Source organism: Chamaea fasciata, unplaced genomic scaffold (genome assembly GCF_029207755.1).
Source record: "Chamaea fasciata isolate MVZ Bird 193981 ecotype frontalis unplaced genomic scaffold, bChaFas1.0.hap1 SCAF_4, whole genome shotgun sequence".
In the NCBI taxonomy this organism is placed as follows: domain Eukaryota; kingdom Metazoa; phylum Chordata; class Aves; order Passeriformes; family Sylviidae; genus Chamaea; species Chamaea fasciata.
Window position 1 is genome coordinate 43,332,908 of NW_027094089.1, and position 72,089 is coordinate 43,404,996.

The window sequence follows — 72,089 nt, forward strand, 5'->3', positions numbered from 1 at the left end:
AAGGCAAAACACTTTCTTAATCTTAGCCATAGGAATATAGAACAATCAGAGAAGAGTTACAAAATCGTAAATGGAAAACAGTGTAGGGGAAAAAAACTGAAGTAAACCCATCTCCCACGTCTTTAGTCTTTGGGAACCTGAAATTAGGTACTTCTGGAATTTTTTCTTTACTAACCCTGAGATAACCTGATCATATGTCCATGTCCTTAAACCATTCTGAAGTTTGTATTTGCTCTTCAGCTGTTCCCAAGTGAAGAGTGATTTGTGCAGTCCCAAGACATTCCTGGTACAAATTTACTGAAACAGTCATCCCAAAGGCAATGATCCTCCAGACCTATCCACGAGGTCATTGCTGTGAGGTGGTTACAGCCACAGCCTTGTACTCACAGCCTTCTGGTGTGCATCCTGACAACGAGGCTGAGACAGTATCTGTGCTTGGAATGTGTTCTGATGGCTTGACCAAGGATCCCCATGTCAATAGGACAAGGGCTCTGTAAAGACTCTGAGAATTTATGGTTCAGTAATATTGAAAGACAATGCAATGTTTAGAACACGAAGTAAAATAAGCAGCACCTCATAAGAAACACAACCCACCTACAAATAAAGCTGGTTTTATGTGCTATTTCTGTTGTATTTGGTTTTCTATTAATAGTTATCAGTCTCTGGAATTCCTCAACAAAGTTAATAAAACTAGTAAGATCCTACGATCAATGGAAAAATTATTTGATGAGAAGTTATGTCCTACAGTACCAGAAGATGTCTTCAGGTTTCAGTGCATCATAAATGACAAAGTTTTTTAAATCCCCTTTTTTCAATTCAAGCTTTCTTTCTCCTTCTAGTCATGGAGCTATCCAAAGCGGAAATATACTGTATTTGTATGGAAGAACATGGAGAGACTAGGGAGAAGAGGTTTTACACAAAATAAAAGCAATATAGCGTCTGAAAAGGCATCTCACAAAATATTTTCTCTTCTCAACAGGTCTGTTAGTTGCCTTCGAAATAAATTTCCACAGCCTGCTGTGTTTTTAAATTCTACACATATATAATAAAATCAGATAAAACTGTATGAAGACAGATTTAAGAACCACAAAAAAATTAGAAATAAGCAAATTTCATTGTATTATTGTATTTTGTATTTATAGATTAAAAAGAAAACCAAACAAGCATTGCCTGCTTCTCACAATTGCTGATTGTCTAGATTTCATGAAGAGTATAACAGCAGTCATTCTGCATGTGTTTTTAACTCAAAACTAACAGCAGCAAAGTACCTGATCACTGCTGAGTAAGAAAATGCAAAACAAAAAAAAATGTAAAGCTAAGTTCCTCCTTTGTCCTCCTCACTGCCTCTGCTTTTCCTATAGTGACTGCTTCCTGCCCATTTTGCCAGTGTATAAAACATCTGTGATTTGCTGCAAGCAGTCCCTATTTATATTGAGAACCACACAGCTGGTGTAACTTAAAAAAAAAAAAAAAAAAAAAAAAAAAAAAAGAGGCAGCATTTTACTTGTTATTGCACAATGCACATGGGAAGGCTTCCTACAAAAAGGCTGAGCATAGCCAGCAAGCAAGATACAACTTCCTTTTACCACAGAAAAATGCAGATTCATAAAATAGTTATTTCCCTGAAGTAAATATCTTTACGAATAATTGATTATGTTAAATCTAGAAAGAGGCCATGTTCAACAACTGCTTAATATAGTGTGAATTTTAAAGTAGGCATTATGAGATATGAATTTTTTCCATAGTTATCAAGTGAGTACAAACTCATTGTCATGACATTTATGCTTAATGTAAGTACAGCTGTCAAAGCATGGTATTTCCCAACCAAAATGAAAATGAAACCATTTAATTCTGAGCAAACATATCTAATTACCACAAGGATTCTAAATGCAATTTATAGTTAACATTCCTCCACAAAAACAAAACAAAACAAAAACCCCAAACAACCCCTCAAAACAAACAAACCCCAAAAACCAAAAAAAACCACACCAAAAAGGAGGTACTTCAATATCACATATTTATATTCTTTGAATAGAATTTTAGGAATTAGATTAAGATAATTTGCTGGATCTAACTGCAGCCTACCAATTCCTGCCAGCCTTGTTTCTTCTTCTGAGTCATATTTATTAGGTTCATTGGAATAAAAAGTCTGTAGGTACTGAACATTTATTTAGCTGTTTCAGGTCTGCCCTTTTCACTTCCCCCCTCTACTGTTTCCAGTGCAACTCATTGTGAGAACTAAAGCTGTGAAGCATGGAAGATTATGTCTTGATATGAGACGGTACTGGAGTTTTAACCTTCAGCGCTAATAAGATGGGTCCTAATTGTTGTCCCAAGTGTCTGCAACAAAGCTAATTTCAGAGTGCCAAAGATAACCCCTGTAGGTGACCTAATTAAATTCTTAGGAAAGCTATTATTTTTAAGATAAGGGGTTTCAGCTATTGACTGTTTAAAAATGCCTGAAAATGATGCATCAGCAATTCCAACTCAGAATTTTCCATTTGTGTCAGCTCTGTGTACAAAATTAGAAAAAGGGGAACATTTATCTTAATTATTATGATTCACCAGAAATTTCTGTAACAACCAAAATATTTGTTTTATGCAAACACAACAAAGTGTTTAAATATACATAGTGTATATTTTCTGCATTAATTAAACAGATAACTGAATACACAGGGTGAATTGTTATGTTCAAAATAAAATTAGAGAAATTAAAATGGGAACTGTCTTCCCTGAGGTCAAGTAATAGCAAAATTATTCATGTCAATTCATTAGCTTTATTGAAAGCATTCCCAGACTGACCAAATCTCACTATCGTGATAGTGCATCTTACCTTTACAAATGTTGTCTAGAGTGCTGATTTTAAGCCTTTGTAACATGTGTGCAGAATGCTTCACCTAATGTTGAACTAATATTTGGAACTAGTATTGGGAAAATTTAAAATTTGAATTGTCTGAGAGAAAAGCAAATTGTTTGCCATGAGCATCAGGGTGTTAAGATAAGGAGAGAAGCCTTTCCCCAGACAAGGTAGGATTATTCTGAAGAACCGAAGAAGAAAGAGAAAAGCCCAAGGATAGCTTGAACAGCTTTTGACTATCAAGCCAGCGCGCCTGTTTTTAGATCAGTTGCTAACAGTGGCATGTCTCCTTTGTAGTAAAGGAAACCCACAGACATCCTAACTTGCTAAACTAGCCACAGTTGTCATTTCATGCAAGGGAACAAAGGAGTGGAGAAACTGAGAAAATATAAAAAATTAAGAAGAAGAAAAAAGTGTCCTACAAGCACACCAAACCACTAAAGTAACCTGTTTTCTGTAAATATTGTGCATTTCACTGACTTTGGACATTGCAGAAAATGGACCCCATCTGGCAGGTTTTCTGTGTTTGAAGCAAAAATGCAGTGTTCCCCAAACTCATTCCTAAAAAGGCTTCAGATTTTTCACACTTAGATGGATTTTTTTCTTTTCAATATATTCTTTTAATTTCTGGGAGCTCCCAGTATCTTTGTTTTCCCCTATCCTAAAATAAAGAATTATAACAATGTATACTTATACCCTATGTAAAAAGAGTGTGAATGTTTCTCTTTTAGGAGCATTTCTAACATATTCCAACTTACTTTAAAGTGTGCACATTTTACAAGCAAATATGTTAATTAGCACATCACTTTTGATTGTACGTGTAAATCAAGAAAGTGCTTCATGGAACTCCTTTAACTCACTGCATGAGTAGAAAACAGAGCTGAATGAATTCTCTTGCTTGAGTGCAAAGGTTCAACGAGGCTAATAGGAACTAAAGACTCTCAGTCATCTCAGAGAATCACGTGTTTTGCAGGACTAGACTAACACAGCAAGTAGGGGTAACACAGAGATCGTCTCTATCTTAGAAATAGAGAGACCTGTTGTCAGGTTTCCTGTGCACACACTGGCCTTTGCAATCCCTTCTTCCACAATCAAAACAATGGTTTGCAAAATCGCACTGTTTCAGGAGCCCCTTGTGCAAAAGCCCTGCTTGCTGTGAGTCCTCCTCATCATGTTTCACTGGCAGCCAATTTTTACCATCTGAAGGAATGATTTGGTGCAAAAAAATTCTCACAACATTCCTAGTTTTGCACTTACGTTACAGTCCAGTCCTTTCTTTAACTAGTGGGGATTGTCTGTGACAATTTCTAACTGCATCAACTAATGCACTAAAGAGTAAACAATTAACAAAAGCAGAAGAAAGAGTTTTCTGTTGTGTTTTTGATAATTGAAATATAATTAATAAAAACAAAGTAGAGATTATTAATTTCTTTTAGCATTACTTCTATAGCACAAGTTCAATTTTGCAATTATGTGGTGTTTGGGTAACCACAGGCTTTCTTCACAGCCTTCAATTTCCACAAATTCTTCCAAGAGGTGATTAAAAAAATCCACTTTCAAATGTGGAGTTAACAAAACCATAAAGTGAGGCTCAAAAGGGCTTCCTTTACTGAATTTATTAAAGTCACATCGACCTGACAAGCAGGGGTCACTGAAATTCAACCCTCAAATGTTCACATCCCTGAGGAGAATGGGACATTATTAATATTTTTGTATAGGAGAACTCCTGAGTGAAGCAGACTCTCTCAATGATGAAATGAAAAGGGTATTCCACTGTGTACTGTGAAATATATTATATATCTTCCACATAGTTGGTTGGGGATCAACTGCCAGCTTCTTCATGGTGTGAGCTCTTGATTGAAGCACCAGCTGTGTTCAAGGGATTGAGAGAGACCTTGAAAATGGCAAAGCAAGACCCAGCATTCAGAGCTGACAAAACAAAACTGACAAGAGAGGCAATAGTTATTCTTTCTGAGCGCTCATCATAGGAAATGTCATTGAAAAGAAAGAAGAAAGAGAAAAGGGGGTGGGAGAAATCACAGACGTTTTAGTATGATTTGAATATGCTCTTCTGCTTTCTCACACTTTGGTTTTTTGTTTCTAATTGGAAAAAAAAAGAAATGTAACTTAAAAGTTGAAGAAAAATTAAAATGCAGGGGACAGATGAGAAGAAGTTTCTCTCTGTCAAAAACATTCAGGAAGATTCTTGTTTGCTGCTTGTTGAGAATTAGAGCTGAGGTCATCAATCTGTGGTGGTAAATCAAGTATAATGTGGAAAAAAATATAAGCCTACAGCATTATAAACCTCACTGTAGATTACATTTGTAAGGAAGCTCTGAATCCTGGTAATTCCTACCAGAAAAAAAAAAAAAAAACAACCCCAAAACAACAAAACAATAATTCTCCCTATTTAAATATAACTCTCCACTTAAAGCACATCTGAGTTACTTAAAACTCCTAGGAACTTAGAGTGGTGTACTTTTGGAGGGCAGGAAGTATCTAAGGTCAGTATCCATCTGTTATGTAAAGACACATACATGTGCTTTCAACTTTCAAGACTTTTAACAGTGGGTTGGTTTTTTTTTTTTTCTCTGCTCTGTAACTTTTTTTAAAATGTGTGCAAGTCTGTTCTTTGGCAGGCAAAGTGTTGAAATGTCAATTGGTAGCCCCTGGAGACTTCATTTCCACTGTCTGACACTGCCAGCATCATCATGTGGTTCAGGGTTTATCTTTCCTGCTGTGACTGAACTGGAAAATCTAAATCAGGCCTGTACAAAAGGTTGAGTAGAGGCCAGCTGTAATCAGATAGAAACTATATTTTTGACCAAAATACGGGAGGAAGGAGCAGGGGAACCACTTAAAAAAACAATGCAACATAGGTAGCTAATCTCTTAGACTGGCTACATACAACATTCTGTTTAATAACCAGTTTAACACGTAAATGAGAGAGGGAAAAAAGTACTGTTAGAAGGGCAGTGGTAAAATCTTACCCAGTCAGAAGCATACAGATTTTCAGTGGTAAAAAGCTGTACCAGAGATGGATTCAGAGGAAATAGAGAGGATATGTCAAACAGTTTTGCATGTGTTTGTCATCACTTACCAGCCTTTGTGGTCAAGTGAACAGGTCACTAAATGGGGAACTGGAGAAATTTATGCCTTATCTCTGGTTCTGCGACTGATCTAATCAACATCGGTCAAGATTCTTCAACACCCTCCCTCCCCCACCTTATAATGCTTTTGTTCACAAGCTCCTTGGAAAAGAAGCATTTTGTTTATAGCAATTTCATGTTTTGTCTATCTCTTTAAGAAGAGAGCTTCTGGGAGGGCTCACTCCTAATGTAAACAATTTAGCAATTATAATACATTTGAAACACAGATTAATAGTTCCACTGTGATACTAGTGTGACATTTTTCTGTGTTTGGTTTGCAGGCCAACACCTTTAACAGCATATTTGTTCAGTGAAAGACAGAGTGCTAGTCTACGGGGACTAGAAATGGCTTTGTCATTTTCTAGATGACAGCTCTTATTTTCCAATGCTTTCTGGCAGAAGAATTACCATTAGCCTTCCATCTTTCTCAGGAAGACACTTGCTTATCTAGCTGCTGGAAATGCTTTTGTTTAAAATTCCTCTCGTATAACTACTATGCTTAGAAGAAAGGTTGCTTGGTTTACAAAACAAATCATGCTGCTTTCTCTTATGGATCTGTAGCTGAAAACAGTCAAGAAACATCTGAGGAGCAAAAAATCCAGTTTTTAGGCATAAGACTTTTTTGTTGTGATAAAGAAAAGGAATCACTTGTGCTAAGGATTAAGGAATTCTTTTACTTCCTTGTTTGCAAGGGAGTATAAATGTATCAATATTTGAAAATAATACATGGAAATTTGAAGCTTAGGCAGATTTGAGTTGGTATGACTATTTTGACTCAGGCAGAAGCAGAACCTAATCCACACTAGATGTTTCAAGTATCAAGCAAAGATAGCATAATGAAGTGGCACAACCATGTGTAAAGACAGATTTGGATAGAATACAGGTTAAAAAGAAAAATTGTGAAGATCATCTTTGTGCTTGTCTGATCCTGAATGCATTCTGTGAAGTAAAATATTAATTTATGGTGTCACTAACCTTTCTAATTTCCTTCTTTTGAGCCTAGATGATAGCTGATAAATATCCAGAAAAAAAATTAAAATCTTCCTTGTTGGTTTGGTCCTTTTCAGATGCATGCAGGTCTTGGAAATTATGGTATGAATAATCCGTTGTGGCAACTCCTACTCAAGTCACTCAGTACCTGTGCTTCAGATAATGTTACTCTAGGATGACATTTACTGTAAACTGGGGTTTGTCAATAAATCAACACAATTGCTGATTTGAGAGCAAGCATTGTGGACAACAAGAAAAGCAAAATTGACTGAAGGAGCAGTGGGCAAAAACTAGAAATTCTCAATCTTGTTTTCGTTTGTTTTGAAGGATAACAATAAAATGGGCTGAAATAGATAGAGTTGTATTTGTGCCTAATGTACAACAACACTAATTTATGATGGACAGAATAATTTCTGGTAAAATTAGAGTTAGCTAAAAGGCTCATAGTTCATTACTTCATTCTCCAAATAAATCAAAGATAAAAAAGCTGAAGTCAATCCAGAACATTTACAATTTTAGGGTTCTTTTTAAAATAAAAAAGCTTTTCTGCAGCACACCAATAGCTGCAAACTTGCTTTATCATCACAGAAATGCAATTTACAGCACATAACTATAAGTCATCTATAAGTAAAGAGGCTTCATATAATTTATGTAGGAACCATAAATAGATTTCAAAACAAAGGAGCTTATTTTCAATCTCACAGAAAGGGCAAACTTTTGGAATCTGCATATTCACACACACATCAAAATCAGATTTACATTAGTTCTGAAAGAAATAAGGATCTTCCCCTCTGCCCACGGAACTTCCTAGGGAAACAGTTTGTCCTCTTCAAAGAACTGCTCCTTGGTGGAATTCATTGCTTGGCCGAGATGAAAACTGTTGGTGAAACTTTTTTCAGAAAATAGGAAGTACTAAAAACTGGTTCCAAGAACTAACTGCCTTAGCAAAACTGTCTCTGTGTAGCATCTTCAGCTCTGGAAAAGATTTAGTGTTTACAGCAGACTTTTTACAACAAGGTGGAGTTAATGATTCACTTTGGGGTGCATTCTGAGTCTTCCCCACTTAGCCTCTGCCTGAATTTTAGAAGGGATATGGTTAGGCATCTTTCACATAGTCAGCTAGATGCACAGCTCAAAAATGCACAATTTTCTGTCACTTAAAGAAAAAAAAAAAGAAATAAAAGAAGGATGAAACATGATCTGTAACTATGGGAAATGAAAATTATTTGGGATTTTTTTTTACCAGCCAGAGCTCTTGTTTTAGTCTAAGTCCTTCTGAAAAGCTTTAGCTGCTCACCAGCTGCCCCAGCTACATCTCTGACCCTTGTTGATCTTTCTGAGTACCATTTTGTCAGGCTCTCCCTTGAAATTTACTATTCAGCTGTTCCTTGGTGTATTTCTTTCTTCAATGGATGGTATTTAACAGCTGTGATTAATCAACTTTTTCAAAGCTACATATTGTTTGGTTTAAATATAAGGAACAAACCAAGAACAAAAGAAACAAGCCTTTTGTAGATCTCTAAAACCACTAACTGCTAAGCATGTCTGAACAGGAACAAGGTAGAATTTAGCTATTCAGTCTGATTTCCAAGTGGGGTAATTTTACAAGGGCTCTCCATACTTCTCAGTAACTCTCCACTTATCTGATAGGCTGCTCAGTCTCCAGATGGCAATTTTTTCTTTCCTTCTTTTCAGTTTGCTCTGGGCTGTGCTTCCCCTCACCAATCAGCAGACCTGTTCCCTGTGTAACTGGAGACAATCTGCTTGGCTATTTCAGTCACAACGGGGCATCCACAGCCCCACCCGTATTTCCACCTTCACAAACCTGCAGTTGTTTTAGAGGTGGTGTGCCTGTAGCAGTTTAAGAACACCCTCTTCTGTGAATCTGGAGATTTCTTCAGAAATGTAGCTATGTCCAGAGATAAAAGGCAACAATGAATTTGGAAAAAAACTCCACCACACATCTCTTCACATCACTGGTAGTTACTCTTTGGGGTTTTTTTAATTGCTAGCATAGTTACCTTTTTTTTTTTTTTTTTTTTTTTTTAATAGTTGGAACCTCCTTTACCTGGGAAATTTGTCAGAATGTGTGTCAGGACAAGCTTTTCATATACACACATTATATATATATATATATATATATATATATATATATATATATATATATATATATATATATATATATGTTACCTTGTGAAGAGGTGAAGAGGTTCTGGAAACACCCCAAGGTCATCACCTGCAGAGTGAAGAGGTTCTGTAACACCTCTCTCCTTGTTATGGCAGAACTGTTGATTGACATTAATTGCTATACTTTACCTCTCCAAACACATCCTCTCTACTTTCCAAAAAGCACCACATGGCATTGAAATTTCCACTCGAACTTTACGGATTTGTATCCTGTGTTTCTCAGTCACAGGTTGTCATGAGTGGTAGAAAACCTCTTCTAATCAGTCTGTCTCTAGGAGAGAATAATAGAAACAAGAAAATGGGGTTTTCTGCCTCAACTGAAAATCTCAGTTCAACTGCAGGTCAGAAATGCTTTACTGATTTGGAATAGGATTAGGATTAACATCTATTTATCATGTTTGAGTTTGTGTGCTTCTGTGGGTTTTTCTCTGCTCTGAAATTGATAGTAGTGTCATATTTCAGAAACATAGATCAGATCTGTGAGAAAAGCAGTCTTTCTTTTTAGAAAGTACTTACTCAGCCATGAAAGCAGTTGTTCATTTGATACTATACACTATAGTAGAATGCACACGGACTCTCCTGGGAAAAATGTCACACAAGGGATCATCTGCTGAAATGTGTAGACCTCAGAGGTTCAGTAAACCAGATTTAAATTTGTCCATAAATGCACGTTGACAAAACTGATCTCCTTACAACTGCATTTTACACAATTGAAAATCACAAAAAGGTCTAAATTTTTGATCTAGAAGTAACTAATAACAATTTGAATTTATTTGTTTTATAGGGACATGCCTTTACAAACAATATCTATGTTTATGCAAATTCACTTGCTGTAATATATTGTGGCATTGCATAAGTTTAGACAAGAAAATACAGAATAAGGATAGATTGTCCAGAGCACTTTTTTTCTGCATCACCCTTTCTATTTTATTCTTTGGGGTTTTTTTCCCCTTGCCACCCCTTTTTATTTTGTTTTATACAACCCATTTTTCAGTACTTCAGTATTCTTGAGATGTAAAATGGAAAAGAGATAGGGTGAAGAGGTTTCATACCAGTTTAGGTTTTTGTTGGCACACCCTATAGACAATCCCAGCAATTCCTCTTTTATCCTTATTGAACGTGAATTCTCATTCAGAACTGCTGTTCTAATACATCCCAGCTGGCTTTAATGGGAGGATTTATAGGGTGTTTATAGACTGTTGTGAATTGCATCCAACAGAGCCCTGCAGAAATTGTGTGTTGCATCCTAATTTTGTTTTCAAGAAGGCCCTGAGTGCTGGGATATGGCATAACAGTGCTACCCTCTTCAAGCTTCAAAATAATTCACATAAAATATGAAGACCTTTTCCTCCCCCCACTCTCACCTCTCCTTGTGAGACCATTTCATAAATATTTATAGGTAAAGGGCATGGAAGTTACCTTTCATCACCCATCTGAGTTTGAGAAGGGTCCCCTCCTTTCCCAATTACCAGGAATTTAGCAGGCTTCCAAGTTCCCACTGTAATTGTTCTAATAGACAGAAGTACATTTGAATTTGTACTTTGCATGCACAAAGAATAGACAGTTACTGCCTAAAATATGACAAAATCAGGTGGTTTATTTGTTACGAGTGTAAGACTACAAAGGAAGATAGAGTCAATTCTGTCCTTATCTCACATAATGTTGACACATCCGTTTAGAGTCTATTCATCTGGAGAAGACAAGTGATGATTAAAAACATACCTATTATCCTCGTATCAGGTCAACAGTCAAGGTCCAACACCTTCAACACAGACATTATTGTCATTGTAAGGAATCCAGCTGATTTAAGACGAAAAATGCACTGATCATTCTTTTTAAGCAGTCATCTTCAGCTTGCTTGTAAAACACATAAAAGACAGCAAATCATATATTTATTTGAAACATGCCTGATGCTAAAACAACTGATAGTGTACTCCCTACACAATACAACTGTATCTTTAAGTCTACAGTAAATCACAAGCACATATCCATTATGCAGAAATGGGTATTTCAAATTATGGGAAATATAGTAAAAGAAATTTCCAGAAGATAGGATTATGTTCGAAACTTTTTGGGAGTACTGGATTGATGTCTCTTGAGGATAGAGCTGCCATTCAGCATCAGAAGAGCAACACAGACATCTGAAACAATTGAATTCCATATAACCCCATTATATTCTTTTTGGTTGGGGTTGTACTTTGGGTATTGTTTGGGTTAATTTTGGTTTTAGATTAAGAATGTAGCTTTACTTGTTATTTTCCATGAATCTGTACTTATGACTCATCTTGCTGGATGTTATTGCCAACATATCGTGAACCACACAGTGAACAAAACTCAGAACCAACGTAGTCCAAAGTAATTAATGCAAGCTCGTATGTGAATTCCCTGCTGTTGTGGCTGAGTGAATAGCTGGTATAAACAGAAAATATTTTAGAATCCTGCTAGAAAGTATAAAATAAAAAAGTCTTAATCCTGCCAAGCTTTACTATAGGGAAAAAATAGATACTTTCTTAGAATTTTAAACCATTTCTCAATGAAAATTCCCCATAAGAGTTTGTGATAGAAGAGAATCATCACTAAAATAGGAATTGAATGCATGGCACAATAACAATCTCCAGTACTTTTGTTTTGCATAAACATTTTTGTGCATGTGACTTTTGGATTTCGTGTAAAAATAAGTCAGCAAGGTCTTTTATTTATGTGAATTAATCTATCTCTGAAAATACAACAATAAGGGAAGTAGACTATTAACTCCAAAATCCCCAGAAATAAACTGGCAAAGCAGAATAAAAATTAGCCTAAAGGAGAATATTTCTATGTTTTCACATATCATGGGTGAAATGAAAAACATTTTGGTGTGCTGTTAACTTCAAAAGATGTCTAGGGAATCAGTAAGTAATCAAAAGGTTTGGGTGCTTAACACATGCATGCCCTGAGCTGGGGAAACTTATTTCTGAGCTTAATGTTGCTTTACACGCAGACTGCATTAATTCATCCCATGGTGGAGTATCAATAAAAACTTGTATATGCGACAGAGTCACAAACATCTGACTTAACAAAAGCTGCCTGCACAGCTCTTCTATTTCCTTATTTTCTTGAATGAAATAGGAATTTGAAGACAATCTTTACTTCAGTTATAGTGAATGTGGTAGTTTATCAGATGCATTCATTTGGGTGGAAGAAATAAACGCATAAATGACTAGTGTAGGATGGATTTTAAAAGGCATTGTTTTCACTGTGCTGTGGCAAGCATTGTATAGGAGAACAAATCTCTTATCACAAACCCTTATGCCTTAAAACATTCTGAACATATTTGTCCTTTTGAAAAAGCAGAGGATACCTGCTGAGAAATCAGATTTCAGGATTCAAGTCTTCCTACATGCAAAGTGAAATTCCATTTTTTGTTTTCATCTGGGCACCAACACTGAGTACCCAGCTACATCTCCCCAGGGAACCCAGAGCAACCCAAACACCATCACAGCTGTAAGCTCCCCCTGGAGAGCGCTTTGCCATCAACTTCAGCACTTTCAAAATAGGAAAATCATTTATGAGCATGAGAGTTTCCAAGCTGAGGATTGGAACGAGTAAAGTGAGACTTTCATTCTTCCACCTCCCCAAAGTCTAATTCTTTGCTCCATCAGTGGACTAAGAGGAGAGGTGCATCTGTAGTAGCTATGCCCTAATATATATATTTTAACTCTGACATGGTGATCCATGTTATTCACTTACACTAAATCAGCAGGAGGCATCTTTTAATGCTATTAGCTTTTGTGAAGCTTCTCTGCATGTCATCAGAGACAATTACTCTAGTAATTCAAAGGCAACCACCATCTTTTCTCAGGCACTGTGGAATGTAAATAAATGCACCCTCTCTTTGAAAAAGTATCTTTCCAGTGATTAATTATTTAAGTACATTATCAATTATTTAAAATATCTTACATATTAAGCTTGACTTTAGAATTTGGAAATAGCTCAGTATAAATAGCAACCCATAAATGGAAAAGTCTTTCTCGTACCATGTTTGATTGCATCTTTGCTGCTTGCTGCACACACACATGGAGCAAAATTGCCATACCTGCTTGCAAAATTACAGCCATATGTCACTTGTAAATGACAACAGCAATCTATTTCTATTAAGTTAGCTTTACTAATGTGCAAATAAGTAATCTTCTGAAAAAAAAAAAAAGAAATAATTACAGCTGCTGCATTTATGGAATTATAGAATGTTTCGAGTTGGGAGGGAACCCTGAAGGTCATTTGATCAAATCTTCCCACTCAAGCAGGGCTACCTAGAGCCAGTTGCCCAGGACCATATCAGGTAACTTTTGAATATCTCTAAGAACAGGGACCCTATAACTTCTCTGGGCAGTTGTAGTGGTTTGAAAGCAAAACAAATGAGAGGCTCCAAGTCAGAAATACAGTTTAATAGGAAGAAAGGAAAGAAAGTAAAATAAAATAGATGCAATAATAAAAAAGACCACTGACACAGTCAGAATTCAACCTGAGCAGGGTGATGGAAGCAGTCTAGATGAGGTGGTCTTCCTGAAGCAATGATCCCATAGACAGGTCTGGTAGCTCTGGTCCTCTGGGGATCCAGTGGGTAAGGGCTGCTTGTACTGTCCCAAATCCCAGATTATATCCAGGTGAGAATGCTTGGTTCCTCCCCCTGGGTGGAGCATCTCACAATGGGATGATGAGTCATGCAGGGGGTCTTTGATGGCCCATTAAACAGAGATAACTCCCGGAGGGAGTTATCTATGAGTCATGGGCAAGGCATTTGATGGGCCATTAACAGAAGATAATGGCCCAGAGGGAGGGGGTCTGGGAAAACACTGCCCCAGCTGGATTCAACAGTTCATGAAGATGGTGATAGAATACTTTGTGCACATCCTATACTACAACCCAGGACAGTAGTCTCCTTCCTTACTTGGTCACCTAAAGAGTGAAAAAGTGTTTTGTGATGTCCGGGGGAAACCTCATGTGTTTGATTTTATGCCCATGCTTCTTATTCTGACATTGGGCATGGCCAAAAGCAGCCTGTCTCTACTGGCCTGCCATGGAATCGAATGCCAGAATGATTGAGGTAGGAAGGGACCTCAAAGGACACCTAATCCAAACCTCCTCCAGTGAACAGGGATGTCTTCAACTAGAACCATTTAAGCTGACCTTGAATGTTTTGACCTTTAATATTCCCTCTTCTGAGGATCTTGAACTACACCATCTTATGGTGACTGCCTTTGACATTCACAGCCACAATGAATCCCTTCCTGTTGATGTATTTGAGGTTCAGCACAGCACCCACCTTTTCTTGTTGCTGTATCACTTGGATTACTTGTTTTTGATGGTCTTCAGGACCTCCTTATTGCTTACAGTGTGAAATATTTTGGTTGTGTGTATAAACTGTGGCCTTACTGGCTTTTGAAAAGCAGTTTACAATCTGTTATTGAGCTTTCTTTCTATTTGCAAAGTAAAATATTCACAAAATCTGCTCTTCAAAATGAATTATTCTCTATTTTCCCTTGCTTTTTCGTGTTAAATTAAAAATATATGCTGGATAAAAATGGAAGTCACATGTATGAAACTTTGAATAAAGCAGAACCTATTTTAGCTAATGTATGATGAAAAGCAACCTTCATCTCTTTTTTGTAGTTTAGATATTTTATTGATTCCTTCTTAGAAGGGAGGAAGTTTTTTTTCCTTTGGGTCTCCTGACCATGTTATTGGATTTTTGAATTTTCATCCTGCCCTTTGTAATGTTCAGGGTCTAAACTCAGGCATCTTGTGACATCATATCACTTCTGCAACAGGCTCAAAAGGTTGTTCTTTTGAAGTCGAGGGAGATATGACAGGAAAGGTACTTGGAAAGAAAATTCACCTGCCTCCTTAACAATTTCAGAACAATTCCTGATGCTCCACATCCTCAAGGTCCTGGAATAACAGCTTTGTTTAGCAGCAAACCTCATTTCCCTCTCACAAAACAACCCACAACATTCCCCCATGAGGCACCATGGAAGCCAAGGAGCTATGTTTTCCAGATTAGTTGCTAAACACCCTGTGGTGTTCAGTCAAAGGTATTCAAATTTATCTTCCTGTTCTTTACCTACCTGTTATGTACGCAATGAAATACCCAATTTAAAATTAATCTTCTAGACACACACCTAACTAGGAAAGATCTCACATTTTAGACATCATATAACCCTGACAAAAGAACATTTAGTAGCATTATATGCATAATTTGTAATATATTAGGTCAAGTATTGTTAATTTGGTCAGAGTTTTTGAGCAAAACATTTGATATGTTTAACAGCTTCCAACTCAGTTAACTGGGTGAATAGTTCTAAAGTTAATGGTTTTGAATACATATCCATACACATCCTCATATCCTTCTAGTTGTAATTTTAACAACCTTACATTCCCAACATCAGACGAGGGTTAAGAACCATATTGTTTAAACAAGACGGAGGTGTTTGAAAATGACAGAGTATGAGAAGTGGAGGAGGAGGAATACTGGAAGGGAATGTGACTTCTATCACCAGACCATGGGAGAAAACAGCAACAGTACATAAATCTACTTCAACAAAAATATTGCTATCGTAGTATAATTCATCTCTCTGAACTTTTCTAGTTTTCACCTTACAAAACAAGTATGTCTAGGGATGTTATTTCACTGTTCATGTTACACTCTTGAGAAAGTAGCCAAGACTAGTTAGACTTAATTCCACCCATTAGGGCACATTGTATGTCAACTTTCACTAATTGATTTACAGGTGGGCAGAACAAAAATCTCTTGTTACTATGCTTCAGCTTTTGTTTTTTAGATTTTTCAAGATCATGGAATGGTCAGGATTGAAAGGTACTTCAATTAATATTGCCATTCCCCCTTTCTTTCCATGCTTGATTAATTCCTTATATTTGAAGACTTTGTTGCCATAGCTAAATAATTTAATATTTCTACAAGCAAATATGCCAAGTTCTTTTAAATATGTACTTTTTAGAAACAAATAAGTAATCACCTTACCTCCCAAAATTCCTTAAGAAAAAAGCACCAGCAGTTCCTTCTTGTCAGTGAGCAGCACATTCAGGAATGAACCACCCTTGGGTGGCCCACCTGGAATTTTCCACAAGCTTTCTAGACTGCATGAAAGAGAGCAGATTTTACCAACATAATTGCTTAATTCTACTAATTAACAAAAATAATGACTAGCTTAAAAAAAAGACATGAAATTTTTTGTGGTCACTCTGATCCTTAATTTTGTGGAACCTCAAATATGGAACTCACACTGGCCATAAAAATGGCTGAAGCATCTGTACCAATGGGTGCTTGGAATTAGGCTAGAGGACATAATTTCACTGAATTTGACTACATCAAATAAATTTTTGCCTTCTGAAGACAGCTGTTGCTTGCGTTTGTGCTTAGTGCAGCAAAAAAAAATTTAAAAAAAGAAAGTTGTTTATTCAATATCTAAATTTTATGGGTGTTGGTTGATAACTTGGCTATGATGTGAGTACAGCATGGCAAAGGGGACATGACAAATTTACTGAGTCACTGCTGTTGATCTTTGGTAAATCTGACCTTATAGCATGATGTGCTGGCCAGCTTTTTACATGAGTGGGAAACTGAACAGATAAATAGCAAGTGACAAACGCATTTTCGTGAAAAACACATGTTCTTACCTCAGAAACCTCATGGCTGCAATGTGTAAAATAAGGGCTCAAAACATCTCCTATTGTGCCTGTTTCATCATTTCAAAAATCTCTAATGCATAAAGTTTAAATTAACTGTGAAACAAAAGAAAGAAGCCTGATGGTTTCCCTACCAGGCAGGGGGACATAATGCAGGTGCCATCCTTTTGGGCAAACATATGAAACCGTGAAGCAATATATACTGCACGGCAGAAACTGGCACGTCTGCAATCCCTGGCTAGTGTTGTGTGGTTGGTAAACCATTACACAGATTGATTTAAAAATGTAAATGCATGAGAGAGAGCAATCACAAGGTAGCAGGGGGAGGGGGTGGGAGGACTAAGACAGGCCATATGTTCCTTTCCCCTTTCTGCATTTGCTACTCTCATACAGAGAATTCCCTTCTTGACAGATGGAGAGAAGTGTACTTTATGCAAGGTGCAGGCAGTTTTCTCTGTGAAAGCTTAAGAGCTAGAGAACAAAGCAAAGCAATTATGAGTTCTCTGTATAAAAATCTATGGCCCTTATGAGATATATTGCAGATGACTTCTAGAGAACTATAGAATAAAATAAAACAATCAGAAATATTACTGAGCATTGCTAACAAAGTATCTTGATCACTGACAATTTCATATTTTAGTTTTAATAAGAAACTGGTGGCATGAAGAGAACGCTATTGTTCAGGCTGCTGGAAGGAAGTAACTGCATTTATTTTTTTAGATCACTGTTTTGGCAGTTCAAAATTTCTCTCTTTTCTCGTCTTTCTGTTTGGGTTAGTTCGTTGTTTTTGTTGTTTTAAATCTCCAGACAGCTACAGATCTATCATTTAACAATATTTGCATGAATGTGTGGAGTTGATAAATTTAGATACTGTGAATGGATGGCAGGTTTTTCTTTACCATAAATCCTGTCCTGCACCAGGCAGCAAGAGAGAAGTATGTTGATAGATAACACAACTGAAGGGTTTTGATTGATAACAAATTCATTAATCACTGTCCTCTAAGTGCTATAGGAAGAATTTAAAATGTGCTACATCTGGCACTTGTAAAAGTTTCTTGCTTTCAAATCGCAGCAGTTATTGCTGCGTGCTTTTTGACTAGGCTGAACAGCCATTTCAGTATGAAAAAAGGATCAGCGGGGGTTAAATTTAGTATAAGACCAGACAAGGACAAGCTTCACAGTGGTATCGTTAATGCTCTCTCCCTCTTACCAGAGAACATTGGCAGACTTCCAGTTTATTAAAACAACAATCAAAGGCAGATCTTCTCTCTGTATACACAATGAGTCAAGGGTGGATCATTTACTCAAACAGAGCTGTGCGCTGAGGTATAAAAACAAAAATGCATGTCAGGGGAAATAGTTCATGAATATCATGCAAAAACTGCTCCACAGTTGTGTGTCATACAAAAGCATTCCAAACATTATTAAATAAAAACAGAATACTGCATTGATTTTCTAAAAGCTTTAAGCATAAGATCAGGAATTAAAGTACCTTTAAAGGAAAAATTGACAACTATTTATATAAAGTAGCTTTAACATTTGTAAGTTTATTAATTTAACTAAATGTGAAAAAATATTTGTTTAATTAAATTATATTCTAATTTAAAGGAAAATTAGTAATATGCACCTATGTCTATTGACATGGAAAAATATAAGTGTTAGGAGACCATGTTTACAAAGACAGAAACATGATAAGTATATTTTTTTGTTAAAAATAGGGATTAGAATTTTGGGTTTCTATCATGTGAAATAACTTTGAAATCACAGGTTACAAGTTCATCCAAGAAGTGTTTGGTTCACATTGCGCTTCAGTAAAAATGGGTGAAGTGGAATAAAAAATGAAAGAAGCAGACACAAGACAGACACAAGACATGGATAAAATCCCACACCCTCAAAAAATAAAAGCAATGCAAAATGGAGTTCAGAGTAAACAGGGTGGAAAACTAAATGCACAGAATGTGAAATCCTGACCCTATTGAAGTCACTGGGCATTGTGCTGCTGGCTTCAAGGATGTCAAGATTCTGTTCAGAGAATAATAATAGTAATATATAAAAAGGCAGGAGCAGCGGACAGTATTTAAAGATACTTATGCTGGTAAGCTGTCTATCATATGCAGGTTATCTGTTGGTGGACAATCTTTTTGGAAGAGGAAGAGCTGTTTTTTGGTTTTCTATGCGTAATACAAGCTTCTTCAGTAAGAAAAGGAAACATGCTTGCATTATTTTAAATGTCATTGAGATACTAAATGAATAGAGAAGTATTGAAAACATCTGAAGCATCATTTCAAAAGGAGAGGTGCAGAGTGTTTGGAAATCTAGTTTAGTTACATCTAAATAGGTAGAATCTGAAAAACTCAGCCTCTAGGATATTAACACAACCCTAATAAAAGCCTTTCCTGTTCCTCTAACATCTATGATTATGTCTCAAAAAATAATTTTGGGAGTGAGAGAGGATTGTTGTGCTTCTGAATGGCAGCTAAAGATGTAAGGCACACAGGTTTCATACTTGAAGGCTTCTGTCAATGGAGCCTTAGGGAGAAGGGTCTGTAAAATCTGCTTTGTTTGCAGGCTTCATTCGATAAATCTAAATCTTTGATAATGACACAATCGTATTGAATGGTGGCTGTGCGTGAATGCTTGTTGAACTTTTAAGATATGATTCAGCCCAGGCACTATAAGAACAGAGCACAATAACATTAAACACCAGATGGCATTTCAAAGCCCATCAGATAAACAGATTCCTTTTTCTTCTGTACAAAAAGATCAGTAAGGCCTTATGTCTGAAAAAAACCCCATTAAGATAAATGGAGTTGATTTGGTTTTGTCTTGCTAGGACTATTATAAGAAAGTCATCTGAATGGGTCAAATTACAAACTGCTCTGGATCAAAGGAGAACAACTGCAGTAGCAGGTCAAATTGATCCAAGCTATGTCAACTAGATCAGCATGAAACCCCAAACTGCAGTGCAAAAACTCCTTAGCGTGGGCCTAGACAAAAATTAATGCAAGTACTGCCTCTTTTATACTGGAAGTTAGGAAGGCATTTGCTGAACAGACTCATCAGAAATTTCTTTTGCGGTTGCCTGAGAGGGAGAGATTTATGAAAGCAGCATCAGAACCCCAGGCTCAACAGGGACAAGAACCTCTGCAGTCCAAAACACTCTCTTTAAGGCAGGTGAGGTGAAAGGTAATGCAGCACTACCAATCTTGAAGCCTCATATGGAGAGGACTCTTAGATTTTGTGTCACGTTCAGCCTGGGAGAACTCCCCCTGAGATGCAAGAAATTACCCTCATGATTTATTTGGTCTATTGGCAGCACTTCATTTGTTGGCTTGTCTTGGTGATCCATTGGTGCTGCACGGTTTGTATGAGCAATTGATGCTGGACAATGCCAACATTGCAGGCTGGGGCTGTGTGAGTATGTGTGTGTGAATATCATTGTAACACACGGAGCAAAGCTGATAATGTTATACAGGCGGTAAAGATAGGCTTTCAGAGTGAGAGTCGTACTAAAAAAAAAAAAAAAAAAAAGTTTGTGGGAGAAAATAAAGAAATGGTAGGGCCAAAGAAGAGAAAGTTCCCCTGAATGAGCTTATTATTTGACTGAAAATAGAAATGGTAAGTTACTTGCCATCTCCACTCTATATTGCTGATGGCAAAGTAACAAACAGCAAGAGACTCCACCAGATGACAAAGACTGACTTGTGAGGCAGGATACATACAAAAAGCTGTCATGGTGTTGCCAAAAGGAGCAGCCCTCCAAGCTTCATCACAGATGTCCAAGTGTCCCCTGCAGCCTTTCTGATATGTCATCACCAAATGGTGCTAGTACATCAAGCAAATGACTGACACATACATTTTCTTGCAGTCCAGTTGAGCATCTTACTTGCAACTGTATTTCTGGTTGTTGAGTCTTGGGAGGTCATTCACAGAGACAGGAATTACTAGGGACTGTGCAAATACTCCACAAACTGTTTTGGTTTTTTTTGTCCATTCAACACAAACTGTATAACAGCAGTTGAGCGACTGAATTAATTCTCTACTCCTCTAATCATGACACATTAATTCTGTCACATTGGAGCACTTTTTTAGAATGCAGGAGGATGCCTGGTCTTTTATGTTTAATTCTAAAAGAGGCTTCTGGCACCAGAAGCTTGCTGAGAGTGATAGTTGTCTGGTTTGACACAAATAAACAGATTTTAGCAAATGATGCATGTTTCCTCTCACCTGCAAACATTTGGATTTTCTCAGGGGCTGGATGCTGTGGCTGTTCAAACAGACAAGGGTGTCAAAGCCCCTGATGATTCCTAACACTTGAACACGTCACACAGGAGCAATTAAACTGACAAGGGGAAAAAAACCCTCTCCTCAGTCCAGATTTACACTGTGTTCCCATTCATGGACAAATCAGCAAACATTTCAAATGCCTTAGCTGAGTAATGAATGGGTTCTGGGTTAGTTACTGTGCTGACAGCAGGTTTTAAATTCTATTGAGTCAGGCAAGGGGGAAGGTGAATAGGGTAGAATTACAGGAAAGGATTAATGAGGGGTTTCTTGCTGAACATACTGTTGCAGTGTTCTCCCAGTCACTATACCAAGCAGTCACCGATTTTTGCCTTAAGGACTGTACTTTTATAACCTAAAATATGCCTCCTTAAACAAATCCACATCAGGCAATGTGTCAACACTTCATTGGTTTCAATAGAATTAGTTACCTAAATGCTCTTTTCTGAGGCAATTTTTATACTTGAAAGTGCATTACAAGGAACATTTACTACAACTACAGTACAATGATGTATAATATGACAAACATGATTTTAATGAGTACAAGCTGTAACAACAAATATACTACACATATGGTCTTTCTTTCATTCCTTTTTGCTTCTCCACAGTCCAAGCAAAACATCCTTACATTCATCTTTTATCAACCATTAGTTGCTACCATTAGATTTAAATATTGTCTTGAAAAAAAAAAACCAAAAAAAGAGCACTGCAGAAGATGCAGTAATAATTTTTAGATGATGACAGATGCCTGCTTATAAATGTTGTGCTCCTGTTGCTCATCATATATACTAAAGGATGTCACACCATAATATCATTTTCTTAGAAAAGAGAATGCTCACAGAGCCTCCACTATACATGCCATGTGAAATTAAACTCAGTGCTGTTTGCCAGGCTTAGCTGTGTCACATCCACTGAAGAGTCTTAGACAGAGCCAAGGGCTGTCAAGATGCCACATCACTGGCTTTGGAGCAGCCCACAGCTCGGTCAGCTAAAATTACTTTAATGTGGAGATAGTGGTCTGAAGCACCAAGAGGAAAATCCTTTATTCTTTGTCTCTACTTTTCTGCTGGCCTTGTTTAAAAATGTCATTTTATAATTTTTTTCTCCCCTCATAGAAAACATACCAAAAATTAGGATACCTAATTTGCAAATTGCTTAACTTTTAGGCCTTGGTTTTTTCATGACTTTTGCTTTGCTTGTGTACTATATTCTCATACTTAAACCTCCATCTTCTTGCATTTATAGGATGCTGGCTAAGTGTAGGAGCCACACTTCACCAAGCATAGTTAGTTCCTTTAATACTCTCAGATGAGGTGACACAAACAGGAGAAAAAAATCATCTAATTTCCTTTATTCCCTCCTTTGGCTGAAGGTAAATTTCACTTCATACCCTAGACCCCAACCCTTTCACACATGAGGAAGAATTTCATTAAATTGCTACATGTACTAGTGCCATAGTGTTGCCCTAAGAGAAATTCACAGAATCATAGAATGGCTTGGATTGGAAGGATGATGATATTTTGTTTAATCATGGGAAGTGTGCTTTTGGTCTAAGCATATAAAATAAAGTGCAAAAGCCCTCTCACTTAAAGTGAATTATATCAAGACCATCATAGATATGTTCAAAATTCACAAGGCTGAACCAAACATCAGAAAAAACATATCGTTTTGCTTTTTTATTACTTTCACAAGAAATGGAGAAGCTTAAACATGTGTTTTTCATTCTTTCCCCTAGACTGTCTTGGTAACAGCATTTAGAAAGACCTTCAAATGTGATATTTGCCCTTTGGCCAGTTTGAGTTTTTTTCTTCTACAGGGAAAGAGCAAAATGAGGAAGAAAAAACATAATGGAGCACAAAACCATATACCCTAATTTGAGGCACAACTATTCTCCACCACTCATGAATCTTCCCAGTGCTATAGACATGCAGGGCTAATGACTAATTAGGCACCTTGAGAGTATTAGAAGTACATGTTATTCATGCTGGCCTTGTTTTGCTGCCAAAGAAGACAGCGATGATACCCACTTTGGTTTCTAATCAAAGTACTGGTGGCCTCACTTGATTTCAAATTTTTTGCCCGTCCTGCTGATACACAAGTGCAACAAACTTCTCTCCAGTGCACTAGAGAGACTTCAGCTTGCTGCATCTCTACAGGGTCTCTTAAGGTGGACATCTATACTGAGGGAATATTTATGCCTGAGGTATCAAGTGCTAGGGTGGCCCTCTCTGGGAGGTAAAGAGATGCTGTACTGAACACAGGAGCTCTGAAACTGAAAGAATGAGCATTTAATAAAGAAAGCAGGTAAAGAAATGTTTAACAACATAAAAGAAGATGCAGTGTTCTAAGTCTGGGTCCAGACCACTGCTCTCTGTCTTGACAGACTCTAAAACTGGCAAGACTGGAAAAACGAGGGTGACAGACATTTTCCTGTGGCATTTTTCACCCATTGCCAGCAGCTGAGGGCTCACGGACTTTGGAGCTGGTTTGTGCAGTCTAGCATTTACTGGCCTTAGGAAGACTTTTGTCATTCAACAATCCTTTTTGAAGCCATTTAAATGGAGGTAGGAAGAGGGTAGCTTTACAGTGAAGTCAGGCCTAAGAGAAATAAGTAAAGCCTGAGTATAAACAGGTTACAATAAAGAATACCTTTCCAAAAAAGTCGAATTTGCACTCAGCTGCTAAGGATGGCAGAAAAAGGCACACTTTAAGATGATAAGTACATTAAGATGATAAGTTATAACTTCAATAAAACAGCATGTGTGAAAAAATAGATTATTTGAAATGCTTCATTTTATTCCTGCAGGAAGAGGTCTAAGGCATTTCTATTAAAAAAACCCTTTCAATTTTATTAATTTCAAATGGGAATCTTTCAGTGCATCCTCTCTCGGTTTTTTTTATGCAATACAGGAATGCATATTTTCCAAGTTTGTTGGAAAACTTAGTTATTTCCCAGAAAAGACTGAACCTGTCTTAGGACCCAAAGGTTATGACCATAACTCCTTATTTAAAACTAATATTTATATCAGCCAGGAGAATACAAAAAAAATATACATACATTTGTATATTGTATGGTCTACTATATTAGAGATTTACATAGTCTAATATAGAGAGATCTTGAATACTTCAATATTCAGTAGAAGTACTGCAAATCTTGAATTTTTCCAGGCCTCAAGGGTTATCTTGCTTCACAGCTCACCATACCATGTATCTTGTTACATTTCTCAGTACCCCCACGTTTGCTGTTATGTTTTCTGTGTTCACACAATCTCATGGTTAGGGCTGTGTGAGCACATTTTTGTTTGGAGTTGAACCAAAGGGAAAAACGTATAACACTGCAAGAATATAACCTGAAACTTCACTTGAACTAGCACTGAACCTGAAAGGGAAGGCTTTGTCACATAAGGCAACAGAAAGGAGATAGTTACTTCAGTCTCCTTCTTAAAATCTCATCCCAAATTTAGAAATAAATGAAAAATTTTGACTTTTCTACTGAACACCAGAGTTTTACAAAAAACCAAAAAGGCTACTTGTTTGCAAATTAATTTGATACAATATTTGCAATAGGAGGAAAAAAGTATGTACTTTAAATGAGAGAAATTGACTCATTTAGCAAGTTTTAAAGAAAAAATGTTGAAGTTTCTTAATTTTAAATTGTGTACTAGAAACTTAGTAGGTTTCTAATTTAATTTAATTTAATTTAAGTAGGCCTATTTTAAATTTAGTCTGATCATATTGAACTATTTTTCACATAAAAATTTCCCTGTTACATCCAGATTACAATAACCCAATGAGATTGATATGTCACTAGATTTTGGTGATAAATAGGGACAAAAGCAAAGTAGAATTTACTGTATATGCAGTTATCCTAGTTTTTTGAGTCAATTCCTGGTAAGAATAGTAGTATTCATATTATTTTAAGGGTATAAATTCTTTCTCTGTTGGAAAAAACCCTCCAGTCTTTATCAAAATTGGTATAGAAGGCCCTCAGATGTTCATATCTTATTCCCATAAGAGCTGTTGGAGATGTACAATATTTAAGTCCTGCACAAGGAATGGAAAGACCACTGTAATGCCACCTGTGAATGCTGGATCATGGTAGTATTGCTTACTGAATACACAAGTTGCAACAAAATGTTTCAGACCTGCTCCAGTCTGAGTGGTTTGGTATAAAACATAAAAAAATTTTTTCAGTCAAGAATTACAAAATTTTAGAAGTATTGTTCTCCAAAAGGAGTGTTCCAAGTAGCACTTGCTTTGCATTTGCATTTTTGTGCTCTTTAAAATAGCCATGTAATTGGATTATTATTAGAAAAGCACACAAAGACAACTTTCCTGTTGCTACTGGTGTTGTAAATACATAAACCTTTCCTCTGAGAGACAGGACAAAAAGACATACCTTGCATTTTCTCTCAGGCATTAATATTGCAGCTGTGAAGCCTTCTTCCTCTAGAAGAAAATATGCATTATGGGCCATCCATGCATGGAGGTTAAGAATGTCCACCTCAACAAACTCAGCAACTTGCTTATACAATTATTCCATGGATTTGTTTCTCTCTTCTTGTGATTACTAAAAGGTGTTTGTGTTTTTGCATTACAAACAAGAAGAGAGAAAAAATGATCATTGGTGTAACTCCAACGTGGTCTCAAAATTTCTTGAGCTCCCAAGAAGAGGACACTGGTGTATGCTGGATTTTAAATCCAAAAAGGGGTGTTCATTCTTTTCTGTCTGCATCTTACATGCACCTCAGGAGAAACAATATTAATTTGTATTAATTTAAATAGGATTTAAAGGTTTTGAATAGATCCAAATTGATAGCACTTTGGAATGGAATTCCATGTCCATGCAGAACAGGTTACAGTAATCTCAGCATAGATGGCAAACCCTGGAGGAGCCTTTCACTTGACATCCAGAGCTGTGATTCTGGCAGAACTGATAAGGAAATGAAAGTTCCTTATCTCAATCTTGACTGCCCGTATGAGAATGTATATTTATTATGAACTTAATATTTTGTTTTTTTTGCAAGGTGTACCCAAGAATCAGGAACTAGAAGCCCATTTGTGGTTATGTTTCTTTTGTGAGAGGTGAACATTATTATAGTGAAGGAGATAAATTATTAATACCATATTATTTCAGAAGAAACATTAATCTGATGCTAGTGCAGATCCAATTTTTCTCTCCCTGTTATTGCATTCCTACTGAGACTATGTGGTATGTGCAGAGAGCACCTTATATTCACCCACTTCAGATCCAGAAAGTAGAGAGACTTGGGACACACAAAATAAATCTAATTGGAAAGTGGTAAATAGCTTTGGTTGGAAAACAGTAAAATAGTGTACATTTGATAGGAAAGAGTTTAACTTTCATCCTGTTAAACAAGAGCACTAGGGTTTGAAAAGAGATATTTCGGGAGTTCTGTGTAACAAACTGTTTGCAGCAGAGCCTGTCCCTCAGGGAACCTGCACAGATGGCCTCTGCAACAGCAATAGGAGGTCAGCAAGGTCCAGACTGCTACATGGATATCGTAAAATGACACAGAAAACACATTTAGGCTTTGAACAAGGGCTTGAATTTCAGTAATCTCAATCCATTGTTCATTGTTCTGTTTGACCTAGAGGAACATAAAGATAGGCATAAATTAATAAATTTCCCTCGTACATGCAGGTGAAAATACATGATATGTATATTTTCCTGAAATCTGTTATTAAAATCATGCAGATGTTTTTTAACTCAGCTGTTTTTCTCTAGCCCATCACTCTGCTAGGAAGTACCTGTAATTTAATCTGATATAACACAAAAGCCTGTCTATTTTTAATGACATTATGCCTAATTCCAAAGATCCAGAAACCAACATTAATAGATAGGAGTTCATTCAGCAGTTCTTTAACCCTGAAACACACACGAGGATGAAGGGTCTGCCAGACTCCTGTATTGCCAACATACAACCCTGGTTTCTACAGTGTGTGGTGTGTTTTCTGAGAACATGCCTTTTTTCATTTCAATTAGCTAACATGCGCTGTCATTACAAAATGTAACACAGCTTGGATTCTCTGCTTTATGGGAAGAAAAAGGACAAAAGGAAAAAAAGCAAGTTTTTTTCAAACACTGCCAATAATAACTTGAAAATTTAATGTAGGCTATGCATTCAAATAATCTTCAATAAGAGTTTGTGCTCTGTATGGCTTCAGAAGAGTTTTGCAAGGCAAGAACTGATGCATTATATCTCCCATGGGCTACAAACTGGATGCTGGATGTACAATAACTAAAAAGCATTTTCCTGCAACCAAAAATTATATGGAAGGAGCCACTAAGGTGTGGCTGTTGAAGGTCCCATATATAATTAACAATAGCTGAGCAGCAAAGTTCCATTTTCAGTTTAAATAGTTTTATAGCACCCTGCTATTCAAAATTACATGGTCTCTATCCAGACAAGGTTATTCTAAGACATTTTAAAAGTCTATTCTAGACATTCCTTTGTACTGTGTCCCTCTGTGTTCACCAGTGTAAGCTATTTTTAAAAAACATCTACAATTATGAAGGCTTGTTTTCTGATCACTACATGCAGGAGGTGGATTATAGGTTCATTTAGTTGTTAATGATATTTGTATCCTTTTAGGTATTAGATTTAGAGACAGATGGGAAGTAGCCTTTCCCTCCCACAATGGTTGAAATTTTAGTTTTTCCCTTCTGTGATAGGATATATCCCAGGCATTTCAAAATGGTATGCATTTGGCTGTGTCAGAGAGAGGGAGAGAGGAAGCCTGTATGCGCAAAGAGGAAACAGATTGGGCTTATATACTTAGAGAGGTATAAAACATACAAGGCCAGATCCTTTGTCTGACTAGCACTAAACAATAGCTGTCTTTTTAAGAGCATCTCTTTATGTTGCCTACTGGAGCTGTTTCTCTTTGGATAAGAAAGTGTGCATGCACTGGCCAGGGAGACAGTTGCTCAGAATAGGGGTTAGGAATTTCTCGTGGGACACAGCAGTTCTTGGTCCAAAGGCTGTCTGTTTATCTGGGCAAACAGTTTCAAAAATGGAGTGTGAGAGAAGCAAGAGTTGACTCGCACACATGGATGTTGTTTCCAAAGGGGTTTCCAAACCTTTTTGCTATTGATCTTTTTAACCATGCCCTGGAATCTTTAATCCATCCTGCTGGTGCTCAGCCTAGTGTTGCTCTCTTTGCCTTGAGATTGTCACAGAACGCTCAAAAGCATCAATAGTCACCTAGAAAATAGCTGTCAGGCAGCTCAGTAGGTAGTGAAACAGAAGCTTCAAGGATAGAACTTGCAAGGGAACTGATAAGTGGCACTGCCTCCTGTGCACTGGTCTGTGAGGTCTTCATAATCAGAAGTGAGTTTTCCTCTGAGTTAATTTGTGCCAGGTGGGATGAAAAACTTTCCTCTCTGAAAAGCACATACTGAGCAGAAGTTTTCACTCCAGATCTTACCTCTCTTCAATGCTGGATTTCAAACCTCAAGAGATCCCCTGCTATGCAGCTGCAAATAGCTATGGGTAAAAGTGTACTTAATTTTTCAATCGACATCTCTGTTAAAAAACAAACAAACAAAACAAAAAACAAATCAAAACAAACAAACAAACACCACCCCCCACCCCCCCCCAAAACCTAAAAAGTTAAAGTAGTGGAAAAAGAGGCTAAAATATTCTACCAGTCACTCCTCTCATTCATCAGAAATACTTGCCATCAGATGAAAATTCTTCATAAGATTAAATTTTTGAAATTCACCTCTACATAATGCACAATGTACACACCACAAGGAAATGGATTTTTAAAGTTTTGATTTTTGTAGAGTAATAGTTCCTGCAAGCTCCTCTATTACTTATCCAACTAACACTTCTATTAAATATACGTGGAAGATGCTCAAATACTCAGTGATACACAGAAATATAAGTCTCTGTCCTGGTTAAGGGTAAATTTGGAGGAAATTTCTAAAGGGGTCCCTTCACTCTTTGAACCAGTCCTAAAGGTGCAGAACTTAATATCCAGCATAAACAGAACAGACAGTTGGGAATACAAGCATCACAGTCATCCTAGGACAGCCTCTAGCACCCATTTCAACACAGACAATAATTCTGACTTACATACAGCATGGCAAGTAATTGTAATTCCTAAAGGATAGATTTATTATCACTAAAGGAAAAGCAGTTATTAAATGTAATATATTTATTCATCCAGTGTTTTTTATGGACTTTTTTTTTTCCCCAGAGAAATTCAGGGTTTTCATCAAGAATATGATCCTTATCTTCAGTTCACTATCAAAGGCTTGGCATTTTCATATTATCAGATCATGAATTTGAATTAGACAGAAAATTCTCAGTAGAAGCCTGATTGATGCTCTTTGTTTTCTGATTTAGCTAAACTAAATATTTTTTTTTCTAAACAGCTATCACAAAATAATAAACTGTACGTTTGCAGCTATTTAATCCAGCCAATTCTTATGCAAATACAGTAATGGGTCACAAGGTTAGCTGTGAATTGTGATCCCTTGTGCAATTTCTTAAATGAGGGGCAATGCCAACTCGGCTTTGCTTAGCCCATTTACTCTGCATCTCAACTTGTAAATTAATCATTGCTGGCAGCATCAATTTGGTTGTAATTAATCATACAGGGAGGAGCAAAGAAATTGCACTGAAGTGAGTCATATTAACAACATTATCTGATTTCTCTCAGTGTAATTTACTGGGATCCTGATATGTGCATACAAGGCTTCTGACTGGTATCTTGGCACAGAAGGAAATCTGTAAACGTAGCCCAACTAGCCACACACATAGGTTTCTAATGAACCCTGCTCTGATGCTTAAATTTTGCACCCATAATTGTGCAGGTTCTCAGCCTTTTAACTGTCAAACTGCCAGCGAAGGAAAGGACTTTCCATGCTTCTCTGGCACATAATAAAAACCAATGGAGTCCATTTCCTGGCAAGCCTAGGAGTTATTAGAGGGCCTCCAATGGTGGGACATGAGGATGGTGAAGCATCTGAAGAGGAAGCCTCGTGCAGAGCAGCTGAGGTCACTTGGTCTGTTCAGCCTGGAGAAGAGGAGAGGGAGGGGAGACCTCACTGCAGTTACCGCTTCCTGTGAGGGGAAGAGAAGCGGCAGACACTGCTCTGTTCTCTGTGGTGATAGTGACAGGGCCCAAGGGAATGGTCTGAAGTTGTTTTGGGAAGGTTTAGGTTGGATATTAGGATTAAGATTCATCACCCAGAGGGTGTTGGGGCACTGGAACAGGCTCCCGGAAATGGTCATAGCAACAGCCTGACAGAGTTCAAAAGGCATTTGGACAATGCTCTTGGGCACACAGTGTGACTCCTGGGGATGGTGCTGTGCAGGCCCAAGGGTTGGACTCCATGATCCTGACAGGCCCCTTCCAATTCGGCATGTTCTGTGATTCTATGATTGTTCCACCCCAGTGAAATGTTGCTGCAGACAAAGATAAAAATCAGCTAAAAAGTTTGTATTGAATTTAAAGCTAAAGTTAACTGGAGAAAATAAAAATGGAAACCTCTTTGCTAAACAGTGTTTCTTATTGATAAGGACATTTTTTTTCTCCCCGAACAAAAGCAAACTAAAAGATTAGATATTAATGATCTTAGGAGACAATAGAAGAATTGGTCCTTGTATTTCAAGAAATCCTGTTAATAAAATGCTTAAGAACTGGAAGAACTTAAAGTTTCTTTACACATCCAGTTAATCTTAAAACAAGTTAATGATAAACATAATTTTATTTCTGAAAAAATTAAACTATCGCATAATTATCATCTGAGATGTATATATCTATCCAGAGACGAAACAGGGAAGCAGTATGAGAGACGATCTTAATAAACCAAAACACTGAAAGCTGAAGTCTAGAAGCAAGACAACTCTGTTTTCCACACTTACATGCATCTGATGCAAGTGTATGCCCACTTAAGCTGTTACATATGGTCTTGACTTGCACCTTTAGGCTGTGCTTTCCCAGAGGGTGTCAAACTTTCATAGGCCCATGCATGACCATACATACATCAACAGCTGCCTGGAATGAACATGCAGAGGAAGACTGTTATTTCGTACAGCACTGTCCATTAAAGCTCTGAGTATGTTAAAATTAGTTATACTTGATTGATACCTGTGTTCAAAAGACACATTTTCCTTTTAAACCAGATTTGTTGTGGCAGAGATAAAATGTTAGCAAATCAGAAAGGTCAATGATAAGGTAGATTGGTTTCATGCCTGAGTACAATCCAACTTTTCCAGAAAACTAGATGACCTACATAAACCATCTGATAGTAAATGTGTTTCAACTAGGGCAATAATTACAGGGGGTCAGTTAGGGAGTTACAAGAGGCTGTGCAACAGGCAACTGGAAGAAACTATTTAATTTAGTTTTTTAAACTGGAACAGCAATAGCAAACGAGTTTCTCCAACCCTGAGAGTAATGAGTTGACTGAAAGTGGAAAACCCGGGTAACAAGGAGAATTAAAAAAATGCCCACTGACATCCTACATTTTAATTATTTTCCTTGCAACCTAGAGACCTGAATAGCAGTGTCCCAACACCTCTGCTCTGCAAGCAAGAAGGGAGGGTGTAGGAGTGATCTTGCCATCCCAGAGGCCTGTCACCTGAGGTTTGTGCCTGGGCAATGCAGCAGCAGGAGGCAAGTCTGCAATGACAGGAAAGCTCCACCAGCCTCCAGCAAGCTACAGCTCATGAAGGTCACAAGCTAGCTGAGTATAACTAGAGGCATTGAACTTACAAGAGGTCTCATGAAGACAAGCCAAAGCACAGTTTGGATAGCTTTTCTTCCTAAATATCTGAAATATAATTATCCATAATTGGTGCTTGATGCTAACTGAGTTTACTGAAAGATGTCTAATGACGTTTAAGGCCAGCAAACATTTCCTGTGGTCTTTGAGAGGATTATTACCTTCATATTACGCAAAGTTGCTCTGGTTTGAACCCATAAGACTGGTACAAAACACTCTTGATATCCCTGGTTTTTCAAGAAGTGAAATAGAAGTGACATTACTTGCTTGTTTGCACAAATGAATTTGCAAGACAGCTTTTACCCTGGTTGCAAGACTTTGAGAAATGGATGATCAGTCTTAATAAAGCCTCTAAAAAACTTACACAGTCTTCTGAACAGCTTATCAGTCTTACACAGCTTCTAAATCAAGCCAGACACAACATAAAACAGTAGGAATAAAGAATTTCTACAGAATATCTCAATTTTCCCAAGAGTTCTGTATTGTTTTCCTTCAAAAAAGGAAAAATGTCTCAAATGTAGGTAAATCACAGGACATCAGTCTAAGCTTAAAATGCTCAGCAAAGCAGCAACCAAAATAATGCCAGATATCCTAGTAGGGAAAATTTTAAATCTGAATACTGAGACTGGCATTTATACACATGGTAAATAGAAGTATACCAGCATGTCATGTTCAATTCTCTAAAAATGATATTTAAAACTTAGAAAGGGCTTGAAAATGCATGGTGGTAACAGCGCCAGTATAGTGGGTGCAAAACCCATACGGGCCATTCACTAAAGAGCTGGGCTTGATGATCCTTCTGGGTCCCTTCCAATTCAAACTATTCTATGATTCTGTGAGTACAATTAAAGACTGTTGTCCATAAGAGAGGCTTTATCTTGAGACATTTAACTAGCTTAGACTATTTGCTTATCCAGAAAAAGCAGCAATAGTGGGTTTATTATTGTGTATTATTGTATATATTGTATAAAAGAGAGAATTTAAACATTTCAGGAGCAGAGGGTCACAGTTGTAACCTGATTGGAAGGACAGATTAAAGCTATTGCAGTTAGTGCTGAAATCTGTTTAAGCATCAGTGGAAGAAACAAAAAACTTTAGAACTGCCTGCTAAAGGATGTCTGATCAGAACAACAAGTGGTGTCCTGCTCAGACGGTATGGAGAAACACTGGAATATGAGCTCTTGGGACCATTTTCATGCCAAAAAGGGGTAGGTGAATCCCTGAAGGACATGCAGGCCATGGATGACGTGCACTGGCGCACAAACAAGAGTTGCAGACATTGTTGCACGTGGAGTGTCAGAAATCTCTGAAGCGCCAGCCTGCAGAAAGAAATGATGGGACATAGAACAGGGAAAAGCCACTGGACAAAGCATCTCAGCTTGCTGTACCACCTCCACCCTGCTGGGTGAACTCGGATGGACTGAGCACAATTTTCAGAAAACATATAAAACTTAAGGCTGAGAAAAGGGAACAATAAATGTTTATCTAAGTACTTGTATAAATGCTGTTGGAGTTTTTTCCCCCACTCCCAACATTCAAATCAGTAATCAGAACTTTATGTTTAATGATGATGATGAGACAAGTATGTTTCTCCAAATGAAGGCTGTTTTGCTTGTGACAACGTATCAAAAAGGAAAAGCGATTGCAGATTCAAGGTGGCTCTATAGAATAAGAAGGCATAGAAAAATCTAATTCCAATCTGCTTGTGACAAAGTATGGAAAAAGAAAAGTGATCTCTGATTATAAGTGGCTCGATTGGCCTAAGAAGGCATAACAAAATCTTCCAACGGCTGGAAGATTACTTGCTAGTCAAATTCTAGATTGGAAGGGTTATAGCAGCAAAGGCTTTGATTAATCAGAACAACAATCAGAAAAATGCTGGTCTGCTGCTGTGCAAGCTCTTGAAACCAAGATCAGATAGAAGAAAATTGTAGTGGTCCCTTCCAGGCTTTTAAATTCTTAAGTATCAGTGGCTTTACCTGAGAATAGAGAAGGTGTACAAAAGCAACAGGCAATAGATAGGCAGTTTACAGAACCATGCCTTGACAGCAAAATCTTAAAAATAACTCTTCCTTATTCTCCTGCTTCTCATACCTTTGCTTGTTCTGTAATTCTTTGCCTAGTAAACACATTACACATTTGTGTAGCCAGAAACACAAACTACACAATTTAAGAAATGTATTAAAAAACCAAAACCTCTGAAAACAAAGACCAAAATCAGCGTAAATGTTCCCCAAATAATTCATGCAAACTCTACTACATCTTTTGAACTCAAAGACTTTTCAAAGAGAGCATCATGATCTCTAATAATTTTTTCACCATGTTGTTACATGCCATTCTTCTATTAACCTTTCAATAAAGTTTTTGTAGCAGCCTAAGAACCAAAATACACTTTTTAAAAGTGTTTCAGCAAGGTGTAGCATATTCTGTAGAGGTGAGATGAGAAGATGCAAGACTTTCCAGTATTTTCAAACATTTTCTGAGGGAATTTTTATGAACATTTACAACTACACAAGAACCAATCTTGCTCCCTGCAGTAACCCTCCTAATTTTAAATTTATGTTCTGTAAGTTGCTTAGAAATTTTCAGAAGAACACAAACATTTTAATAAACCGGCTTTGGTTAGTTAGTGGTTTCACTTGAGAAACATGAGTATGACTTAAGTCAACTAAACACAGATGCTAGAGTTAAAGGAAATCACAGTAAAACTGTGTTTGCAATTGCATTAAAATTAGAAAACATGTTTGACTTAAAGTGGGTGCCTATGCATAGGACTAGGCCACAAAAACATCTGAGCTCTCCAGGATTATTGCTGATCACCCCCACACAGAAGTTTTTACACATCTCAGTATACTAGAAATTATACTTGTAATATTTGCAAATTTCCTCTATTCTAAGTACATAAACAGTGTAAGCATATTGTATGATATTAGATCATGAACACTCTGCATAGATATATAGTTTATGGCCTTGAAAAAATATACAAGCTATAAGTTACAAAAATGCCAATTTTACCAAGCATCTTGAAATCAAACATTGCTAATCCAATGTACCCCTGAACACTTTAGGCCACCAACTGTTCCTGAACCTCTGGAATGTGACGGTATCATTACAGACAACACATATCCTTCAGAAGGAGTCCTGTAACCACTTAAGCAGATCAGTTGTATTTCAATGCCTTAAATGCCTTTCCAGGTCATCTTGAAAATTACCACATATTCCAAAAGCTTTCCTCTGGAAAAAAAAATCTCAATACATTTCCAGTTTGATACAACCTTTCAATTCTTAAAAGCATATGAGACCAATAATTTTTTAAAAAAGTTCTACTAATAGAATATTAATTATTAATAGAATATTAAGGTTAAAATGCAATAACAATATGAAAGAGGTATTAAAAGGACCAACATGTAAGAAAAGGATTTCATAATTTTTCAAGCAAAATTTACTTCAACTCAATTCAAATTCTGTTTTCCAAAATCAGCAAGAAATTTTAGGAGAATATATGTAATGGCACAAATTACAGCTAAACTATGTCTGTTACAAACAAAGGGGTAGCCTAGTTTACAGGAAGTATTGCACGATAGAACAAAATTCTTGAAGATGGAATATAAAATTGAAATGTGAATTCTAATGCCTGTGATGTATTGGAATCTGTTGGAGAATGCAACATGAAGAAGGAACTTGCTCTCTGCTTTGTTGCTACATCGATATTATTTGAAAATTCATAAAATTTTGGTGCTTCTGCCAGCTTTTCAAGGGGCTGTGAAAACCTTTATATTTTAGATGCATGCCTGGGGAGAAAAAACATGATGGGTGAGTTTGTTTCCTCTGATGCTTTTGAGATCAGCTGTGAGAGGAGATAATGTGAGATGGGGTTCTTGCTAACATTGAAATTTATCACGTCTTTTGAGGTTCAATTGATATAATTGCCATGGTTTGGATTCAGAAGCCTTTTTTACAGTCTTAAATTTGTTATGGGTTTTAGTTTTATAGTTCATGACCGTAGGTGTGTCACAGCACTTCCCAGGTTTCTGCGGATCCTCTCTTTGTGGCTACTTACATGTCTGTGCCTACAAGGGACTGAACTCGATGGTTAAGATGGTACCTGTGGCTCCAGCCTTGTGCTCTGGCAGATCCACGTGAAATAGTGTGATTTTACAGGCACTTGCCATTTGATGTTTCATAAATTACTGGCCAAACTTGCAGCTACAGTCAGAACAGTGTTGCTGTATATGTGTGCCTGTCCGTTGTACAAACCCCAAACAAGTCTGTTTCTGAAGACTAAGGGAAAATACACTGTTTTACTTATAATACTAAAAAAGTATGAAAATGAAAAAATGAAAACTGAAATAATATAACTATAAATCACTAATTCTGATCTTCAGTGAACAACTGGGGAGACTATCATGTTCTGGAGAGCAAAGGAAATCCTATAGCCATAAATCATCTACTGAATGATTTGTTTTTTAAGTTAGAGTAGTAGCCAAAACATGACACTACTCAAATGCCCATTACATCACAGGAAGCTAATTGTTCTAAAAATATGTCTTTTTGTAAATCTTTGCAAATGGTGATATGAAGGATCACACTTGCAGCTTTAAAACAAAGGAAGTCACAGGCATACAAGTCAACTGATTATCCTGTGGCGGAGAAAGTTATGTGAGAAGGAACCCCCATTGCTACTTCTGAGCAGGGACTGACAGGATAAAAAGACCTTTAAAGAGGCACAAAATGATTTTTTTTTTCTTTTTTAAACCTAATGTGGTCTGTCATTCTTTTATGGATTGGAAGACAGTTTTATTTTGAGTTTCACCCACTTGTGAAGGAAAATTAGTCAGGATTTCACAAACCTGTGTTTCTAAAGACCAGACGGTATTGATTTGAACATAAGATAGATGGCAGGAAAAAAAAGCAGAAAGAATATTGGAGGGTGGGGGAAACCAACAAATAATCCTTTATGAATTCCATAGCTTCTTATTAGCACCTACATTTTTTACATTCGAAAACCTGTATTTTTCATCCTAGCTGCAAATATGGTGTAAAGTGAAGCCTTCTTGTGTCATGTATTTTTCCCTTGCCGACAGCAAATTAGTTATATTTGATTTCCACAAAGATTTAGTGTTATCCTAATCAGCTATTACTTGTACTGGCAAGCCTTGCCACATACATCTGAAATTCTCTCTCCAAATTTCACATGAGAAGTAGAGCAGGTAGCAGAGTCAAAGAGCTATTCAGGTTGTCATTGCTGAGAATGTTTCGAAGATGGCAACCTTTCTCATATGTTGAATTGAACATATGTGAATATTTATACTTTTTAAAAGGAATTGCATGAATTAAGATAAGCATGTTATATAATTTAAAGACCCTAAATAATGTATCAGATCTGATTAACATACCCAATCTCTCATTAAAAATAGTGCCTGGGTTTGAAAGCAACTGTCAAAATGCATAAGATTTATCCTGGAGTAAGTTCTCTCTCTACAGAAGCAATTAATCCATAGCAAGTCTGTTTCTCTTTTTCTTTGAGAATTATTATAATTTTATAACCTTATTTTTCCAGATTATTTTAAAGATTCTTGATGGAAAATATAAAAGAAGATCATAATAAGTACATGCAGTTCTAGAAGAGGTTATCCAGCCTTATTTTCTGAATACCATAGATTTTCCTTTGCTTTAACTTAAAGGTGATTCCATATTGAGTCAATTAATGACAGAATAATTATTTACATATACATTACAAATATGGATCTCCATATTTATTGACCACTGAGAGGAAAAATAGGGAAAACCATTAATGAAACCCATTAATGAAGAGTCTTCATAGGTATCACCAAGAATAATATTCCTACAGTGGTCAGCCCTACCAAACTATCAATTAGTGTGCTGGAAGAATTCCTTCACAGTCAAAAATTGTGGTAATTTTAATCCTAAATACAAGAAAACGTCAGAACATCTAAGTTACATTTTCTCCACTGGCTGTACTTCCACGATCCTCCCTACTTCACAAGGACAGGAAAAGACAGAAAATGCTGTCAAAATACTTTTGGTCAATTACACAGTAGGGGAAAAAGGGAAAACTAATAAAATTGTTCTTGACCATTTGGTAAGTTTTCTTAAACATACTCATATTTTGCTAAGTGCATGGCAGAAAGATCCTTGGTGTTGCTGAGAGAAATACAATTAAGGCCCAAGAAAGAGTATTTTCAAGGCAAAGGATAAGACATCCAAAGATACCAAAGTGGTAAGAACAACTAGCACTACTTACCTTAGATATTTACAGAAAATTTATAGACTTTCTCTTGGAAAGAGGTTAAAATTCACATCTAGATAATTTCAGAGTAAACTGACTCCAAGGCTCCTGATAGCAATTTTTCACCTAAGTTCTTGGTGACAAAGTTCAACATTTTATAACTGCCTGCTTTTAGCCACAGGAACTTGTCACACTTTTCTCACACAGATTTAATCGATTTGCACAGAGATTTGCTCCCTTTGCATGAGGTCTTTGGCCCAAGTTCGTTGCACGTATAAAATAAAAAATCACCTTTCTCCTCAAAGAGTTGAATGTCCTCATGAGTGGCTAGGTACTCAGACCTAGGTATCCCTCACATCCTTTTACTTCCTTTGCATTCTGAAGCTTGGCCTTGGCTTTCCTGATCTCAGCACTGTATGTTATCACCAGTTACCCCAAAGCACTCCCAGAGACAGTGATTTCCAGCAGGTTTCCTATCCCTCAGTAGCCCACTGGAGTCATTGTCCTCACATGTATCAGCTGCAGCACATCTGAGTGGGAATCCTAGCTGCTTAAACATCTGATTCAGGTCAATTTTCCAGGGGACAAAAAAAATTAAAATTCTCTTTATTATTTATTGCTAGACCAATCCTTATCCCATCTGAAATACTTGCAAGGAAAGACATGGTATCAAAATTCAGATTTGCTCATAAAATTATTTTTGGACCAAGAATTTGTCTCCTAGCAGAAACAGTTGCTGAGTGATGGTCTGTTAACAGCAATATTTCGAGAGCTGGGAGCACCAGAATAAAATTCCATTTAAAATTTACTTCCCTTGTCCATTGCTTTAAAATTCGAAGAACTGGCCCAAAAAATACACAGCAATTGTTGGTGATGTGCTTTCTTGTCATAAGTAAACACCCTAAGGTCATGATAAAGATGTCTAAGCGGTTGCTAGTTTTAAGTTCACAAATTCACAGGCAGATTGAGAGCCAAACGGAGTTACCTTCTGTTAATTGCAAGACTTTCTGGGTAAATAAGTGAGTTTATATTTCTTTGAGAAAATGAAATGAAATTTTGTGACTGGAGGCTAGCAGAATTTAGGAAAATATCACACATGAAAAAATCAACTGTCCTTATTTTTTTTTCTTCAGGGGAACTGAGGACTGATGCTTTAGAACTTTTTACCTCTTTCCCCAAATATTTTTTTCCCCTGTTTGAAAGTAGAGATACTGTGGCTAAGAGTTATCAGTATCCTACTCCAGTTCTGAATTAATGATGATTGAAAAGTGTCTGATGTTTAGTGTCCCCTTCCATTCACACAAATTATAAGCTATTTTAATGTTTTACTTACACATTACACTTTACTAACTTTCTGCTATAACAGCTGTTTCATCACCTTTCACACACGAATATCTCCAAGGCCTCCTTTACTGCTTAGAGAGACAATATGAAATGTTGACAATGTTACCAAAGAACAAAAAAAGTAAATCTAGTTACAAGTGAAAATAACAATGCAAGACTACATGAATCTTGGGCTTTTTTGGTGATTCAGTCATTTGTTGGTATTTTGTTTGGTTTTGGTTTTTTGATGATTGATGTTTGGGTTTGGGGTATTTTTTGTTTTGTTTATTGATGGAAAAAAGTAGAAATTAGCCAAGTGATGTTCATACGACAAGAAAATGTCTGTTTTCTTCTCAGCCACAATGACCACAGAGATTCTGCTCTCTGTCTAACAATAGTGTCTGAACTCCTCTTCATGTGCAAAGGGTATGTCCACTAAAGGAACTGTGGGAAATTACATTTAATTTTGAAAATCTGGCCTTGTTGTGTTTATTTATTTATTTCTTTATTGTTCTAAAAAGCTAAACATGTATGTGCGCATGCACATTTTTTAAACCAAGCTAGACTTTGTCTGGCAAACACATGCATTTGGCTCCACACTGAAAATTTTATAGATACATCACTGTAGGCATTTTTCTTCAGTAAAGAAATAAAAAAAATCATAGTCTTGCACACACTGGTGATTGCAATGAGAGCTTGGAATTTAGGAGACCTCTGTACCGGAGTCAGAACGCTAATCTGACAGAGTAAAAGACAGATGATGACCTTCCCCTAATAGAAGACATAAGTTTTAATAAAAAGAGGCATTGACTAGTCTATTTCTGCTAATGTGTTGTTTTAATTTTCTTACAATCAGTTGAGGATGAGTAGATATATATATATATATATATATATATATATATATATATATATATATATATATATATAAAGAGCTTTTGAAATGCTGCCCTGGATTGTCACGTCTTGCTCTGTCTCTCCAGGGGGATTCACTCATGAGGGAGTTTTGCCTGTGGGTAGAAAAATACCGGTGCCACCAGGACACCTGACCCCTGCCTGGGCTCCTGATGCCTGCATCCTTTGGGAGCAGGCATGGTGCCACCTGTTTTGCTGTCTGCCTTGGCTCCTGGACTGCCCTGCCTGATCTCCATCCCTGATGATCCCCAACTTAACAGCTCTGCTGGATGAGCACAACTTTAGAGCCCACATCAGTGCATCTTTATGAATCTACCTCACCCACATTTACTCTGGATACAAAAATATCCCTTCTTCTAGCAAAGCCTGTAGCCAACCAAGCAGATAATGGAAGACAAAACTAAAACAGTCCTCAGTTTTTATTCATAGCACCTATTCTTGACCTAGAGAATGATAATGTACAGATAGACCTTGTGAAACAATGAAAGAATCTACAGGTGGTAGACCATGATTAAACACATTTTGCTCAGTAATAAGGATGACTTCAGTGTCTTAAGAATTGTTTCTTATTAGCACTCTGTTTCTTAGTAAAGAAATGCAATACATTAGTGAGTTTCAGCTTCTTCTTTTTTTTTTTTTCTGCATGATGTCACACTACACCAAACCAGAAGAAATGTGACAGACAAGGGCTCAAATCTGCAGTTGGAAAATTTTCACAACCACTGCGTAAGAGATCATCTCCTTATTGCTTTGTGTGTCCAACAGCTTGAGGGATGGCCGCATGCCAAAGGTTGAGGGTGAGCTCCCTTTTTTTCGGAATTTCTCAAACCCTTTGCAACACAGAGTTTGCAAGAAAAGTTGTAATGCAATATTATGTGACATCTTACACATTGTGGCAAATGTTATCAGAAGCAATACATAAATGGATGTATGCCAGTAAGGAAAAGGTTATATCTGAATATTAAACCATCAGTTCCCACTGAAGGTGGAAGCTGTATCAGGAAGATGACAGTAGCATACTAAGTTCACACCAAAATGGCGGCACTCTTTTTCAAATATACTTAAAACTTTAATAACATATCTGTGATAGAAAATCACAGAGGACACTTTAACTCACTTTAACTCACATGAAAATTCCCTAATCAAAGCAAGTTGCATATTCTTTGTCATGAAAAAAACATTTATAAGACAGACTTTCAAACCATGGGGCTCTTAGAATAAAAATACGGACCTAAACATTTATAATTTTCTTTGAACTGGATTTCTTCAAGCAATTGCAAACTATTCTATTTAGACTATATTTAAGACTTGTGCTATGAATTAATTCTCAAATAAAGTATTGATATTGAAAAATCTTGATTGGTGCTTTAAGAATAGAGAAATGGAATCTAAATCCAGTAATATTCAGATTTCTGTTCCAGAAAACTTACTCTTGTCCAAGTATTGTGTGTGCTCAAAAGAAAAGAAACCATATTCAAGGGTGATTATAGAAGCTCTTCTTTGGTTAAGAAACTACTTCTAATTCAGCTTAAGAATAATGGGAACATTTGAATTATGAATGCCAAACAGAGGGATCTTAATGAAAGCACTTACAGACACTGGGCTGCATTGGCAGATGTATTTCCAATAGTGCAGCAAATACAGGGGAGAAGGAAATTTGTTCTGGAAAACAGACTCCTCAAAAGTCAGCAAATACAGGGCAGAGCAGAGCTTTACACCAACTGTGGATTTACAGTTGCAGTCAGTCTGTAAATATACTGTATATACTTAGAGATAGTTAAAGGAAAGAAACATAGTAATAATTCTATTGTTCTGTTTTAAACGGTAATGAGAGAGGAAAAAAATGACAATGGTTTTATAGGATGGATTTGCTACCTGTTCTAGATAACTCTAATTTAAACTGAACTATCTGAACTATCCAAACTTTTTCCCACAGTGTGTAAACAAGATTTATCTTAATTTGAAAATATTTTTTCAGTGCAATGTAACTTTTTGTGCTGCTGCAACCTCACAATCACACACTGCTAGAGCATTCATCTGCTGGCCCAGAGAGAATCTTACAGGAATACAGCCACATTGATTAGACGGATTAGAGAAGCAATGTTATGAAGAGATCATAATCTTTCACTGACTCAGTTGCTGTGCTGTGGCCAAAGACATCATGCTAATCATTCAACTTCTATAGCAAAGGGTAGGAAGAAAACATTTCTTATATCTGGTCAGCCTGAAAAGATAGACAACTGGTTTCCAAATAGCATTTCCAAACCCAACTTTTGGTATAAATCTTATCTAGACTTCATCTTACTCTCATTTTTTTGTTAACCACAGACTCCATGCTTACATCAAGACCATGTTTTCAATGTTGAGATTGGTATGTATAAGAATTTTATAATTACCATATCATAACAGCTATAAACTAATCACAATTATGCGGGTGAAGTTCATAAACTTGTATGTGCTTTTCAGGGTAAACGGCTCAGAAACTTAAGGAAGGTGATTGAGAGTAATCACCCTGGCTTTACAATGGGAAAATCATGCCTGACCAACCCAATAGCTTTCTACAATGAAATGTCTGGTTTAATGGATGAGGGTAGCAGTGGATATTGTTTATCTCACCTTCAGCAAGTTTTTGACACTGCCTTCCATCACACTCTCATTGACAAAATGATGAAATATGGGTTAGGTAATCAGGCAAGGAGGTGGACAGCAAACTGGTTGAAATGCTGGGCTCAGAGATTTGTGATCAGTGGCACAAAATCCAACTTCAACCCAGTCCCAGGGGTGTACCCTCAGGCCTGATCCGAGGCCAGAACTATTTAACCATATCATTAATGATCTGGCTGGTGGGATAGTGTGCACCCTTAGCAAGTTTGCAGAAGATATTAAACCAGGGAAATTGACCAATTCAGGTGGTTGTGCTGCCATTTAGAAGAAACTCAAAATGCTGGAGGAAGAGGCCCACAGAAATGTCATTGATTTCAACAAAGATAATTGCAAAATCATGAACTTTTGCTGGAATTATCCCAGACACTAACATCTGCTGGTGGCCAACAGTCTGAAAAGCATCTTGACAGAAGATGACTTGGGTTTCCTTGTGGAAACCAAACTGAACTTGTAGCACTGGATTAAAGATACATCTAGGTGCTTGGTCCTGTTCTGTGCTGCCCAGAGCAGAGACACATGGATAGATAGAAACATGTCCAGCAAAGGGCCACAACAACGGCTAAGGGCTTGGAGTAGCTGTCATATCAAGAGATACAATCCTGAGAGTCAACCTGCTACAGCTGACCCTGCTCTGAGGAGGGAGACTGACTAGGCAACACCCAGAGACACCTTCCAACTCTGTAAATGTTGTGATTCTCTGAGAAGAGGCATTTTGAATCTGTTTACTTGTATGCTTACATGGACTTCTCAGCAAAACAGAAATACCTTTTAGTCTCAGACATATTATGTGGTGTATTAAGTGCAAAAGAAGTGTCTGATGTTGCTGGTGGTTAACAAGTGACTGTGTGTGGTATTAATGAATGATTGCAAAAATGCAAATTAAATTTATATATATATATATATATATGCATACAATTCAATAGCGCTTTTACTTCACAATATAATGAACAACTACAAAAAACAAAAATATTTTATACCAGTGCTTTGCTAATGCCCTGGGAACCACTCATTCCACCCACATGCTATCAAGCTACCATTATGGAAAAATAGGCTTTTTGTAACAAAAGGCAGTGTAATTTTGAGACTTTTCAAGCGACACATATGATCATTACAAAAACACTTTTCTGATATACCCTGAATCACCACATAATATATACATTTATCTAATTTCATATTATGCTAACATGTGAGAAACAGTCTTAACAACAGCCAAAAATAAGTACTTAAGTCATTCAAAATTTCAGCTAAAATCAGGCCTTTGTAAGTCCCTGTACTCCACCAAAATAATGAAAGCCTATGCTGATATTCAGTTAATAGCTTCCTGGCTGTAACAACAGAAATGTAACTATTAAACCACCCTGTATCATCCCTTCCAGCCTGACACAGCCCTTCTGTTTAAATATCAGTGTCCAGAATACAAGCATATAGATTTTGGGGATAAATCATTGTTTGCTATGCTGCCTAGTTCACTTTGGTGGCAGTTTCATAGGTTCAATATTGGCATGTACTTTCTGACCTGATTTTGGAGTTTGCAGCATGTGTTACTGACATCCATCCTTGTTATGGTGATCCTCTCTTTGTTAGGCAGTGTGAGCATTGTTTATGCACTTGAATTTGGATTTATTTGTGCTTTTGCATCAAAACTCTCTGACTGAGAAAAGCATAGTCACACAGATTTTCCTGTCATAGAGTCCACTTGCTTTCACAGTTGCATTTCCTGGGTTTCTATTTCAAATTTTCTTCTTAGGCTGAAGTTAATTACGTATTTAATTTTATAATCACTGATGATCACTGAAAGAGGATTTGGCTGTTCATCTCAGACATGTTTCAAGGTGATTGTATTTTCTTTTTATTTACCCTAGCAAACAAGTGCAAATCTGCAAATTTTTAAACACCATTAGTAAGTGTTTGGTTTGCACAGCCATTACCTTCTTTCATTTTACTTAGATGCTGTAATGAACTATAGATTTCATGTCAAATTACAGATAATGTGGTTTAAGTTTTCTCCATGTGAAGGAACATAATGAGTTTACCATGAGTTCCAGATTACTGGAATATCTTTATAACTCTTCTTTTAGGCTCTTTCAATGGCAAACCTGTAATTAAACCTTAAGTATATTTAAATTATATATGTTCATTAAGTTATAAAATATAATGGTAGCATTAATTATGGAGAGGTCTAAATGGAAACTTTTTTCCCCCCTTAAAATAGTAATAGGTTAATAAGACTATTCATGTGTATAAAACCAAGCATGTGTTTAAGTGTTTGCATGATTGAATTCTTTGTATATGAAACAGCCAACAAAATTACATTTGTATGCCTACTCTTCCCAATTTTGAGGACTGTGAGAAATGCAACAAATAGAAATTTGTTTCTTCTCCAAGGTCTAACAAAAAGTAACACCCGTCCTTAACAGGCTAATCTGAACAGTTCTGGGAAACAATCATTGAGCTCTGAGAGTCTTTTCTGAACTACTTGGAAAGGAGTGTTAAATTAATCATAAAATAATTAAAATATCAGACAAATTAGAGAAATATAGACTGTAAGAAGAGGTAAAAAAGGTTTAAAGAAAATAGAAGACTGTTCATGCAGTCCTTATGGTGTGGGTGTGGATATTATGGGTCATTATTTATAGGTATTACTCACAGTGATCCTGAAAAGCAAAGTCATCTCTCATAATGAAGGCAGTCTACACTGCATTTGAAGACAAACTACAGTCTGACAGAAAACTCATTGCTTCTCAGCTGTCTCCATAATATATTCTATTTAAAAATAATGAGACTGTTGATAAATATTTTATGAATATTTACTTGCAAAATGACAAAAAGAAATGAGAATAGAAAGAATAGAAAGAAAAGAATGTGGCACTTTGTTCTGTAGCTTATAAATTAGTAACATACCTTTTGTTGTAGTTTTGTATCCAAATCCTCCTTATTTCAGAAAATAGTTAAAATCAGCCAAAAACGATTGTTCAGCCTTTTATTGTGGTGGTTACTTTTTTCTATGACTGGAATGCTCTCAAGGCCAGGTCTGGCTTTTAAGTGAGTGACAGGGAGAAAAGAAATTCCCTCAACCTCCAGTCAGTGCCCAGTGATTCACAGAATTAGTGCTTGAGCATTATACAAATGGGAAAAATTTTCTGAAATCTGGAGAGATGCCACGACTATGCAACTGTGCTACAGACATAGACATTACAATTCACAAGGCTTCCTCACCTAAAATATACCTGAACTGAATGAGTCCTCTTATTGTCTGTTAGGTAAAGACAGTTAGGTAAAGTTGTTAAATTGTTAGGTAAAGTTCTACATAAAGACAATTTGGATGCATCCTCTGCCTCTACAAGATTTTTTCAGGAACACAGCTGTTTCACATCTGTTAAAGTTCTCTCAGAATCCAGCTGTTTACTCTGTACCTCACCTATTTGCAGCTCCTGAGAACTTGAGTTCCTTGTGCTTTTTTTTCAAGAGTCTAACAGACAACTTGACAGTCGTACAGCATTCATGGCAGAGAGTAGGCAGACCTGTGATCCCCCGTTGATAGATGTCACTGATTTTGACTGAAATTGTGTACTTAGAAGTAGAAAAAAAGTACAATTACAATAATTCACACTGAAAGTTTTCAGTCAGTACCAAGATAATGCTCAGTGATGGAAAGTATAAATGATTAAAACCTATGCCTAGTGTCATGTCTTAAAGAATAGAGTCACATTTTCTACCTACAGATGATGAATTCTTTTCTGCAGTGTGTCTGGCTGGTGAATAGATTTTAAACATCTGGGAAAACAGATGTGCAAAATATGGAACACATGTTTCACAACACAGTAAATCCAGGAGTGCAATCAAAGTACAGCTCTCACCAAAAATAACTTTTAATTGGCTACAACTGGCTGTGTGTCCTCTTTTACTTTGAAATCATGAGTTCTTCTTTAACTGACGTGCTTAAATTGGTGGTTTTTGCTGCTAGATACTTTGAGAATACACTCAGGTATCATAGCCCCTTTAAAATTTTCAAGTTCCTTCCCAGTCCTTTAAAGAAGCCATCGAAAGAGCTGTGTAGCAAGACCAAGGCTAAGATGTGGTCTTTGCTATTTATAGATTCCTAGAACTGATATCTGGCAATAGCTGTGGAAATACATGCCAGCTCTAAACATGGTCTCCCTTTGAAGCTTACGTCATTTTCCTGCTCATGGAAATTGTCAATGGTTTTCTGTCTGCTGTTTGAATTTCCCTTCTTACCAGGGTTCATCTCTTTCCAGTTTTCAGTGTTTCCCTAGATATTACAGCAGATGCATCCAGTGGGCCTCATCTTCTGAGTGGAAGCTGTCATTCTCACTCTCACACAAAGGACTTTGGGAGCTTGTGAAAAATATCCTGTGTTTGCAGTTGCTTTACTTACTTTACAGCAGAAGTAGTGCTAGGAGTGACATTTACACAACTGATTTTAGGCACTGAATGTAGGATGTTAATCTCCCTAAACTTGTTACATAACCAGCAGTAGGAGGGAAGGATTGCTTCACAGAATAATTCAGAGCAACTGATCATGGAATCAGAATAGTTTGGGCTAGAAGGGACCTTAAAGATCACCTAGTTCCAGCTGGAACAGAAGAGTGAACTATAGAAATACAAACATAAGAGTGAAATACAGCTGGACAGGGAGCTCTGTTTCCAGCAATCTTAACATTAAGCAAATAAACATTGATCTGTAAAAAGAAATTAGACGGCTAACACACATCAAAGTACACAATTTTTCTCCTGTATATAAACCCTTTTATCATAAAGTATCCTAAAAGTTATTTTTGGGTAGTAGTAAACACAGGCAGCTACTAGCTCTGGCAAGTATGTCAAATAAAAATACATATAATGGGAAGGACCAATGTTATCTGGAGTACCTATAGCCCTACTTTAGGTAGGGAGATAGTCCACATTCCACACAGTAAAATGCAGAGATAGTGAGAAGTGCAGACATACAACTACATCTGGAGATTTAGCAACCTAGGCCTCTATCCTAGAAAGGGAAAAAAGATAAATGTTTAGGAAACTCTAAGGGGGACAAAGGAGTAGATAAAACTTCTTTAGCATCTCTAAGCCTGTTCACTACAAACATAGGGGCACAATCTAGAGGCACAATCTTGACACCCTCAGACTCCTAGTGGCTCCTTTTAGCTCCTGATACTGTCTCAAACTCAGCTGAGACACTGCAAGCAACAAAGAACATTTCTGTATCTGAATCCATGTTCTGTAATGGGGTAAGACCTGGAAAGCTGGGAGTATTCTGGGCATGCACCAAAAAATGTGAGGATAATTGGGAAGCCAGGACTTCTGATCACAGTGCTGTCTAGGTTTAGCCTCTAAGAGTCTAACTGCACATTCAACAGGAGAGCTGATGTGCTGGAGCCTTAGCTGTAACACCCATGTGTTACTCATAATTCAGTCAGATGCGGAACATGTAATCCATCTGATTTCCTTTTCTCCTGTGCAGCTCTATTCGGAACATTTTGTTGCATTTTCATCTTCTGACAACAAGATAAGCATCTGCTGTTATTTGGAACAGGAACAATCCTGTTCCTTCATTCCCATTAAAAAAGAAAAATCTGAATGTTTTACTCTTTCTCATCTATCCACTTTCCTCAACATCAACTATCCACTTTGTCTACATATGAATTTATTTGGTGATAACACACATCTTTCCCTAACAAGAAGTTTTAAAAATGACCTAGTTATTCTGGAAGAAGGACATGTACATGCAAATATTCATAAGTGAGATGCTACCTAGGAATCAAGATGTTTAAAGAAATGTTAGGGTTATCATCACTTTTTATGTACCTCTGGGAAGCACTAGCAGATATACCAGAACAGGCAGAATGAGATACTTGAAATAAGAAAATGCAAGGATTTCTGTGTAGATTCTTCCTTTGTGTAGGTTTGGGGTTTTTTTTTCCTTGGTTTTGTTTTATTTTGTTTGTCAACTTCTTGAAAACATGAGAAGATTTGGAAAAGCAGCCAAAATTTTGATGTTTATTCTAGCTTAAAAATACTTCCCAACGTTTTAAGATTTAACCAACACTATTATTTCATATCTTGTTTTATAATCTCACAGACTCATATGTAAGCACATTTTATCTACTGTCATCCATTCCTTAAACTGCCTCAGATTTCATATGTAGTTTTCTTTTACTAAGACTTATTTGGCTTGTTGACTGAGTTTTGATTACCTTCATATTGTTTTGAATTGGCTTAATGTCCACTTTTTTCACTTGTGCATCAGTTTATCTTTGTTTCTTTTGTCTCCTGCTACTTGCATATAAAAAGTGATGACATCTTCAATTGTATTTAAATCCTGCAGATAAACTGGACTCCTCAAAACTGATTGTTTCTATTTTTTAATTCTTAGCTTAGCTTTATAATTGCATATTCTCCATATGAAATCTGTTTTGAATCAGCTCCTTGTGATGAAAGTTAGGTAAAATATTCTGCAAAGAGTAGCAAACCCACAATATTAAGACAGTAATCTGTAGGGGGAAAAGAATTTTCTTCTCTCCTGACCTGAACAGAATTGCTTTTCTCTTTTGTAACACACTTCACAACATAATAAAAAGATTATTAAAAGAGCAAAAATTTTGTTGTGTTTGTTTGATTGGTTTGGGTTTTGTTTGGTGTTGTGGCTTAACCCCAGCCAGCAGCCAAGCCCCAGGCAGCCACTCACTCATCCTCCACCAGCGGGATTAGAGAAAGAATGGGAAAGGTAAAAGCTGGAAAATTCCTGGGTTGAGATAAAGAGAGATTAATAGGGAAAACCAAATCCATGCACACAAGCAAAATAAAACAAGGAATGAACTCACTGCTCTCCATGTACAGGCAGGTGTTCAGCCATCTCCAGGAGAGCAGGGCCCCATCATGAGTAGTGCTTACTTAGATAGATAAATGCCATCACTTCAAACATTCCCCCCTTCCTCTTTCTTCTCCTCAGCGTTTTGTACTGAGCATGATGTCACATGGTCTGGAATATCCCTTTGGCCAGTTGGGGTCACCTGTCCCAGCTGTGACTCCTCCCAGCCTCTCAGGCACTCCCAACTTGCTCACCAGCATGGAAGTACAAACAGCAGTAAAGGCCTTGGTTCTGTGTAAACCCAGCTCAGCAATTAAAAAAAAAAAAAAAAAAAATCTCTGTATTATCAACCCTCTGTTCAGCACAAATCCAATACGTGAAGAAAATTAACCCTTCCTCAGCCCAAACCAGCACATTTGGCTTCCTGGTTTATTTGTTTTGGGGGAGATTGTTAAACTTTTTAAAAAAATTATTTTCCCTCCACTGGACCTCTTCTCTTTTTGTGAGATGGGAGATGTGAGAGTAGATAGGACTTTACCAGGAATAGTTTTGGAAGATAGGTTTTCTTGTTTTATGCACATTGTTGCTCATTTCCACCTTTGCATCATTCCTGCTAGCAAGAGCAAAAACATTATTCCCTTTCATTAGCTTACTGTTCCCATAGTGTGGAGAGTGTGATGGATAACTGGCTAGCTGCAAAAGGTCACACAGACATGAGAGAGCTTTGCTGAGCACACAGGCACTCTCATGAGAACCAGCAAGGCAGTAAGCTTCACATGTCCTTGAGCACAGCTGGTATACGATAACAAGACCTTGTAGCTGAAAGATATGAGGGAGAAGCACGGTAAAACTAAAACTTACTCAAACTATGTAACCACAAAGAAAAGTAGAAAGAGGCGTAGCTGACTTTTAGTCTGAGCACCAATCCTGAGCTTAACTTTTGCAATATGCATGAGCTTATTAGTGTTATTATAAAAGCATTGTGTGAATTAACAATAAACAAGATTTGCCGATCACTCATATTGAGTGCCACATTTCTCCCGCCACGGATTTCCCACACCATTGCTCCTCTCTGTGATTATTTTCTTTGCACTTCATGAGTTCTGATACTGCTCAATTTTTAAGGGACCAGTCAGTTTTAAGTCTATATTGTATTACAAAAATATTTGCCTTATGCTCCTCTGATTCATGGAGAGACAAAGAAGCTGAATATCCAGACAGGCATGATGGGAGTTGTGAACAGTAAAAAAGAGAAGGAAATTAGATATGAAAACAACAATAAAGTAACAAATTATGAAGTATGCACTTTTTAATCACACAAAGGTTCAGGGGTTTGTTCTGTTTAAATATATAAATGGCAGCAGACTACACAGGGGGAAATTATACTGTCCAAAAAAAAAAAAAAAATTCCATGTAAGAAAAACATTAGAAATAAGACGTAAAAATTTAATGCCCCTGCCCCTTTCACTCCTTCCCAAAGAGAAAAATTGAGAACTGGTTTAATTTTAAACAAACAATGTCTTCTATATCTTTTATTTAGTCTTCTAATTAGTAGGTAATTAATCAAATATTTATTATGAAAAAACCTCACCCATTTCAATTCGCTCAAGCATCATCTACCAAATTTCAAGTACAGTGTTTAAGAGGTTGTCTGAGTGACATATACACCTGTCCTTGATGACTAAGCCTCCTGGCTTTCACAATATTGTGCTTCTACTCTTTTAATAAAGCCCTGTTTCAGATCACCCAGATATGTGTCCCCTACCCAAGCTCTGGAAAGAACAGGATTTTTTTTTCTTTATATATGATTGCCTTCAGTTCTGTGACCTGCAGGACATGGTCCTTATCCTCTAAATGTATCAGCCAATCAATAACTATTCAGAAGAGTGTAGCATCTGCCTCTGTCTTTTATTTGTAATCCTGTGAGCACATTGCAAAACTTTTCTTGCTTTCTCCAGGGCATTCAACTGCAGGATTTCTGGCAGCATCCTCTCTAGCAGCAATAAAGATTCTTCCTCTTCTTAGTTTCCAAGAAATGTGACTCTTGGGTATGGGCCCAACCTCATGTACAAACAGGATTATTAAGTGGTGTGCTTAGCTAAGTAATAGGGTTGTTCATTTCACCCAGCCCTATTTTGAGAGCCCACCAACAGTTTCTTCCACACCATACAACAACTGACTCCGTGAATATGGCATTGCAGAGGATTTTGGATTTCAGCTTTATAGGCCAGGTTTTTAGCTACCTTTAATCGAAAATCTTCAGGTAGTACTGCCTGGCCCAAATATTGTTCTATGCTTCAGTTAAGACAATGGCATGAGCAAGAATTTTCATAATAAATTGAACTATGACAAAGCTGAATTTGCAAGTTCTATTTTATATAAAATTAAAATAGTTCTGTTGAAATGTGGTTAGAAAATATATTAAGATGCAATAACTGTAATTTCCAGAGTAAGATGAGAATGGTCTTCTGCTAAGACCAGCTCAGGTTTATAATTTCTATATGTTGTTTGTGAAACCTTTCTGCCAAAGAAATAAAAGAAATAATAAACAAAGATATTAAAATCTGTGAAATGTGCCTAATGTCCATAAAAATGAAATGCTGGCACTACTTTTTAAAATATTTTTTCTGTTTTCTGAAATATGGAGTCTGAGAGGACATCTTTACCATTTCTTCATAATTCTGGAGGATTCCTTTCCAAACCAGTTCTTGGGAGACATATGGAAATGTTCACATCTTCAGCCAGATTTCTTTCTGTGTTTAGCACCAATGAAATGCCAAAAACATCTACCAGGTTCCAAGGCACAAACACCAGTTTCCGGATCCCTAAGCACTTCAGTATGTAACGACTGTGAAGAAATGCCTCAAACTTGCTCATTTTTCTACACTGGTCACTGATATTAGCAAATTCAACAAAAACTGCAAACATATCTGAAATCAGGTGTGTTTCACTGCATTTGGAATTCTGTTATTGCAGATGTGGACATCTCCAATAGAATATTGTGGTACTGCGCAAAACGAAAAAAATAAACCTATAAATTTTAAAGAAATGGGCTATTTTTTGCACATCACAGAGGTAAGGGAATGCTGGAAAACTCAATATTTTCTGTGAGTTATCAAGTATTTACTTAATCCTACGACACAGGTTTTGGGATAAAAAATATTTTCCCAGACTGGTTTCCATGACATCTATGCTCATTATTTTCTTGAGATTTATTAGTGTGTCCTGTAATGCTCTAGCAATAAAGTATGCTAATTCGCATCTGTAAGAGAATGAATACAATGTTAAAAGTATCAATCCGTTAACAGTTTAAAGAGGGAAATGAAGGATTTAGGTATGGAAGGCCCTCAAAGGATTTTCACAGCACCCAAAAGTCACGTATTCCAAGCACAGAATCAGTGTAGCTTATTTAGAGACACTGTGCCTTTGTATTTTCAACATGTTGCCTTATTAATGCAACCTTAGGACTTGAACTATGTGAACCCTCTTCACTGAAACAGAAAACCACTCAAGGCATAGTTGGGTTAGGATTTCATTGCAAAATGAAACATTAAGGCATTCAGCATTCTTGAAGGCCTGGCCAACATTACTTCTCACACACACATTTCTCCTTAAAATAAAGGTTTAAAACAAACTTTGTGCTACTCAAGTCATGGTTCCCTAAACAGAAACAACATGGACATGGCAGAGATCTACACCACTGCTGTTTAACCTTGCTCAGGGCTGCCTGTGTGACCAGGACAACAAAAGGCCAGCAAGAGACTGACCTGCTAAAACTGACTGAACAGTGTGTAACTGTGAGAGATCTTCTGGAGAAGCCTTGCCCAAACCAACACAAAAATAGATTGGATTTATGGTGGGAAAAATTTCTCACAAAAATATGGGAGAGGCTCCTTCTTCAATTTTCTTTGGAAGAAAACTCTGGTCTTCCCATGAATTTGCCCAGAGGTCAATGCTGCTTTTCTCCATGTTTATAGCAGGTTGTTATTTAGTGAGCAGAAAAGGAATGGAAGAATTTATCACCCGCAATATCATCATGGCATAAAATATTCTCAGTCTGCCATGTATTCCACTGCCCCTGTTCCCTCTCATACAGAATTTGCTGTACAGCACTTCGCTAAACTCAGCTCTCTTTCTAGGGAGAAAACTAAACAAGGATATGTGTTAAATTAAAAGAAAAAAAAAAACAACAGTAATTTTATGCCAAATTTTCAGAAGCACAAGATAGCTGGGTGGTCCCAATATTTTATGAAAGGAGGCTAGGTGGAGAGTTAAAGTTCCTATGAATGTTACAATCATTTTTACTCAGTAACATTTTTACCCTGGATATTCCAGGTTGGAAATTATAGTGCCACAACAACATTTTCAGACCTATTTCAGTCTAATACAGATGTGCATCATGCAAAGACAAGCATTAGAAAAATTTCTAAAAGTGAAATGTTTTCCCTCTAAAACATGCAGCATTCTGAAAGTTAGACCCTTTCCCCCGTCCCTTCCCCAGTCCTTCAGCAGGAAAAATATTAAAATTGGTAGACAAACGAACCTTTCAAATACACTTTGTTGAATCTAAATGAATGCACAAAGATGGTGTGTACCTAAAAGCAGAACTGATTTCTGTAATAAGTCTGCCAGCTTAAAATTTGGAAGCTATTTTAATGGAGACAAAATTACCACAAGCACACAGTAGCTAATTTCCTAAATGCAATAATGTGGTTATTTGCCGTGATGGCCACAGGCACTGCATCAGTCCACATTAAAGACTGAGAAGTTAATCATTTGGAGTTTAAAAGAAGAAAAATCTAAATGGCTTACTTTTGAGTTACAAGATTGTAAAATACATTTGAAGTCACCTTTTTTTTTTTTTTTTTGGTGGCTTTATAACTTTTAAACAAACACATTTATATTTATGTATTTATTTATTTATTAAATATTTTCCTGCTTGAGACCACATATGCTTGGTATGTGTAATTTATAGGTCAGTTATGAACTTCTATAAAGAGGTGTGAAAGGAAAATATTGACAGCTGAGTTTGTTGGCAAAATTATGATGTTCTTCAAAATAAAGGTCAAAACTCTGAAAATCATGGATATTCCACAGCTCCAAAAATAAAGTAAAACATCCAAACAAGAATTTTTTGAAGGTTTTACTATTTTTTTTGCTCAACCATTTTAAAATCATGCCACTTCCTTTGCCAGACAGTCAAATGGCCTAGTTTGCTTGTATTTCTTTCTATTGCTTTTCAGAAGTATACAGAAAAGACAAAATCAGAAAACAAAACAAAACAAAAAATCATATGTTGAAAGGAAAGCTGGAACACACAGATATGTAATTTTAGGAAAGCAAAGGTCAGAGCCCAGTTGACAAGTTTTCTCCAAGACTAGCAGGGAAATTAGGACAACTGTGAGGTAGGTATGAACTGTCTGAGAAAGAAATAAGAAGAGTACACAGAAAGGGGAAATAGCTGCCCTTAGCAGCACAGGCCCTACAGAAAAAATTGCAAAAATGTAGGCTAGGTTAGTTCCTAACCTCTGTGGCTGTCAGCAATGCCCTTTAGCTTTGTGAAAAAAAACAAACAATCATCAGAAAACAGCCTGGGTGAAGGTAGATTCTGTGTAAAAAAAGGAACAAGAAATTTTTTTTTGACATCACATTAGTGCTGGAAAACTGACACTTCTGCCTCAGAGCTTGTGGGGCTGTAGTGGACCAAAACTTTCAATGTCCAGAAAACCCTTTATGGAAACTTGAAGAGCTATTCTGCTGCTTCCCTACAAAATGGAGCAGCACTTTAAGCAGGTGTGTCATTAAGAAGCAGGATGCCAGCTGGGATGTCATCAGGGTGGGGAAGGAATTGGTTGGAAGAGTTAATCAGAAACTTTCTGTGTTTATTTATGGCTCTGTTGAACTATCACTTGAAATGACATCACAGCCCAATGAAGTCATATGGGATGCTTGGCTTTCAAGAGTAGCAGGTCAATGGACCAAATAAACTTTAATGTGGACCACGATCAGCTCAAGAATGTTTTCCTGGAAAAACATGGGATGGGATTTATTGACCCAGGAAATTCCTTCCAGTTGCATGCTCAGCGTGGTCAGAATTTCATCCCTGGCTCCTGGCCATCCCCATGTCAACATTTGTATTTGGGTTTTTTATTAATTTAGATTGTTCAAGATGGAGTCAGATGTGTTGTGGCTACAGCTTGAGTTGATTAAGAGGTTGCTGTCCTCATCTGCTCACCCCGTCCTCTGTCTCACTTCTGCTCCCTCAGCTATTAAGCACAAGTATATAAGTGGTAACACCTTCACCAGTTTCTGTGAAAAAAATGTTGCAGTAAAACAAAAATACTAAAATGTATGCAGCTTAGAAGACCTTAGTCTCAGCAGTTATGAATACAGTAAATCCAGAAAATCTGAACCAGCCAAGAGTGCTCAAATGCATTCAATCATCTCCTAATCCAACCCGTTGCAACACACAAGAGTAGGTCTGGCTATGGCCTTTCACCAGGGCCACCTGATTTGGGTAGGAACAGTGTTTTCTAGCAGTAGAGTAAATTCAGAGATGCTGTGTGGTAATTCTGGCTTTGGTTTAGAGTAAGCCATCTCAAAGAACTGAGATGTGAAGTGTTTTTTAATAGTGAGAGGGTGCCTAGTGCACACAAGTCTCCCTTCACTCTGCCAACACTGTGAGGTATGAGCACAGGAGGACAAGGGGCACATGTAGAAAACTAAACATTGGAGCATGTAGTGATTCAGGTGCTCATTTTTACCTCAGTTGCTGAAGTACATTAATAGGAGAAACACATCACATGCAATACTAAGATCCAAGTCTAAAATGTATTCGAGAACCTGATGGAAGAAGACAGAGCAGAACATCAGCAAAGCCTTGAAATCTATATTTTCTTACTTAAGTAACAAATCTTAAATGTAAATACAGAAAAGAAACAAATTGTTGTTCTTCTCTGCTTTTTTTCCCACTCTTACAGCAGAATTTCACACAGACATTAAAGTGTAGTAAAATTACTGGGTAAATCAACATGCACAAGCATTTGTCTAAGCTGAAGGAAATAAAAGCAGACAGTTCTTTTTTAATCAAACAGGAAACACTGAAGTTGAGAAATGTTTCTACAAATAATACAGCCTTAAGTGCTGTGATAAATATTTTCTTAGAATAGTCTAGAATCTATATATCAGCCAAATGGAAAAGAGCTTGAAACCATCAATTAATCTAAAGACCAGATGTGATCAATCTAAAGACCAGTTGTATTGTATTAGAATAACCTGTGGCTGTTTGCAAAATGGTTGAAGACAGTAAATGTCAGGAAATTATCAGTACCTGTGAAACAAAACCATTATGAATCCTAATGTCTAAGGATTCATAGTAAATGAATGTTAATGTCTAAATAACTATTCATAATTTAATTGCTACCTCTGCCAATAGTCCAGACACTGCTGTAACACCTAGTATATCTTCTCTGGGTTTTGTCAGAAAAAATGACTACCTCTTGCTAAGCTGTCAAAAAGATCTCCTGGTTTTGCATGAAGTTACAGGAACTGCCAAAAGTTGTTGGGAAAGAAGGAAGAGATCTTAGTAAAAGTCCTTAAAGCATAGCATAATTAGGGAAAAATGCTTGTCTGACAGAACTGAAATCAAACCCCTTCGTTTAGCTATACAACAAATAAAACGTTATCACCAACAATTACACAAAATCTACTGTGTAATTCAGCATATCTCTGACCTAATGAACTAGACAGAACAACTGAAAATCCTAGAGAGTACCCCAGGAAGAACTTTGATTCCCAGAATGTCACTCAGCCTTGCTGCCGGTTTGGGTCTTGGACTCTTTACGAGCACTCACAAGAACAAATGTCTGTGGGTTCTGATTTTGGAAGGAGACTGAGAACCTACTTGTTACACAGAAGCTACAGAGGGACAGCTGCTGTATGGAAATGACTTTTAGTTAATGGGCATAGTTGACAGCCTGCAACAACTGGCAAACCATTTCACAGGTCTGACCAAGAAGAGAATCTGATGACAGTTATGAATGACAAAAGAGAAAAGTCGGTCAGCTTTCATTCAGATTAATCCTTTCACAGCAGAGCCTTAACTGCCCTTCAGTAACTCATTAAGGCATACATCACAAGTTGATCCTATTTGATTTCAGCAACAACTTTAAAAATAATGAAAGTAGAGATGCTCTGAGGGAACATTGTAAAAGGCCATAGAAGGATAATATCACCAACTCTGAAAACCAGCATTTTATACCTCCAAATGTTTGCAAGTACAAAATGGAGAGTAGCTTTTCAAAGTTTGTTTTCCTGTGATGCATAAATAAAATTGAGGCCTTCTTCCTTCTACATCCTGTGTTTTGTCCTTGTTTTCTGTTTTTTCAATAGTATGCAGAAGTGTGTTACAGATCTTCAAGTTTCGAGACTCTCCCTTAGAAACTCTCCCTCCCTTTTCAATTCACAAGACTCTGAGATTGGCCATAAATGAGAAAAATTGAAAAGAGCAAAGTGCAGCTTCTTTGGAGGTCAAGACTCCATTGCACGGGTGTGGATCTGAGGTAAGGCATCACCTCTGGTAACTGCGACTTGGATTCGACTATACAGGAACTGAAATCTTACAAAACAGACATTGTTTCCCAAAAAAATGGTAATGTGGCTTGCTAATGTGCTCAAAGGTGTAACATTGAGAAATAATAGCAGGTGGAAGAAGTTAGGAGGAGTAAACTGGAATGAAAAGTAAAAAATCTATCCTAACTTTGTGTGTGTCATTGTACTATACTCCATGAGGATGTGATAGTGAATATAGACCCTAATAAAACAAAAATCCCTACGTCCTCCCCTCAAAGTAAATCCTGTAACACACAATGCAGTGTGGAAATTTCAGTCAGATCCATCACCTTCATTAATGCCACCAGAACCTTCTGGATAATATGTGGAAAGAGAAAGGAAACAGCTAAGCTAAGTACCTGCAGAAAACAGGGCAAATGAAAGGAAGTTGGAAAAAAAAAATCATTGACCTGCACTGCCAAAAAGAAACAGATGGTGAGATCCAAAGGGAGATAAACATTAAAGAGGAAACCAAGCAATTCAACCTGTCAGCTTTCAAAGATACAGTACAACAGAAAAAGCTAGGTACCATATAACATCAATGTTAAACAACAATAAACAAGACTATAGGGCAGGTAAAGTGGAGTGAATGTGCTGAGCGGAGAGCGTTGAATGCTTTCAACAACAAACCCATAAAGCGTTCTTGAAGTCAGATTGCAAGGACAATCCAAGCAGGAAAAATTAAGGGAAAGTATAAAGAGAAAAGACAAATTGTCTGGTAAAGCGTATGAAGCAAAAACAGTCTTCTGCTGACATATAAAGCCATCTCAGCAACCATTTCAGAAGGCTTAAGAAAGCTCAGAGAAGTATAGTACTTTCGAATTTCAAGGCATCAATACCACCAGCAGAATTCTAAATTCTTTTATTAAAACAAGTTCTCTAATATAGACAATAAGTCATGAAGAAAAACTATTGGATCGTGCAATACTTGGCTCCATGTAACAATTTTCAGCCCCTTTAGCATAAATGTTGGCGCCTACTAAATTCTGCTGGCCCATAGAGTATGGATGTCATAAAGAATATGTCCAAACATCTCAAGAACTTCACACAGCTGCCATTTTGCTCAAGGTGCAAGATCAGAGTCCTCCCTCTAAAAGCTCATCAGATAATCAGAAAAGCTTCCTTGGAAAGATCCAAGTGTATTAAGAGGAGATTGTGGATAGAGTTGGAAATGGCTTGGCACTGACCAGCTGTATCTGCTACATTTTCCCCTCCCTTTTGAACTGTATTGGAATACAAGGCAGTTAAGACTCCAACCCGACGGCAGAGTCCACTTGTGCCAAGCAGGAGGGAGGTCTCAGATCCAGCCTAAAGGCCAGGGTCAGTTGCACCAGTGACTAGTTTCACTCCAGCCAGGAGTGCACACTAGCACTCCCTCTGTGAAGGTCAGCACCAGAACATCATCTGCACACAGGACACGCGAAGTGCAAATAACTGAAGAGCAAAGCAGAAACCTTTTCACAAAACTGCCCTATTAGATTTAACCTCAACCCATAAGTCTCATATTTGAACTACACCTGCTTTGAATTTCTTTGATTAGTCATTTACTTTGGCTAATACTTGGCCAACACATTCATTTTATCTGAATATGAAAGAGCCTTCTAACTCACCAAACTGGACTCAAACCCCTCCTAATTTGATGTACATTTGTTTCATGCTTTCCTCTCTTGCCTTATGGATGGTTACAGGGTGAGCTTTGACATTCTTTTCTGAGGAAGGAGATTTTGGCAGGAGCTAATTTGTCTGGGGCAGAGAACAGATAAGCTTGTCTCCTCTCTGCACCAAAATAGATTGGCCAGGAATTTGACACCTCCCTGAAACAAGGACACTCCAGAGTCCACAGTAATATTAAATATTTATTTAACAATTCTCCATGAAGTTTCTAATGGAAATAAACTTATTAAGCAATCAAAAATCAACACCGATCCTTGCCCAATTATAAGGGAAGAAAATTTGTCTGCAACCCCTGAGAAAATAATACACATATTTTTTTCTAAACATCTCTGTCTCCTCAGTTGACTTTTTGAAAATTTTCAGGAGACTCTACACTTGCCATTTAGTTATAGAAACTCTAAATCAAAGCCTGAGAACCTACAGGTGAAATGATGCAACACAACTTGATTTCATGCCTTTTGCCTTCTCCCACAGCATGAATTTTCCAGTAAGCTGAGGGCACAGCTCTAAAAGCCCTAAAAGGTTGTCCTTCGACAGAACAGAAAGGGTAACCTTGAGGCAGGAGACCTGAAGTCACATTTGCCATCAAGGATTCTAACTTCCCATTTACAAGAAGAGGCAAAAAATATCCTTAATGCAAAAAACCCCTTGAATATTGTGGTGAAAACTGGTAGCAGATGTCCGAGAAAATTGTTAAGGACAGAAATTCTCAAGAGCTTTTTTACTTTAATGTTTATGACTTTTGTGCAGTATTAAAAGCTCATCATAATCACATACACAGACTTCTCTTTAATTTGCACTGGAGACTTCTCTCCATTCTGTGAAGTGGAAGAGAACAATGCCACCTTTTCGGAAGCCCCCCTCTGGAAACCTTTCTGGGAAGCTTGCAAAAAGCTGAATTATCAGCCTCTCTTTTGCAACGCTTTTTTCTTCTGGGTTCCTTTAGTCTTCTTTGTTCCATTTTTATACATCTTTTATTGTGGACTGCTCAGTCCGAGGTGAGCAGGAATCTTCACTACTAAAGTAGAACAAAAGAAGCTTACAGATAAAATTGTTTAAATTATTCTGAAGAGCCACAAAAGGTAGAAGAAATTGAAGATGGGAAATGTCCTCATGGAATGGCAGATTTTAAACGGTATTAAGAGAACAGAGTTGTATATAGGCACTGAAGGAGCTTTTAACAGTAGTAAGGCATCAGCGTTCAGATCACCGTTACATTTTTTAACTCTCCCTTCAAATCTGCCTATCTGCTGCTTTTCATTTCTAAATAACCTCAAAAGCTCACAGCTCCAGCTGCCCTGTTTACACAGTATGAAGAACAGCATCAGTGTTGGTGGAAATTGTTTGTTTGTTTTAATCCCTCTTTCTGTAAGGAAATTATTGTCACCAGAGCAACCATGGGCAAACAAAGGCAGTCACGCAGCAGCCTCCTTGAAACGCAGCCCCGTGTGTGTACGTACACTGTGTGCACACATTCAACCCACAGCTTTTTTACATAAGCCTGTTTGCATGACAGAATAGAGGAAGATATAAGCACCGGTTGAAGCAAGGCTTTTTGGTACACAAAGAAAAATCTTTGCTAAGGAAACGCTCTAGGGTCACCTTTGCCATTGCCTCTCTCCCTTTCCTTGTGTTTGTGTGCGCGGACTCCTCAGGCTCTGCTTTAGATTACGTTAGAACTCCAGATCTGTAAATGGCCTGGGGGAGGAACGTGCTCCCATTTCCTTCTTCTTGAGATACAGAATAACAAATTAATCTGCAGGAAACAATTGCTTGAGCAATTTAGAAATGGTGTGGGCAAGAGTCCGCTCATTTCCCTTCTGGTAGCAAGGAGGAAGAAAGGGAGGGAGAGAAAGCAAGAGAATAGTGGGCTGCTATTGTGCTACTCCTGCCACATAGTATTGATAGTTTTCATTTTAGCTTCTTAGCAAGGTTAAGCATGATAATTGAAAATGTTGATAGCATTGTAGTTCTGCTCATGGCTCCAAAGAAATTATCAGCTATTAAACAGCCTTTTTATGCCATTCTCACTGCAGTACTTAAATCCATACTGTAATGCAAACGCAGAACTTGTCACTTTGTTGTTGTTGTTGTTGTTGTTGTTGTTGTTGTTGTTGAGAGGTAAGTAGAATTTAATATTGGTTTCTACAAAAACTTTCTTATGGGGCAAATACCTTTTTCTGCTATTATGGGGTTACAGAGGTATCTAAAAAAACCCCAAATTAAATCTGGCACCTGTTGAAAATACTTGCAACAAAAGGCATGTCAGATGAAACATAGACTTGCAGTGGAAAGAAAACATTTTCTGTCAACGGAGCCTAAGCAAAAATACTCTTGATGTTTCCCACACCACAGTTTGTGCAGGTTTTTTTTTAAATTTATTTTCTGTTGTGTACACTGTGGGCAGCATAATTTGATGTAGTGAGAAAACTAACAATTTTATGCTAAAGCAGATTTGTCAGAAAACTCCAGTCAGTTTAGAAAACTAATTCGTTGCTGCAAAAGCCTTCAAAAGGAGTTGTAGTAGCAGACAGAATGCGTAACAGTTGCCATTTCACTCAATCCAAACCACAAATATTTGGATAATATAATGGTAATATAATGGTAATATAATAATAATAACAATAAAAAATAACAATGCACTCCTCTGGATCCATCAGCCACCAGGGACAAGTATTCAAAAAGAACTCAGAGGCTATTAGTAGCCTGTTTTCTATAGTGTTTTTGAGAGTTCTAAGTAGTTGGGCTCTCACTGCTCTGGTGCCCAGAAATTTTCTGGAAGTTTCAATGGACTTGATCTCAGCACTTTTCAAGGCTTTTAATCAACTCCTGAAGAAGTTGTTTTACTAAAAAAAAAAACAACCCAACAAGAAAACAACAATATGAGCACCAAACTCACCCATTTCCTCTGTGACTGTGATCATGATAATAAGTAACATTTCATCTTGCATTAACTAAATCATCAGATATCTCTTTGATTAATATTTGTAGGAAAAAGTTGTAAGTATTGAATGGCACTAAAGACAATGTGTTTATTTGTGGATTTATGTACAAGAAAATGTGATTGAGAAAGGAAAAAGCAGAAGGATGAGGCCCTAGCCTCTAGGAAAATAACAATTAGGGTTTCTGGAGAAAATCTTTTGCTACATCTGCAATACTATTTTAGTTCAAGGAACAGTGAGGTTTTAAAATTAATCCCTTGAGCTTCCCCACTCACCACGCTTTGCTTTGGTCCTCAGAGTGGTTTTTGGTATACATGAACCACATTCCTCTCAGAGAAAGCTGAGCCAGAAGTTCCAGTCCAGGTGCAAATCTAATGATGTCCAGCCTGTTGCTGGGACACAGAAATCTGAGGCAAAGATTGGTGCTTCGGACAGCTGTGATCTGCCTGTGATGAGATACTGGGTTTGAGAAAACACACTGAATTTAGTCTGACTAAGAGCCACATACCATATAGGGAACTAATATTAGGAACTCAGCATCAACTACATTAATCTATTGCTCCATTCCAGTTGCATCAAATTACTGTTCGTGTAGATATAGCCTATTATCTTCAAAATATGCATCTTCCCATTTAGGTCTGTCACCTCTGGCCAGAGTTAACCAGTAGGCTTCCGTGTGGAAGACTTCTTCCCAGCCTTATGCTGCAGTTCTTATTTGTAAAGTTGACCTTTTGCTTGGATGGGCAGTTTTCCTTTTTATATCTGATGTGTACACCAGGGAATGCAGTCAGGAGATTTCTATTGATTGCTCTCAAGCAATTTAGTTCTGGTCATGGTTGTACTGGATTTGCAATTATACTAAGTAGAGGTATTATTGACTCTGCCTAGTAATTACCAGGCTGACATCAGATTCTTGTATGGCTGAAACTAACTTACATCTCTCTGATCAAGTCACCATAATGAGATGCTGTTATTCTCCACCCCACCCCACCTCACCCCCCCCCCCCAACCAAAAGCAAGCTTATCGTTTCATCTTCTAAGGGAAATTTTACACATTCTTCATTTAAAAAGAGTTTTGTGTACTTAAAGAAAGAGAGAATGCATTTGACCTTAATTAGAAAAGGTCTTGGGATCTGAGATATTGTGTAGGTTCTAGTGCATTTCTAGAAAAGTACTGCCAAAACATACACAAGCCGAAGCAAGTAAGATTGACAGTTATTTGAAGACATTTAATGACATTAGCTCCGGAGGCTTGTCCTACATCTTTGGAGTCACTGTTGTCACTTAAAATGCTCTAAAAGTTATACTGACATGTTTTCTTCCTGAGCTCAGTGATAAAAATGAGAAAGACTGGTAGCATTGGAACTTCAGACATATAATTGGCCCCCTTTCTTGCACAAAATGTAGGAAAAATACATTCAGGACTGGAACAATTTCTTTTTATGGTCATACTAGAACTTTTAAGTTCACACTGGTATTTGTAATGCACATAAACATTTTACCACAAGCAAGCTAGATACCAGTAAATCAGGTACAATATGTGTTCACTGTACTCCTCCATGGAAGTTAGGAAAACCAGAAGCTGACACCCCACATGGGCATTTGTTTCTTATTACTCTTTGCTTTGCAGTTACCAACGGCGTACTTCCCAGTACTTCTGAGAAACAATAGCTGGTATAATAAATATTCTCTGTTTTTAAGCCGTCTTTGTGCACATAAATGCACCTGAATTTGCTACTTTAGTTGACCAGCTTCTAGCCTAAAGTGCAGGGAGATACAGCAGGAGAGTTTGGAAGTGGACAGAGACTGAAGGGAAAGGTGTCATGTGATTGAAAGCAGCAGAGCTGATCCCTATGCAAATCCCAGACAGCAAACACAACTGTGGATATGACAAGGCCTGACAACTGCAGACACAAATGCTCCGACCAAGTACTCAAACAAACTCTATCTGCCTCAGTCCCTCCCAGCCCCGTTCTGTCAGCCGAGGTGCATTAGTGCACAAACACCTCCTAGCACCTTGTAACCAAGGCAGCAGCACCTTGCATTGAAGGGCCAAGCTATTTCATTTGTTCACTCTTGTGGTTAAATTCAGGAAGTTCCTAAACAATGCAGAGATATTTGGCCTGTCAGGAAGCAGAGCAGGTGGATCCTTTCTGGCAGCAGCCCTGGATGTGGAATGGCTTGTGAATGCTTCTCTGGACCACAGGAAAATAGTAACAGGGACAAAGGAGGTCCTGCAGAGAGCAGACGAAGAAGCAGCCAAGCTCCAAAGAAAAATTTGGCAGAAGTGTTTGTTGTTATTTAAGTTAACTACAAAGAAACCCCCAGGGGAGGGGAAAATCTGGAGCAGTTCCAGCATGCACATGTGCTGTGCTAGGAGGAGTAAGAATTCCAGTTTCCAAAATCATAATGTAAAGGCACAGATATACAGACATGCATAACAACCCGCTGCAGCTTCCTAAAGCCAAAAAGTAGTTTATGTCTTGATCCCATATTTGGTGCTGCTAGAGATTTATTGCTAATTTGGCTTACCACTTCTTGTAGTAAAAATGTGTGTGTATTTTTCCTCCTGTATCTGCCCTAGAATGGAATGACCAGAGTAGGAACTTCTCAGATGGCCTGTTTTGAGTGTACACTCCCACAGACACTTATTGTCTGCACAGAAAGCATACTGATGTTTTGCAGCTCTTCCTTAGAAATGCCGTGAAATTAAGGCTGTGTTTAAACCTCAAACCACCCTTTTTCTTTCTTCCTCTATAGTAACCTTTATGATTATGCACAGAAAAGTTGATGAGTCGGTCATCTCCTTGGGTAACATTTTCCAAAGTCTCTAAAATAGCTTTTAGACTTATCTTGAACAAGAAGGAATAGAGATCTCACCACAAGTCTGTGGCTATGGTCACACTAGCAATTTTCTTGCAGTAGTTGAACTGAAACAGTGAAGGAAGGAAATTGCAGTTGAGCTCTTTACGTGTCTTTTATGATGAAGTGCAATGGGGGGCAGGGGGGAGATAATTCAGATTTAAATACTTGTGCAAAATACTCAAGCCTGTTCCGCTTAAAGCTACTAATATAGACATGTACTTTGGGATCTTTATAATCTGCAAACTTCAGTTGTGTTAGAATACAAGGTCAATTTACAAGCACCTGTTTGCATTGTGAGGAAACAGATGAAGTGGCTGATTCTTGTAATACACAACTGTCTGCTGCAGTAATCCTGACAGACAGTCACCAGAGAAGGCCGTAAGAATTCTTGGTATTTTTGGTGAGTGCCATCAGGATGTATCTACTGTTTCAAGAAAGCAGTAACCCAGTCTTGTGGGACCAAAGATGCTCACCACCTTGAGTTTCTCTCATAACTGCAATGTAATTGCAATTGTAATGAATAAAATTAACTTCTTATAATGCGTCTACACCATTGTTTCTCAAACAGCACAAAATAATCTCATTTATTTGCAATTTTTTTAAAACTCAAAATACACAGGTACCACATATTCGGCCTGAAAAACTTGGAATTCAACTATGTTAATTCTAGAATCTATCATAATTGAAACTAATTTTACTATTAGTAAAATGTACTGAGCTCACATGAAGAGTGGTTTTCCAAGGCTCATAACCTAGCTAAATCAAATCCATTTCTCCCTCTGGAACACACAGAGGACATGTGGGCCCATTATGGTCTATTTCACTGCCAGATTTTAACTTTCAGCTTCCAGCTGCTTCGACTGGGAAACTGCTTGACATAAAATAAATAAACAAATAACTGCAAGATTAAGATAATGAGTATAGTGTACTCTTTCTGTTCTTCTCTGGTTTTGAGACAGCCTTTCTGCGTATTTATTCTGCAGGAAATATTGTTTTTTACTGCAGAGAATAATACTGTGAAATGCATGACACTCACTGTCATACCTGAGCAATTAAAACTGTTTAGGCTAGGTTTATCATATTATCTTATCATATTCATCAATGATAAGACAATGTCATTATGCACTTTAGAGCATACTGTTATTTTCATGATTTTACTCACTGTTGGTAAAGAATGTAAATAAAATATTCTTTCTTTTTTGCTCTAGTATCTCAAGAAGTCAACTCTGCAATAGTTCAACACAAATACAAAGCCATTTAATGAAGACAGACATGAGTGGCATAGAGAACTGACTTCCTAATAACTACTTTCTCTTCCTTCCCAATGTAATGGGGGAAGGAATACTTACTATACTAACTACAGTTATTATACCAAAGTAAGGGTGGTATACAGAAGTAGGACTAACTGGAAGGTCTTAAACCCAGAGCAGCTCAGAGGCTACTGTCACTGGCAGAACTCAAGGGAGAAATTAACTCATAGTTGCAAGGGAAATTGATTCTAAACAGCGTGCACCCAAAATTAGGACCTAGCCGAATTGTAAAGTGTAGCTGGGAAGGGCTGTCTAGTTTCTATTAACTGCTAATTGTCAGCAGTTTTTCAGATGGCCCTTGTCTCTGCAGGTGAGATTTTCAGTTAGAATTATCAGACTTAAGATTCAGGCATTGCTGATAGGAATTAACACTGGCATTTCCTCTTGTCACATTAACAGCACAAGAAGCAGGATCTCAAACACTGAAGACAATAATCACTCCTTTTACCTTCAGTTATGTATGTATTAAATAGTAAAGGAAGTCTACATTATGTAACTAAGATTTCATTTTAGAATTTTGGATAATTTTTCTTGACCAGTGAATCAAAATCTCTTCTTAGCAGCACCAGCATACCTCCATTGCAATGTTGTTATGTGCCTGGCAAGATGTGCACGCTTACACAAAATTCAGATCGGCATTTGGACGCGAGGATTTGGCCGCAGGTAAAAAACAAAACGAAAATTAAATCTGCTCCCTGAAGTAATTTAACTTGGTTATGCAGACAGACATATACTTAAATCTCCCTACAAAATTATTTCATGTACTCATTTAATTGGCTGTCTGGTAGTCACCTGTCAGTCATGTTAATCTGATTTTCAAGCTTATCAAATGCTTAACCCTTTGAAAGAGTTTCTTGTTTAGTGACCTAAATTCATCTGTATCATTGAGACAAAATGCTTGAAACAACTTGACTGGGCTCTGAAATAGGGGGTTTCTGTTCTGTTAAATAAGGTTTTTTTTTAAGATAGTGTTTGCAGAAGAAGAATCCTGTCCCAACCCCTCTGATCATCTCCTAGGAAACAGTTTGCAAGAGTAAGCCAGACAAAAGGAAATCTGGAAGATGTCCAATTTATGTTCAGTTATAGGTGTGCATTCATATGCATTTATATAGATGTGTAGAGACAGATCTATGTATACAAATGTGTGTACTTTAGAAAGAGACAGAAGGGATTTGTGGATTTTGTGACCATAAATGTCTCTAAAATCATCTGCTGTGTTAAGTTGCTCTGAGTTCTCACATGGGGAACCGGGAGGCCAGAGGTTGTCTGAACCCAAAATGTTGCTCGTTATAAAAGCTCAGCTAAGCAGAAAGCTGGGAACATAGCTGTTGACAAAGATAGAGCCGAGAGCTCCACGGCTTATCCTTAATTAGGTGTTGGCACTGGCTCTTGTCAAACAAGGGAAAAGACTGTATGCTGAAGCACACTGACACGCATAGACAGCACCAGTCACAGTTGGAGAGAATACAAAGTGCATTCAAGCTGGCATTGAAAGGGATTTAGATAAGTACTTGAGGTAACAAAAATCGAAAAAAGAAGATGATAGCAATGGAAGCTTTAGATGAATTGCAACGGAGTACACCTTTATTACAGCTTATCAGTCTCCAGACAGCAACAAACCAGCCTTCCTAGTGCATTTCTCTTCTTGGTCTTTTGGATTAAAGGTCAAAGTAACTCAAATTTATATGTTCTGTCTCTCTTGCTGCTTGCACACGTTCAGCACACATCTTTGTGAATTGGTATACCAAGGCTGAAAGCTTCAACTCCTTGAGTATAACAAAGGCCTTTTCCTTTGTCAAAGTGGCTCTGTTTCCCCCGTCAAACAATTATTGTCTGGAAGAGATTGCAAACAATATGATATTAAAAGGTCACAATGGTACTGCTGGAATAAATACACATCTGGCAATGTGCCAGGCCTAATCCTTCTTGTCTGGAATCACTGTTCTATTTTACAATCATTTGACATATTCAAATAGCTAATATGTGGGTTTATTAATAATACATATAGGCAGTATCCTAACATACACAAAAGCTGTGTGTTTTCACAATGTGTATAAGCACTTCAAGAAATAAGCTGTGCGCATTTAGCTACCAGATGGTAGTTCTTATCACAGATAAAAGCACATATATGTTACTATAACTACACCCTCAAAAAGCAAATGATAAGAAAAAATACTCTCCACATCACAGCTTACATTATCTCTCTACTTAGGCAGAAAACAGCATATGTTTTACTGCTAGTGAAATGCAGTACTTGAGAGAAAAATATGATTGCAGAAGTGAAAGAAAGGTAGAAATCCAGTGTGACATATTTAATAGGGATGTTCAATGAAAGGTTTGTTTGGTATAATAGTAGCAGAGTGCAAGTGTTGCGATTAATGTATTTAAACTTTGAACTACATGTGTTGGGCAGAAGAAGAGTTGTCCATCCTGATCCCCTAACATTTTCTACCTTTTAGTACCATGTGAGCTTCATGGGAGGTGTAATGGTAAATATTTTAGGGAAATAATTTTTATTGGGATATTAAAATATTTTGGTAACTCCCCACCCAAAATTACCTAACAAAACAACTAAATGAAAACAAAGGAAAACAACCATATTTGATTCACTAAAAGCAATAGGAACAACACACTGAATCGTCCTTTTAACCCAATCTACATCCATTAAGAAGGTTCTTAGGAGTTCACGACTTAATTTTCCATGTTTTATGCTTCTTTTCCCTCACACCTTCCTTTTAAGAAAATGCAGGAGGTCCCACCAAAATACAAACCCCTAGATCAGAGAGGCTACCATTTACATGGAAAGGCTCATCTCCTCACCAAACGCTGCATCTGTGGACGAGCAATCTCGAACATACTTTGATCCAAAGCAAATGTAAGCGATGCTTCCACTTGCCCCCGCCCAGCGCTGCAAGGGGAGAGAGTGGCTCCATCCCGGCCGTGTGCCCGCGCTCCCCCCGCTTCCTCTTCTCCGATGGAGGGGTTCCGGCAGCCGCCGCCAGCACCGCGCTCTTGGCAGGCGGCCAGGCAATCTCCTCTCCCCGACGAAGCCCTGATTCCATCTGCTCCAGCAGTGCAATATATTCCACTTCAGGTCAAAAGCAGGGAGCCAGCAGTATTAACATTACACTAATCTGTAAAGACATTTTCACTAGGCTAGATAGGCTAATGTTACACAGGGCTTTTAAAGGCTGCGGGGATAAGGTACAGCAGTAATTGTCTGGGGAAGAGACAGTATGCAGAACACAGTCAGAGATGACAATAGATAGAGCATTGTCAGAACTGAATAAAACAATTACTTGCTGGGGAGATTAGAATTTGAATATGGATACAAGCTCACTACCAATATAATCTTTCAGGCACTCAAAAATAATTGCAAAAGTATTTTCCCTTAATTGAAAGGAGAATCCTTCAATGTCACATTTGGGAAAAAAATGGAGTATGGAAATAGGTCAAATTCAGCAGTACCTTCTGTAAGAGATAAACTTCAAGTATTTCAAAGGCACTAGGTTTGTTCCTTGAAAAGGAAACAGACATGTCTTTTGTTTCTGGAAATCAATATACACTACACATATTGCAGATAGAGTGGAATTGTTATCAAGGACTTTTGAAGTATACATTGTTATATTTTCATTATTACAAGTGCTCAAGAACACACTACAGCAATACAATAAAAGTAGGTTAACATACAAAATTGAAATGCACCGTTTTTATCTGGGAAAAGAAAGCAAAAAAAAAAGAATTTCCCCCAACCCTGCCCCAAAAAACAAAACCAAAAACAATCCTAAAAAACATTTACAACCACAACACATTTTTCAGTTTTTCCCTCACACATTTCTAAGAAAGTAGTTCAAGATTCATGCCTTTAGGCACATCAGAAACCATTAAGAAGTACATTTCTGGAAATCATAATGTATAAAAATTCAATTTAGTTTGCCAGACATTTTCTTCTGAGATCTAAGGAAAAAATATTTGGCTGGAAATGAACCGTCTGCAAATCCACACAATTAAGTATATGACCATGTTTTAATATACTTCAAACCATGTGGCACTGACATGAAAGATAAATAATAGAACAATAGAGATTCAGTAGATGGAAGTACATTGTTCTTTAATTAAAAAAAAAAAAGCTAAAAATCCATCACAGTAGCGTAACATTTCACACATGAAATTACAGGCTCCATTTGTATTTTGCTAGTTATTAATTTCTACCCATATTACTCCTTCAGCTGCATTTTAACGAGCAGATGTTAAACAGTTACTTCATTATCAGACCTGATTATCGTATCAGAAGTTCATCAATTGTTACTGTTTTGCAAATGGGATTATGTTCTTGCTTGCAAGAAATAGAACTCTGCATTTCCCATTATCTTATTTTTAGTTACATCTATATAGCACACGTGGCACCGATGTGCGTGCACAGGTCACCACCCAAATTTGCGACTCAGCCAAAGGAACAGCGGTCAGGAAGGATTTTATCTGGTGGGAGAGATCTGCAGCACATTCAGGTGAAGAGTGCTGACTTCCACCCTTCACGTCAGTTTCCTGTGCTAACCACTGCGCCCAGCGTGTGCTCTAGAGAGGCAACCCAGTCGGTGTGGCAGGTGACACATGTGGCCACAGGCTCCAGCAGCCACCACACCCGCTCCTCTGGTGGAGCAGGCAGCTGGAGAGAGCTCACAACCCTGTAATTGCCTCCGTTATGAAACATCTTCACGTGTTATCCAAAGCTGAGCTGAATCACATCAGAAATTATTAACAGTGGCTGTTTTCATGCCAGCTTAATTTGAGCTGATGC

General features: G+C 37.4%; 1 long non-coding RNA gene across 1 annotated transcript; it reads right to left on the minus strand.

Annotated features, from left to right (window-relative positions):
- Positions 1-4,371: 4,371 nt before the first annotated feature.
- LOC136288889 (uncharacterized) lies at positions 4,372-50,050 on the minus strand. The gene is made up of 7 exons (XR_010720630.1): positions 49,904-50,050; positions 18,077-18,187; positions 16,202-16,317; positions 10,906-11,040; positions 9,313-9,454; positions 9,187-9,232; positions 4,372-4,800 (listed from the first exon to the last, which is right to left on the minus strand). It is a non-coding gene; the product is annotated as an uncharacterized lncRNA (long non-coding RNA).
- Between the last annotated feature and the right edge of the window lie 22,039 nt (positions 50,051-72,089).